Source organism: Aplidium turbinatum, chromosome 3 (assembly GCF_918807975.1).
Source record: "Aplidium turbinatum chromosome 3, kaAplTurb1.1, whole genome shotgun sequence".
NCBI lineage: Eukaryota > Metazoa > Chordata > Ascidiacea > Aplousobranchia > Polyclinidae > Aplidium > Aplidium turbinatum.
This window is the reverse complement of record NC_137474.1, coordinates 43,545,956-43,606,661: the sequence shown is the minus strand read 5'-3', so window position 1 is coordinate 43,606,661 and position 60,706 is coordinate 43,545,956. Positions and strand designations below refer to the sequence as shown.

General features: G+C 37.9%; 2 protein-coding genes across 4 annotated transcripts in view; one reads left to right on the top strand and one right to left on the bottom strand.

The window, feature by feature from the left end:
- Positions 1-686: 686 nt before the first annotated feature.
- Positions 687-37,978, bottom strand: LOC145767229 (protein phosphatase 3 catalytic subunit alpha-like). 3 transcript variants are annotated; one of them, XM_082579016.1, is made up of 15 exons: positions 37,840-37,978; positions 36,828-36,946; positions 36,291-36,372; positions 26,169-26,293; positions 25,784-25,895; positions 25,264-25,409; positions 22,350-22,489; positions 21,601-21,678; positions 20,977-21,071; positions 19,679-19,804; positions 17,503-17,580; positions 14,111-14,227; positions 6,665-6,749; positions 5,541-5,638; positions 687-4,346 (listed from the first exon to the last, which is right to left on the bottom strand). In XM_082579016.1, exons 1-15 carry the CDS (start codon positions 37,895-37,897, stop codon positions 4,204-4,206), a joined length of 1,602 nt encoding a protein of 533 aa, XP_082435142.1. In that variant the 5' UTR covers positions 37,898-37,978; the 3' UTR covers positions 687-4,203. The 3 variants fall into 3 exon arrangements, with proteins under 3 accessions (XP_082435142.1, XP_082435143.1, XP_082435144.1); XM_082579017.1 differs by lacking the exon at positions 14,111-14,227 and adding an exon at positions 11,373-11,387; XM_082579018.1 differs by lacking the exon at positions 14,111-14,227.
- A 12,963-nt stretch (positions 37,979-50,941) lies between these two features.
- Positions 50,942-60,706, top strand: part of LOC145766297 (N(6)-adenosine-methyltransferase non-catalytic subunit METTL14-like) — a 17,278-nt gene continuing 7,513 nt past the window's right edge. The window contains exons 1-2 of the mRNA XM_082577975.1: positions 50,942-51,129; positions 55,332-55,499. Of these exons, the coding sequence (XP_082434101.1) occupies positions 51,064-51,129; positions 55,332-55,499 (234 nt within the window). The 5' untranslated portion in view covers positions 50,942-51,063. The remainder of the gene's footprint in view (positions 51,130-55,331; positions 55,500-60,706) is intronic.

The window sequence follows — 60,706 nt, the reverse complement described above, 5'->3', positions numbered from 1 at the left end:
CCGAAATGGACAGCAAAACACTTCAGATGCCCTGTCTTAGTGAGTAGGCTACTCAAACAATTACTCACAGCTAACAAACTCTCTTTCGACAGCATCGGTTAGAATAAACTACTGGTAATTCAATTTATTTGATCACAAAAACAAAATTCAAATTAACTTTAGCTCGCAAAATGGAAGTGTAAACGAATTATATCTTCAAGCTGTTGTTAGATTAGCCGAGCTGGAGTCTACCAGGTTTGATGCAAGACAATGGCAAGTCTGTTCTGAATAGAAAATATTGCATTGACGAGATTTGGTCGACATTGATCAGGGCTTCGAAGTTTTGTTTAGCGCTGTGGAGTCAGAAGGATCCTGAGTCGTGTAGTTTAATTTTCGCTCGATTCTACAGCTCATGGAGTCGGAGAAATTTTGATGTGTCCGCAGTCGGCCAGCTATAGGTTAAATACTAAGGTTAGGGAACCATGAGCCATGTCAAAAACAAGCAACGTTTGCGAAAGAAAAGTATCAAAATACTTTAAAAAGTTTAAAAAACATCGAATTCATTTCATTGAAACTTGGCAGGCTAGGTCTACAGCCATTTCTAATGAGAGGCTGTCTGATTGAACGGACACATCATTTTAAATCGAATACATTGCCGCCTACGTTTTGTGGCTTCAAGTAATAGTAACTTCGTGGCAGAAACCAAACACAAAATAAGCCCTTTTAATAATTAATTAATCTCTTACAACATATCGAAAGAGCGAGAACTGCACGACACACAAATCTCGAAAACATTATGACAACACAATTTCCAAAGTTGCAGTATTAAGAAGCGGATGGACCGGTAATATGGCCTCCAAGACAAATCTGTATAAAGACATCACAAAACCAATCGGAACTTGGGGCTTGTAAAACGATCAAAGTTTCTCACCTCCACCCCTCAAAAAAACAAAACACACTCGGCTGTGTGGGGAATTAACCGAACGAACGACTGCAGAGTTTAATGGAAATCCAACAGGAATTGTGGAGCATCATTTAGCGATAGGTTATCTTCATTCGTTCGATGTGCATGCTTGGCTTCTCTTTCTCAGACACTTACTGGTAACAGCCCGTTGTGAAAGCATGGGCTCAACAATCAACATTGCCTATAAGCGCATCAGCTTAAACAAACAGTCAAACAAAAAGCATTGCATTAATGAGCCGTTTATAAAGAAAGAGAGAATGCATGGTTTCATGTTATAAGAATTCCATTTACCGCAATGCTGTATCGAGTTCAATTGCATGCATCAGCAAGTTTATGATTCGAATGAGAAGTTAGAATACTTAAAGACGGGTTTGAAATCAACAAGAATCAATTGTACACATCTACAATTGACGCACAGACAATCTTTTTAGCTTTGGTAGTTCAGGCCCAGGTGGTAAATTAGCCATTTTATTCAACATTTGCAGACGTTGAGTAAAAGCAACATAGAGAACTTTTGCAGGTTGAGGATTTTCAAGTCTGGTCGGACTTTTTGGGTGAGGCTTGTGCCACAAGTCAAACACTACTTTGTCCACATTACGTCACAACTGCGGTTTCTTAACGCGAAAACACCAGCCGGGTGCAAGCTATAGATCTCTGAGCAACCTCTTGCTCAGACAAAGTCACCTTTTAAAGCTTTTTTAGACTTCAAAGAACTTTTAAGCTCTTGAAACAACCAAAATCTCTGAAAAAAACTGTGTAAGGAGTGCTGCTAACCTATATTGGAGACCGAATAACAACTTTGAGAATCATTAACGATATAACAAAAACTTCAACAAATGAAATTGGGCCACGTCATCCATGCGTCATGGAAGGGAAGCTGTTTAATTTCAAAACATTCCAACAAGAAAAAAAGTTTCAAATCAAAAACTCAAAAATATATAAAAACAATTCAGGAAATTGTCATTGTTTGTCTTTTTAAAAACTGAAAAAAAGGAAACTTTTTGGATTGCATCACCATGGCAACCAGCCAACCGTGGATCGAGATTTAATGACAATCGATACAAGTTTTTAATTACAATTCCTAATTTGAAAGGATTGAAAGTTTCATATTGCGGCGCTCCACTTCCCTTTCAAAGCGTTTAAGGCGAAACGAGGTAGAGCAGTTCCGTTGAGGCGATAATTCGAGGCCCCGTAGCAATGAGATCCTCGGGGCCTCAAATCAAGTAAGTTCTAAGAAAAATACATTTTATCCAAAAAATACCAAGTTCTCGGGCCCTTGGGAAATGTGGCAGACCCTAAAATCATTCCGGGTCCAAATGTAACTCCTGGACCCCTACTGCGAGGTAGTCACTCGAGTGTTCTGATCAAACTAAAGACGCAAACTGAACGTCTACAACGTTAACGTCATGGTAACGTAGAATAACGTAAGCACGTAAACGCTGCGACGTAAAACAACGTATAATAAAATTACATAAACGTCATCCGATCAAAGAAGATGGATAAAAGTTGCTGGAGTAATTTCTATGAAGATGAATTAAATAGTGATTAGTGAAGCATTAGTTTGCCAATGAGCAAACACAATTTTCAACCTTTTTACGCTCGTGCAACGCAATAAAAACGTTGCAAAAACTTGCAAATTTGTGAATGAAACTGTTCGGTTAGCAGCTGTCAATGCATTCCAAGCTGGCAAAATTGATCTTTCATGGGTTGATTCATCGTCTACAGTCGTTGATTCAACGTGTAAAAACCAATTTTGATAACAGCAGTGAAACATCAAACATCTTTTATTTCAAAAAATAAAATAAAAATGATATTTCTAAACCAGAAACGTGCTCACTGCTCACACAGGACAGCAATAAATCTTCCTCGCGATTTCATTCGAGTAACGCCAAAAAAATACAACACAACAACACCGTTGTATGCGAGCGCTGTCATCATTTGAACCTAAACACAACCGTCGTATTAAATATTATTTTTACTATGACGCAAACAATGCTCTTGTAGGGTTGCCAGACTGACCCAATGAGAGTTGAGGTGTTCAGCTCAAAATTTGTGAATAAAAATCTTTGATATCAGTCGGATTAAGTTAAGCTCAAATTTTTCAAATGTTTCTTATTCAGTGTTGAGCTACTCCCAAACTAACAATCGTCTACAGAAAACATTATTTTATTGAACGGTTTAATACTATACAACAGGGGTGTCCAAACTTTTATCTAGATGGGCCAGATAGGAGTGTCCAAACTTTTATCAAGGTGGGCCAGATTTGATAATGCAAAAAAATCCCTGATGATCACATTCTGCAAAAGATCCTAAACAGCAAATCAACCATTTTTTTACATTGATTCAACGTCCGCGTCTGTAAAAATGACAAATTTTTCTGTCTGGGAAGTTGTTTACATTTCTGGACAAAATTGAATCATTCCGAAAGTTTGTAAAACCCAGCTGTGTTTTAATGAAAAGAATAAAAAGTGGCGTCGATTTGAATACACATGTTAAGTCTGGTTCGAGATTAGTGGCAGACAAGCGCAAAATATCAGGTCGGTTGGAGTCGCTCAGTTTTGACATCAAGCGATTCTTGTCTAAGTTCCTGAGTGCACAAGGGAAAAACAAGCTAAACCTTTTTCTGTAAGAACGTTCGCAATTCTCCGGTTCGACTGAGTCACTACACTCTTTGGAACAATATTAGTGGATTTCGCGATTATGGCGTAATTATGGCTCTTGCTCTGGCGAGGATTGTGAGAAAATCTGTGCGAATGTGTTGCCATCGTTACTTTAAAAACTGCAAGTTGAATTGCTATAATTTGTGTGTGTCTGCGCGCCAAAAATAATAATTAATTTATGTGTATCTACGAGTAGCAATGGGGGGTGTGGTGTGGGTGGAACAAGGGTAGACTTTGGACACCCCTGCAATGGAAGTTGCAGAGAATCTGGGAATCCATCTGATCAAGCCAAGCTTGTGTTTCTTGAGTTTATGGTTCAAACTTTTTGAATCGAAAACTAATTAAGTTAAATATTTTTCAACTGCTCAAAATGCATTTTCTTTATTCTATCATTGTCGAGTGATAGAAATAAAAAAAACAAAAACATACTAAATCTGATATTGGCGGCAAAACGCGGTGTTGCCTATCTTGGCAACAACAATCGTTGAAAAATATTCGTAATAATAACATGCGAACGTCAATGGCAGCTCGAAAACAAGTCTTTTCGTCGCTTTTGGCAACCGGCAGGTGTGGATCGATGAGCTCGAGACGACAGATTATTCATCCGCTAGACGACGTAGTAGAGTTGCTAGATGACGCAGTGGAGTTCTGGGTTGGTTTGCGAGGAGGCATCCGCTCGTTGACACGATCGAGACCTTTAGCTTCTTCGAAGGAGCAGATGGTGTGCTGCTCACCTTCAATCGCTGAAAATTTGTGCAAAGATTTAATTCTTTGTCCGTGTCATAGTTCGTAGTTTTAAAGTTCTGCAATAGAATGAGTTTTGCTTTCAGCAGCATGATCGTGTTTACTTCACAAATGTAGATACAAATGACCTGTTTTAGCCTGATGTTGCAGGTTCGCTGTTCGCTACTATCACAGGCTAAAACAGGTCGTTTGTATTTATATTTTTTATAGTATATTTTTTATATTTTTTTTATAAATTTCTATTTGAACAAAGACCTTCTGATGATTCTCCTTTTAGAATGAAACAGGCTGTCAAGTGTTCAGAGACTAATAACTACATTTGAAATTCTGCGTCAATATGGATTTGTTTTATTTTTTTTATTTTACTATTTGATTTACTGTATTTTTTTATAGTTAAACAATGAAAACAATTAATACTACAAAAAATGTTCAATGCCGAGCAAAAAGCAAAGCAGAGCGAATGAAATCAAATATAGTTATTACTGAACCCTTGACAGACTGTTTCACCTAAAATAGGATCATCAGAAAGTCCTTATTTTATTTGAATAAGGGCCTTCTGATGATCCTCCTTTAGGTGAAACAAGCTTTCAAGGGTTTAGATAGTAATAACTATACTTAATTTTTTATAGTTATATTCTTTGTCCATGCAAAACCGCAACAGGCCTGGTGCTTTGAAAGCGAGTGACGTTATTGTACCGGTAGACATAGGTAGACCCGTACGTAGGTTTGTTACGTAAGTAGGTTACGTACGTAGGTTTGTTACATACGTAGGTTACGTAGGTACAGACGTAGCTTTGATACCGCATCGAGATCACATTTAAAGATGTTTTCAGTTCAGCCATAACCCCAAGAAGAGCTGTAAGCCTTTCTCCACACAGAAGCGTACTGCTCACAATCACGAGACAAATCAAGGGCTATAATAGTCGAAGGAGCGCCACTCCGCAATTGGCAATCGACGGCATGTCTTTAAGAGTTTTGCTCACATGCTCTTGAGCGGTGTCGAACAGGCGTCTTATTAAACGTCGAAACAAGACTCTACCACTCGGCTATGCATTTGGAAACAATGTAAACGCGGCAGTCTCTGTAAAACAGCGCTGAACTAATTGCTCGTGATGCAAAATCTACAGGTCAATAGGAAAATGTAACGTCCTGTTAGAGAGAATTAATCGAGAATTTCCCAACAGCTCGCCTACCTGAATGTATGGAAGGTGCACCCCCTGATAAGACCCCCATGGGCAGCATCCCACTTGGGGTTAGACCCTTCAATTCCAACACGCTCTCGCTTTCTTTCCTGCAAATGAAACAAAATGAGGTTTCACAAAGGACATCATTGAACGGCAATGCTTAACTCGGCAGAAAAAAACATTTAATGAAAAATTATTTCTTCACCAAGCAACGCCGGTTGGAAACTAGCAGCAATGAATATTTGAATAATTTACAATTTTCGGCCAATTCCCTCACTTCTTGACCATGTGCGGGATCGATGTGGTAGTGGATTATTTTTATAAGGCAGATATCTGAATGGATCATTCATCTTTTAAATTATATCACTTAACTTTCTTTCCATTTTGGTTCTGCAACAAATGAACCATAATACTTCGGGAATCAAACAACTGCAAAAAAACAAACGCTACCTGAATAAAATTCTTCATACCTTGAATTCAACTGTCGAAACTTTTCATACTGAAAAAAGATTCGACGTTTCATCATTCTATCTGTCATGCTTCGTCACTTAATAAGCTGCAGACCTGAAACACTAATTTCATTACAACTTTCTCACCCCCAACACTTCTTCTTGACTTTGAGACCCTCAATACTGACTTAGGGGTGGTTGTTAAGATTTTCTCGCTTTCTCTCGCTGGCCTGATTGTTACATCATATACCCCTGTCACGACCACAAGCGGAGTGTTCAATCATCCACAATCGCCTTTAATCTGTTTCAACCAACTGCAAATTATCTTTTGTCATCAGGCATGGCATAGTCGACAAACGTAGAATCAATTTGAAAAAGGATGGGGTTAGCAACTTAGGTTACTGTTAGTGTCGATACTGTACATCTTTTAAGACCATGCAGTTTGTCACTGATTGGACAACTAAAACTATATGTACATAGCATTAGCATGATTTCAAAAAAAGGCCATACGATGAAGAGATCAGTCCAAACTCTAATGTATTCTAATTATCATACAATAAACGATAATAAAATCACATTGCAAAATGAAATCGATATCCAACTAAATAAATAAAATGATTGAACTAAGTGGCTGGAAATATGATTAAATTTCGCAGCATTTTAAATGGTTTTAAGAAATTTTACCTCAGAACAGAAAATACTCTTGCCATCTTTCCGATTGCTCGTATCTTGTTTCTTATCACTTCCTTTCTCGCTGCAGGGTATCCACCTTTTCGATGAGAAATTGTTAATCACAAACAGGAGTTTGCTGATATAGTATAACCAGGTAACCAGGACATGCTATGGAGTGTTAAGAAAGATTTTGAAATTGAAACAACCGAGTCTTTGGTTTCACAGCTAAAAACACAGTCCTTTTTGCGTTGATTCAACATCTGTAGACGTTGAATTAATGTAAAAAAAATTAATATGCTACATTGGAAATCCATTCGCCAAGCTCGACATTATTCTTATACTTTACAGTGTTGTACACAGTTTGATACCGCTTCTTAAATAGGAATTGGGATAATTGCTTACTATTGCGCAACGAAGTCTTTTGTTGCCAAATAAACATGATGTATGCTAAACAATTTGGTATTTCTTTTTGGCCATTTTATGCTTCCTTGCCAAGAGTATACACTCAGAATACATAGAATATGGAAAGTGAAACTCTTAGCATGGAATGAGGTGGATGTTTATAAAGGATACAAGGAAACTGTCCGTAACAATCCGTAGCATGCTCATTGCCCAATTGTTACAGCTAATTTTATATAAAACCAATAACAGACATTCGTATTACACAAGTCTAGGTAGCAAGATAAATTGGTCTGTTTCATTAGATCGTATATTTCTCTAAACGTTTTACATTTCTTTGAATGTCAACAAACCTACGTGTCAAAAATTGTTTGCAAATAGTTTACACTGATGGACAAAATTATGTGCGAGTTGAAGCAATTATGCCTCAGATTAAAGATAATAAATAAAATCTTTAGCTTTATGGTTTCAATGTAAACATGAAACTTCTGGCTAAGCAATGCATCATAAGCTATGACGAAGTATCATTCAAGCATTGGCATACGTACAGTCGTACAGCACAGCAAAATGTGCAAATGAAAGACCAGGCAAAGTTTATGATAAATTAGATTGTTATGATGGATTAAAAAGTAGTACAAGGCTGAAAAACTACTTTCCATTCAACAAACTTGGTTAACGGAATGGTTCTAGACAACAGTTCAACTGCAAATGTTATTTATGAACTGCAAAGCTTGATTTTGTGTCAATGACTACAAATTAGCGACACAGCAGGTTATGAACACTGAACAATCTAGGCCACGGTTAACTTAAAAAGAAGTCTTTTCAGCTTGACAATTGCAATTCAATCTAGAGCTGTTATTTTCACATATCTTTCAACTACAAAATAAAATTGATAGAACACAACGGCAACCAAACAGATATTTCAAAACATTTGCAATGAGGTGAACAATGCATGGTTCATGATCACACAAATGCAGCCAATTGTTACCTCAAACTGTTAGGTTAAGACTACAAAAACGCAACTTGTTAATGAAGTACAACACATGAAATACAGCCACTACCAACACATAGAAGCTGCACTGGAAAGCAAACCCGATAAGTAGCGCAATCAAACCAATGAATCCAGTCACAAGATGGAGAAGATATCTTAGCCAATGGTTCTCAACCAGTGACCTCGCAGCACAATGAATGACTCACAACAGAAATTAACATCAGTGAATACTGAATATGTAGAATAGTAGCAACTAGCAAACGATCTGTCACAGTCCATATTAGTAATGTAACACTGTAACAGAGACAACACGGCTAAAACGTCCGGAGGCAGACATTATGAGGTAAATACATGGGTATAATGGCTTTCTTGCTACAAAACAGGATAGGCGTAGTTTTGGAATTTAACTTGCTCATATGTCAGTGAGGCCGCATTAGTTGCACTTCTGGAGTTCTGGTTATGCACTATACATGTGAACTTTGTATTTTACCAACTATGTACTATGTAGTTTAAACTTACCGTCGAGGATATTTCTAAAACGATAAAATTTAACAAAAAATGGAAGCAACTTATGCATTAGGGGTATGTCCGAAACAGCAAGCAAACATCTGGTAGAAACTTATACTACCGTACACTTTTGCTGTAGGTGTGGCTTACATATCAGCATTGCCGCGCTCTTATTATAAACATAAAATAAAAAGTCTATCAAAAAACACTCATTGTTTTCAGCATAATTGTTCGATGAAGAAACTTCGGTACTTATGAAATTCTATTTGAATAAGGTCACCAAACCAACATATCACTTGCTTCATTTGTTCAGGCAGGTGGCGCTAGTGAGGCATGAGGACAAGAGTGGGAACGATAGAGCACTACCGGGCAAGACCATGCAATCAAGTTAGACAGGAATGGTTAGCTTCAAACATCAAAGGTAGGCTACGCAAACCACAACAACCAAACACAAAAGCCCTACACTAGCACACCGCAACAGCAGACCTTGTTCTTTCGGTTTTGCACATTTGGGAAAATCAACTGTTTCTTCTGACTTTGAAAACACATTAAAATATTGAAAGCAAGCGATAAAGTCAACAATTACATCAATAAGTTCAAGAATGAGCAGCACAACATTTCACAACAACCCAACCGATACAACTGGGAGACATTTTTGTCGAAATTAGTCAAGTGAAACTAAAAATATACTTAAGACTGAAAAACATAGAGATTAGTGCATGATCTAAAACTCTAAAGCACTTCTTTGAAAGAGTGAAAATTATCAATTGCTTAAAAACACAAGGGATCTCGTGGTTTCTAAACTTCATTTCTCCACAAGTTTAATACAAACGATTCTATCCAACTTGGACGACACATTGAAGCCTAGTAGAGAGTAACCTGCAAGGCTGTGAAGTCGGACGAAAAATATACGACCTCGACTCCTCGGTTTGCAACTGGCCGAATCAGACTTCAGACAGCAAAATCCGACAGCAAATGTAAAAATGACGAATTTTGCTATTTGTGTGGTAACCAGACTTTGGTCCCATCGAACAAGATTAAAATAACATTATATGGAATTATCTTACACATCATCTTTCTGGTTATTGTATATAATTGAATCATTTTTTAACCTCTTCCAAGTATCTACTAAATTAACATGAGATGATAATATTATTACAACTCTAACTACATTATTAAGCATTTTGTAATGAAAGCTAAGGTGAAGACATTACTGCAGGCTGTGGGAATAAGGTCAGCCATAAGACTGTGGCAGTGTTTTTAAGTAGAATTTCTTGTGTAGAAATATTAAGAAACGAAGCACAACTACTGCAGAAGCTGCACGACGTACAGAGGAGATGGTATATCGCTTAGTGCTAAAGGATAAAAGCTTTAAAAGGCTGGGCTTGGTTCGATATCTTTCGCTGAGAGATCTTCGTCCTGCATTCAGCACACAACAGCACACCATGAATAAGCAAAACTAGTCTGTTGCCTGGAATGCTACTCTATACATGAGCACGAGAAATCTATCATGTCAATGCTTAAAATTTAGTTAGATTGCTTGATCAAACTAAGCAAAAAATACGATGCCCAAACTGCAGAAACTAGACTCAAATTTAGCAAAGTTTCGGAAATTAAATTGGTTTTGTAACATTTACTGTACATTAGTCTAGCTTCTGCAGCTTGGGCTGTTATCATTTTTAAAAGTCAGGTTGAAAAATGCTGCATTACGACGTAAATAATGTACTACAATGAGCAAAGCTGGCGACAAATTACAACTTGCCAAATGAACAGAACGATCCAATGATGGGTAAAGCCATACATGCCACTCCCAAGCAGGTTGGTATATCAAACACTTCTGACATCAACAGGCCATGCCGGTCATGCCATTTATTATCCGTCATTATAATATTGAACCTAAAACCAACGCTACAACGCAGAGACAAATCCTTTTCAAGACGAGAAACTTTAAAAAAAAAAAATCCAAAAAGCACAGATCCAAACTGTTAATTTTTGTAGCTGACTTTTCGTGTAGCCTATAAAGTTGGATAGAAAGTATCCGGCTACAAAATTCACCTTTTCAACATTGATTCAACGTCTGTAGACGTTGTTACCTCATTGTCTCTGGTTGCAAGCAAGGCGTGGCCATTTCAGAACCTCAAATCTAAAGCTTTGGAAGTATTTTGGGATTTAGCTCATTCCAGACGAGACGCACCAACTCGGATGATCATGGTAAAGATTGCCAACCAAAAAGATTCAAACGACAGACCGAGAAGTTCGAATTTCTTGTGCAGCACGACGTAACAACTTCGTATCTAAGGTAGGTGAAGGTCATGAAGAGTTAGAGAGGGGCTCACTTGTCCATCACAATCCACAGAAGATATATGAAATATGGGAACGTCTTATAGGAAGAATGAGTGAAGATTCATAAACATCGTTGACTCTTGTTAAAGGTCCCGTACGTTCTGTGTCTATAGAGACACAGGAAACAGTGTTGGCTGGAACCGTGAGAAGATGAAACTAAAATCGCGTCCGAAACGAAAATTTCTTTTTAAGATTTGGAATAAATCTTGTCGTTTGTTACCTTGATCCACGAAGATCATATTAATTTATACCACGCTTATGGATGGACCAAAAACGGTGGGAAAACCTTGAAGGGCTTTAAACGTGCATGAATAATTGTTTGGGTAGTAAAGTACATGCCTGTACCCTGTAGGTAGCATGGCGAAAAGACCCTAAAATTAAAGTAGTAAACTGAAATGACCATTCCTGGTTGCAGATTCAAAGGGCTGGCAGTTTTGGGGAGCTAAATTGGTACAAAATAAGCGCAATTAGTCATCTTACCTTCTGTTCCTGGACCTGGAATATGTCAAAAGGTATTAAAATGTTTTGTTTAAAATTTTAAAACTTAAAGCACTTTAACACGCCACGCAGGAAAAAAAAGTACGTTTTCTGGCAAAATGGCAAATGTAAAAAATATTTAAAACCAGATATGAATTCACAGTTAAAAGTACAAACTAGTTCACTTAGAGTTCACTTAGAAGACAACCAATGGGAGGACGAAGCCACGTTAAGGCCAACCCACAGAAGCAGTCCAGCATTATCCAAGTTAAAGAAATAATCCAAGTTACAAAAAAAATTAAGTGATACAGTATAAAGATTCATCTTAAGTTTGAAAAAAAATTGTGCAATCGCACAAACTAATAATGGAACAACTCACACAAGAGGAAACTTCACTCTATCAAACTTAGTGACTGGGGTTCCAAGCCTCTACAAGTATGCGAAGCTGTCAGAATTAAGCTCACAATAAAGCTTTCTCAGTCTGATAAAAAAGATTTTCACAATCAACAGCACAAACTCGTACAAAGATTCCTAACATGAAAGATAGTCTGCCTCCTGTTCCTTTCCCTTTCCTTCTGCACCAGCGGTTCCCAACCAAGGGGATCGCAAGATATTTAAAATCAATGTAAGAGATCGTCATACAAAAAAGGTTGGTAACCACTGTTCTACACTTAGTTCATTTTCATACGGTACTCTGCGTCTGAAAGACTACACCAACCGACTTCATTGAATTTCAGACCCTCGATTGGACAATCGGAAGACAAATACCAAATTCAAGAAATTGCTGTTTACAACAATAGGACTGATCTTAAAAGGTGGAGAGAAAAAGACTCAGTTTTTCATTAAAACGATCATTGAAAACTGAGAAACTACGTTCACGAGACTGGTTGTATTGATGGGTAGTATTGATGAGTAATTAAAAAATTAAAAAAAAAAAATTATGGGTAAATTCACTGGAACAACGTTGAAGTTTCTTGTTAAAATTAAGCGTTTGTTATAACGTATTTTCCACATATTAAATTATGAGTAAAGCACTGTCGAAAAAAAATCACATTTATAAACACCGGTCTTGAAATCGGAAAACTTTTAAAAAAATTAAAAGCTTCTTTGCAACGTGTACGGCAGTTTAATAAGTAGCTTTCACAGAAGAGTACGTCTACCTATGTCTTGCATGTCCGCATGCATATACACAAAACGTATACATCATGGGATAGAAGCAAAGCCGAGCCTATGCGTAATTGCATGTTAATTTCTCAAAGGTTATATGAGATTTCACATTATTAACGTAAGAGTACAATACGTTAGTTTTCAGTCAATTCAACACTGAGTTAAAATATGGTTATTGATCGTAATGTGAGACATAATCTTCCAAAATATTAATCTTTCTCTTTAGCTGATCAATTTCGTTTTGAGAGCACACTATTTACCCAAAACAAAACTACAACGTTTGAACCCGTGTACAACTACTAACACACTACCGTCAAAGAAATAACACACTTTTCAAACCAAAACAGATTATTTTTTGTAAATTACTGATGTGAGTTCCAAAAAGCTTAAAGCAACCGATTCATTTACTTACATCAGTAGTTCTCAAACTGTGCGTCGTTTCACTTTTCCAAAGGCGTCGCAGAATAGTTCCGTTACGTGGCTGAACTCAGTTTATCTTATTAAAATGAGATTAACCCTTTGAGCACCACTGGGACACATGTGTTCCATGCACTTAGCCGATTACACCGCAATTAACTAAAAAAATTGCCACTACTGATACCCTAACGTAGTATTGGATGGATAGTCTATCCTTCAAACTAAAAAAAAAAAAAAATGGAAACTCTGAATCATTTTTCTTGGTGTAATTTCTGTTTGAAAACAGTGAAGAGTTGAGGTTGCAAGTGTATTTTTTCCTTCAAATTTGCGAAGCACATTTGGCCAACATATTTGTCCAAGCTCGAGTCGAAATTTGCAAAATACTTCCCGGAAAATTTATCAAACTACGAATGGAGATGTGATCCTTTTTGTAGTAGGAAATCCGAAAATTTTTGGATTCAATGAATGACGATTTGGTGAAACAGGTTTGGTGAAACAAAGCACTGCGAATTAATTATTATCCCATTCGCCACGTCGTATTTATGTCAAGCAGGATTTTCTGCCTTGGCGGTGATAAAACCAAATATCGATCACGAATAAACGGCGAAACAGAAATGCGAATGGCAATTTCAAAAATTCTCCCAAGATTCAATGAACTTTGCGAAAACAAACAAGTCCACACGTCACATTACATAATATACATTGCTTTTTGTTGTTGTATCAATAAACAAAACTTTAATCATAAATTTCTTTATTTACGTACGTTTATTTGCTGGTGCGTCGCAAGTCCAGAAAACTTTTCCAGAGGCGTCGCAACAAAAAAAGTTTGAGAACCACTGACTTACATGTTAAATGAGTACAGTGCATTTAATAATAATAATAGAAGCCCTATGCTGTTATTTGGCTTTGCATGTCTCGGTTATTATAGTAACCCTTGCACAAAAGCCATATTTTATTGCTATACTCTATTAACCTCTAACACAGACTTCGGTTAGTTGAGAGACACTCTTGCTATGTTTCGTCAGCAAAATGTGGCTGACTTCTTCAGGAATCTACAACAGCTAATAAATGACAAATTTTTCCAATAAAAATCACAAAAATGATCAATTTGGTTTTGTGTTAGCTACACTCTCACGGCAAATAGGTTGATCTAATACCTTTGCTGGTATTTGAAATAGCTGGAGAATTGCTTTGTAAGTCGTTCGGTGGTCGAGACATCATAAGGGTCTTTCGTAAAAAGGCGGCACTAATTCTTAATTGTTTCGACAAGTACTCTGCAGTCATGGAAAGGATCATTATGTTGAAGTCCGAACAAAAGTAAGATAGACAAGTAAAGTAAGAAAAACGGTTTCGTTGGTAACATACCAATCCAGTAAAACTAACATTCGAAATATAATAACTTTTATGTATTGTCTAACCTTTTTACGCAACAAATTTTTACGATATTATTTTCCCCCAACAAACTAAAGATCTTGACCATGTCCATTACTGGGATGACCTAAATGCAGAATATTTAAATATCACTGCCTGAAGTGTTCTCAACAGGGGTACATTTAGTCAGTTGGTACATTTTATCCATCTTAGAAGAAAATTTATTAAAGCAGGGGAGAAATAAAGAACAGGGAATACATAATTTTTGATCCAATAGTTGGTGAGGTTAATTATCTTCGTATAGTTGGTGAGGTTAAGAATTAAAATAAGGTTAGAACTCGTGGTCCGCTTTGATAGGTCAACCGAAATGATGCAAGAATAACACTTTTTCGCGCAGGATATCCACAGTTTGGTTTAAAAACAACAAAGTGCGCTCGCAAGAAGTAGGGAGCAACACAAAAACAAGAACCAAGACAGCAAACCAACCGTCTTTTACATTGATTTAAAGTTTGCAGACGTTGAATCAATGTACAAAAACGGTTGATCTGCTGTCTGGGGAAATTAATCTTCGCTTCACCTATCTTCCCTTCCTTCGGATAAAAAGAATCAACGATTTTATTACTTCCGGACTGAAGAAATACTTCAACTAAGAAGATGTGCTAGTTGGTCGCTTTGTTAAGGAAGTGAGCTCTCAATACAATAACAATGTTGGAAACAAATGTAAAATTAATTAATCACATTTAACTCAATGATGGACAATATTGTTCCGAAACTTAATAATGGATTTGCTGTTACTCGGACGCACTGATGCTACGTTGAAATATACACATATGCAATGTGCAGTATAAACATGCCACTAATCTTTCCTAGTTGAAGATGAAATCAACATTGTTTTCGTAACCTGGCACAGTCTGTGTTTCAGTGTGTAGATTGTTGGACTAGTGGTAGTATTGGAATGTGCACTGATACGGTCAATAAATGAAGTAAGCTTTGAACTGCCAAATGTAATTTAACGTTGTAGCAACATCTAAACTTTTTTTTACTAATTTAGGTCATGAAGGTTTTTACATACATTTGCAATGACAGTCGGTTCATGCAATATTAACGAGCTATGCGAAATGCAGATTGATTTTTGCAACGGCTGCACATTCAAATCATATTTTCTTTAAAAATTATATTTGCCTGTAAATTGAAGATCTAACTAATATCCTTACTCAATTGAAACTAATGGTGTCACATAAAGATTGATATTGCCGGAATAGACACAGGAAAAAATCTCGAATATGAAATCTAATTTGAAAAAAAAACAACATCTCGATAATTTTGCAATTTGAAATTACGTCATTAAGAGGAGTCGTTTTTCTGGTAGATTTGATGTTTTCAAAAACTCGTTTTAGTTTGTTTCCTGAGTATCTTCTGTGTTCATGTGAGCATCAAATTAATGAAGACACAACGAAAGTTGGACTGACCTTTGAAATAATTCGATTAAATTCAATGTGCCAACCACCAATCGATAAACTGCCTTGATTAATATTAAGCAACTAGTACGATGGGATTTCCATTGTTATTTAACTATTACAGCCCATTGATATTCATTTAATGGAGCGCGTTGGAAGGTGAAGTTAATTTTTTTGTAATTAAATTTTTAAAGCAGGAAAGCCAGATTGCATGGAACAGGAACAGACTCATTGCAATGCTTGCGAAGGTACAGAAATATCATATCTTTCAATACTTTCAGGGGTTCATTGGCCCAGAATCTGGAATATTCGGTTCTTGCAGTTTATTTTATACTTCAGGGTAAGCAAGAACAAAGAGATTGATAAAAGTTTCTCCACAATTTAATGGCGATCATAAACAATCGACGAACCAAGGTCCGCGGTAGTGTAATGCAACGAGGCCTTATGACCATCTTCTTTGTTGAATAATATTCGTCACAATCACCCTTTTATGAAAGTACTTTAAAGTGGCATTAAATATTAATAACAAAGTAGCTGTCTCAAGTCTTCTCAGGCAACTTCACGATGAGCTGTTTGTTATATCATCAGGTCGAACAATGTTCAATGTTCTTACTGTTTGATCGCAACAAACTCGAAACAAAGTATTTTGAAAGTAACCTTTCATGACCTCTTTCAAATCAAGGCTGACTATTCATTTTCCATTTATTTGGATTTTAGCCAGTAGCTGGTGTGCCCAGACAAGATTGAGGATAAATAAGTTTATAAATGATCAAGAAAAAACGATTTTATGAAAATGAGTATAACTGGTAAGTAATGGCTTCTGCTGCATTTTCAAAAACTTGCTTTAAAAGCTTTTTGGCATTTAGATGGCCGAATACAAATGAATAATTAAACAGCCTCTTTTCTATAGCCCATATTATACTTTTTATATGAAATCTTTCAATCGACAACAAAGTAGTTTAAAGTACTTTATCAATCACAAACACAAGTGTCCATCAATGGGGGCTATGATATGAGACAGGCTAATACAACAGGCCGGCAGTTTCAATACTAGATAAACGCGCAACCTGTTTCAATGCAAAAAAAAGACGATTGCAGAATGCAGACACCACATACTGCCCAACGCTTAAGTACTAAACATATTAATAATTGCATTAAACGAATTAGACAAATAGGCAATCCCAGCAAACTGATCATGGTACCAACAGGGTTCCTTTTGGTGAACAGCCCAAGACTTTTAAGTTCACACAAACAAACTAAAAGGGCGACAGCATCTTGCGGTTTAAAGTTCTGGACAAAATCAGTCCCATTCCAAACAAAGTAATTTTTTACAATTACGGTACAGCCTTTTCCAGCAAAAAATCTTTGGCTTGCATTGCAATTGTAAGTTTGTGCAATATACAAAGTCGAAGCGAACCTTTAACCGGGATATGCCACTCAACATATCCAGCAAAAAAACAGCGATTAAGACCAGGATAAATTTGTCAATGCAAATCTAGGCTTGTACTTCGGCTCTACACGGTCGAAATTATAAATGAAGTGCGTGACTTCAGAAAAAAGTTTCAACAAGGCCTTTAAATGGAGGCAATGTTAAATCTTACATCCAATCTGTCAAAAGTTATCTGAACGAAAAGCCAGAAGACGTAGGTTACTGCTTTCACAAAATATGGACGATTTAAAAATTGAAGCCAACACATATGGATACGCATACACACACATACCTTCAAAATTGTCATCTCTTTCTGCCATCAGTTCATCGTCCGAACAAATGTTCAACACATTTACCAGCATTTCGGTCACTGGAAGAAAAAAAAAAATGAGTAAAGAATGTCATTTGTGAAGGTTTCTTATAGTGCTGCCATTTTACACTAATCATTCTGGGAATATTTTTGTATTGTTGTAAACCAGTATAACAACTGGAAAAAGTTAATACCGGCACATAAATAATATAAAATAATATACAGAAATATGTATAATAATAAAGTAATATAATACAGCAGTACATCAAGAGAGCTCCATGGAACAGAACAGGAAAATTTAAATCTGGAAAAGTTGAAAGTTTTCTTTATCATTTGCAGTTTGCTTTAAATTCAACGCTGACAAAGGTTATTGTCAAGCAAAAATATGAAAAGTTAAGCATGTTCTAAGTATCGTTTAAATTAGATGCTTTGCTTGACAACTCACAACTGAGGTGGAAGAGCAAAAACCAGGCTAACATAATCGCCTTTTTGCATCGTCACAATACAATAGGAACTTTAGCTGGCTGAAATAAGGTATTAGTATAATCATACACGTTATTTTCTTGTTGCTTAGAAGAGTGCAACCTTTATTACTCAGCCTTCGAATTTGACGTCCGCAATTGTAGACGTTGCATCAAAAGTAAAAAAAAAAAAACTGATTTCTTGCCTGAACCGAACAAGCATTGGCACCAACCAAGCGCTATAGAAAGATTTTTCCACAACAATTTTTAAACCATTTATTGATTTTACTGCCTTTAATATTTCAATCAAAATTACCATTTCAATCACTAGAGACCAAACAAGACCTCAAATTACCTTAAAACAATGATTTCTAATTACCCATGACATACAGCATTGTATATTTTTATGTGCTATGGTTCCCAACCTATACGTGTTGTTATTAGCTTTTATTTAACTTTCTCCCAAGCGATTGTATTTACTTGAACACCTCAAAAAAGCCTGAACAGTTTGGAAATGACAAGGGTTACCCAGGAAAGAATCACTGACAATGAAATTCCACTAATAACGATACTGACAGACCAGTAGGCTATTGCTGATATTATATAAACTGTCACTCTATAACTGTTATGGTCAAACAGACTGTATTTTCACACTTACACTCTTACAGTTAGTATCACATTTATGCAGGTGTCATATTATCAACAGGTTATATCCGACTTGTCTCACTGTTTCATGAAGAAAGAACACAACTGGTAGTGACTGGAGTCGAACCCAGGCTTGCCGGCCCGGCCCGAGAGCAGAAGACCTTACCACTCCACCAATCACCATTGAATTGGTTATGAAACTCACCGATGACTATAATTCTAAAAATGTGCTTTAAATAACAAAATAAACTGGAAAATATTAAGTGATATTTTCAACAAGGCAAGTACGTTTATTACCATCTTGACATTGTGAAGTGTTGAGGCGATCTAACACCTATTGAACAGGCATAACCTTGGGCTTCAGAACATCAATTCAGAGTTTATGCATAATTGGCTTCAGGAAACTAATAGCAATTGCAAATTACCGATTTGTTTACGAAGAGAAAGTGCATTTTTCGGAGTAACCAACCAAACTGGCAAACAATATTGACAACAATTTGGTCGTCGTCGTGTGAGCCTCTGGGGCCGAGGGTCTATCCTTTTACCACCCCAGATTCACAATGTTGCCGTACTACACTACACTGAAAGGCTACTAGAGAGCAGCCAGTCTTTGGTTTCATCATCCATGACACGCAGACCTTCCACTCCGTTAGGTGGCTTGAGGATGGAGCAGTCATTGATGATATGGTCTGCGTCTGTTCCTCGGTACCACATTCACAGGAGAAGGAAGAGGCCATTCCCCATTGGTGCATGGTTGAGCAGAAAAACCCGACGCCCGTACGGAGACGGTTGAGGCGCACCCATGCCTGTCTTTGTAGTGTCAGGCCGATGGGGCGTGTGTCGGCGTCGGGGATGAACGAATAGAGTCTGGTGGTGCTTGACTTTCATTCAGAACTCCATTTATGGTCCGCCCAAGCAGCCGCAGAGATGTCTTGTTCTTCAGGTTAAACAACTTGGTCAAACAGGCACATTCGGGTACCAACAGCACATGCCTACCCTTGCAATACGTACATAAACCTTGGCGTTTAGCTGTTAGCACTATCAAAACTCACCTTTTTCACCGACGAAAGGCAGTGACCAAGTGAAGACGTCCATGAAGTTAGGAAGCCAGTAAGGATGAGGAGAGCAATTGAACTGACGGATATTCATCACATTGTTCTCGTACTTGAGAACGGCAGCTGAAAGCGATGACGTTCAACGTAAAACAAACGTTTAACGTTTTGACGTAAAAAGTCCAAAGTAAAGCAAGCGTCAAACGTCAAAAGCGTCGAACGTTTAAACATCTTCGATATAAAACAAATGGCCGACGTTCAACGCAAAAAAACATCACATTGAAAATATGAAAGTTGACCTCTCTCAACCGGTTGAGTTACTCAGTGCTAAGTAGAATGGTGACAACGGTGCATGAATTAGGATGCAGCTAAACATTTCAAGAAAAATCAGCTACGTTCAGTAACCTATACACACAGATTTTGATGAAGCTTTCACCACTGTAAGGGCGCTTCTCCACTCTCCAGCACCTTATACAAATAGAACTAGTTTGTAATAATACTTAAGAAAACATCAAAGTTTTTCTTGCCAAAATAATGGTTCAATCAACTGCATTTAGTTTCATGTAATTTATGAAGCCAACAAACAAATAAGGGATGTGGTGTTCAGCAGCAGCTGAAATGATGTTTCCAAACAGCAAACGCAGCATGAGCTAAGATTTATAGCATCAGACCCCAGCTAAGTTGAATGCCGCTAGCAGTTTAAACACACATTACACACATTGGTCAAGCCCACTTATCCACCCAAATCAATACAACAGACGACTAAACCCGTTGTTGCTCTAGTAAGAGTTGCCGTGGCAATATATCGTCGACGTAAACCACACTTTCCTAACTTCATTCTCTACAGATGGGCTATTGGCTATTGCCGCTGCAAAAGCTATGAGGTTGGGTCAGCTACTTAGTCCAACCGGTGTAACGGTCCAGGAGTTACTGCGGTCCAAAAATTACCGTGCTGCTGCAGCGTGGCAGTCTAGAAGTGACGCCAGACCAGAAATGACCAATGCTGCCGGGCGCTTCCGAAAGCGATACAAAAACAAAAATTTTACAACTAAGTTTAATTGAGTAGTGGCTTTCAAGCTAATGCATACCTTTTCATTTAAGATTAATCAATGCTTATAATTGTCAATGCAACTTTTTGAGCAGTAGGAATTTCAATTATTTTCATAAAAAAAGATTTAATTATATTTGGCAACCCTGGTAACTCTTGGACTGCGGTCGCTCCTGAACCGTTACACCGGCACTCAAAGGATATATAGCTTTGGTCACCGTTTCAACGGCTGCTATGATAAAGTATCTACCTTTGTTATTGTAGACGTCCAAGTAGTTTGGAGCAGAGAATATGGTGATTAGAGATGGGAACCCTGTCGTGGCACTTTTTTTGTACATCCGGTATCTGTCAGAATGGGGATACAATTTTGAATCACTTGAATCAATTCAATACACAGGAGCCATTTTTCTAATGTTTTGTAGTCAAGGTCATACTGAAGAATGTGATCAAATAAAACCATGTTGTTTTTGTAACAATCATACATTGAAAAACTATCAACGTACAAACGACGACAATTTCAAAACAAACAAAGTTATGAGCGATAATGGCATTTTTAAAACCTTGTATCTACAGGAAATGCACTGTAATATAACGTAACCGGTCGTTTGGTCGACAGACATTTGGTCGACAAGACGTTTGGTCGACAGGACATTTGGTCGACAGGACATTTGGGTTAAGGTTAGTTAACTAACCCTAATCCTAAAATGAATCGTTCTGTCGACCTAACGTCCTGTCGACCAAATGACCGGGTACTGTAATATACTTGCTGTGCACACAAAGAGTAAAGCAGTATGTCCGAATCGGCATTATCCATAATGGTTAGTAAAATGCGTTTTAAATTGAGTTTAAATTGCATGAAGACAAAAACTCATACCCTGCATCCTGTGCTTCGTGCGCCCGGATCAAAGAGAGTAACGTGTTGTGCTGCAGGAACTCGCACACGGCTTGGTAACTGGATATAATGCAACCACGTATAAGTTACATTTACATAACCGACATTAGTGCCACCAGACATAGCATTATGGCGATCGAGAGAATAGACATTGAGCGTTTTCTGGTGTCATATCCCAGACAACAAAATCCGTTATTTTTACATTTATGTCTGTAGACGTTGAATCAATGTAAAAATGACGGATTTTGCTGTCTGGAGTATGATCCAACTCTGATGTCTATTTTTGGACAAAAATGACCAAAGTAATGTTCATTACTGCGGCAAAGTGGCGATGCTGTACTATCCAGATATCAAAATCGGACTCTTTTATGTTGGTTTAACGAATATATACGTTGTCTCAATGTAAAAAAAAGAAAGATGGATGTCACTTGCTGCGTAGCCTGTGCAATTGGTAACACATGAACAGTTGAACACGTGTTTTTTGTTTGAACTTCTGCTTTGACAAAATGTTTATATAAGTTCCTAATGTTTCACACGGTTTCGAACATCTCGTCCAGGCTGATAATCTTAGTATTGGATGCTTGTGATTGTGAGGTAACAAAGTTGTCAAAACTTGAATCGACAAACTGTTTTGCCGTCATCCAACACCAAAATCTATCTTTCACAAAAAAAATTTTAATTCTTTTTTCGATTTCAATTTTAATACTTCACTAATTTTCTATGTCGCCTACCTGTAGAAATATGAACACCCTCGCACTGTGTTGTGGGTGAAGTGCTCGTTTGATCGCTCGTTGCCGAATTCCTCGAGAGGGTCCGACCACAAGAGGTCGCACATGGGCCCAAACGCTGGAGGTTCTTTAAAACGATCCAACTGCACAAAAACCATGTCACGATTTCACAAAAAATTAACACTACATACTTGTACCTCAGCACGGTAAACCAGACCTTTTTTACGTCGACTCAAGGGCTGCAGATGTTGAATCAATGTAAAAAAGAACTGGTTTGATGGTTGGAGTGTAGTATAGGTTCACTAAAAGTCTTTAATGTTGAATCAATTAATTGAATTAAATGCATAAAGTCATGTAATCGGTACAACACAACATTCAAATCAAATGAACAAACTGATTTACTGTGAGTGGTGGGGCAACGAGACTTTGCTGCCAAAGTGAAGGATTTATAAATACAATGTGAGACATTTGCCTCCATTCAAACAACAGTAACTTACCCAGACGGCAAAATCTGTCATTTTTACATTATGTAAAAATGTAAGTAATAAAATGTAAAAATGACAGATTTTACTGTTGGGTACTCGCTAAAGTATAACTAAATAATTATTGCGTTTATATGTTCTCATTTGCTTAACAGCAGTGCAACAGTATCTTTTGTAGCAGATTTGGCGCACAATCTAATCGCTTATTTAAGCATTCGATACTTTACTGGTGTAACGTCGTCAGTGGCATTACACAAAATTCATGCGTATTCCAGCCAGCAACATCCGCCCGTTTTACGTCTGCACACGTTGAATCAATGCAAAAAGAACGGATTTTGCTAGCTGAGATGTGCCAGTTCAGCTGATCGAATGGCTACACTTAATAAGCAACCAGTATTCCGTGCCAAAATCTAGCTGAAACAACTGCGAGCCTCGTCATGATTACTGCAGTGCTATTAACGCAAAGATGACTTATTGTATAGAGCGCCATGGTGTTGTGTTGACGGCGCGTATCCGTTAAAAGCGGCTTCCGCGTTAGTGGGCTCAATGGCGGTTGTTAGCCAGACACCATGTAACGAAGTAACTTCATTTCCAGTAAGCAGCAAAACCCACCCTTTTTTCCATTGATTCGACGTTTGTAGTAGTTGAATCAATGCAAAAAGGACAGTTTTTAGAAGCTGAGTTTACTCTCTTAGCTTGCAAAAATAACCATTGGGTAAACGTTTCTAGACGTTAAAATCATGTAGAAAATAAAAACTTTCACTGGATGTGTTGGCTTGCGCGACTGACACTGACGTTTGGTGGGAAGCTGCATCTAATTAAAGCTTCAATTTGGCGTTGAAGCAAGACTGACTTTCATGTCTCAAAATGATGAACATCTCCAAAACATGCTAGAGAAACAAGCCTTGTTACTCAATGCAACAAAATGAGGCTGGTACACTGTTTGTTGCATTGAGTAACAAGGCTTATAGTAATGATACGAGACAGTCAACCGTTTCAAGTGGACAGTTTGCTGGGTTGGTTCACAAAAACATAAAAGTTTTACTATATGATATTTTCCGTTTGTTGGTTTTGTTCCTGACTCCCTGTAGCCTACTACTGTCATCATATACTGTACTCATTTCATTAAACAGAGTGGGTTATGATGAAACAATACGGGATAGCAGTTGTTCAGTTGTAGCGATTAGCCAGCAGTCATATCCCTATCAAGTACGCTATATAATCTTTAAATGTTGAAACAACATTTCGCTGGATGCACGAATGGACGGAAACACGTCACAAAGCAACATATACCATGCACTCATCATATTGTGGTTTGAGAATGTTTAGCAAGCCTTGCTTTTACCGCTTTTCTGTAATTTCAATGAAACATTTTTCATCACTTCTCCAATATACACATCAGGGTGCAGCAAAATCCCTCATGAAAAAACTTTCTTATGGCAATATATCAAAGTTGTACTACCCTTAGAAAAAAAAACGATTGTGTAAAATATTACCAAATTTGGATGAACTCTACTGGGTTAACTCTACTGCACCCTAATATGTGTATTAGGGTGCATCAAACCCCCCCCTCACAAAATTTTTTCTCCTGACAGTATATTAAAGTTGCACTATCCCCTGAAAAAATCAACTGTGTAAAATATTGCCGAATTTGGATGAACTTTATCCGGTCCACATCGAGCTTGAAAAAACAAAAAATAGATCATTCCACATGAAAACAGCCAATATGAAGATATCTAGAATACGATACCTCTCAAATTTTGCTATTGATTATTTTGCCCTGTAAAGGTGTTTTTTTTTTCAATTTTTGAATGCTTCTGACATCCAAACCATGATCCAAACCAATTAGGATATTTGTCTATGATTATTTGTAACTTTGTTTTTGTCAAACTTGATTTGACAGAAATATAAGGATTCTTTTGGTAGCCTAAAGCATAGTATAACAACTTTTCAGCAAAATCTGAGAGGTATTATATTCGAGATATCTTCATATTGGCTGTTTTCATGTGGAATGACCCTATTTTTTGTTTTTTCAAGCTCGATGTGAACCGGATAAAGTTCATCCAAATTCGGCAATATTTTACACAGTTGATTTTTTCAGGGGATAGTGCAACTTTAATATACTGTCAGGAGAAAAAATTTTATGAGGGGGGGGTTTGATGCACCCTAATACACATACCGGTACTTGTAGTGCAGGTTAAAAGTACCTTGGAATGCACCATTGTTTTAAGTTAACTTTAAAATTAGAAAAAAGCAGGAACTATAATAACTGTTCTAAGTACTAATATATAGCTTCACAAAATAAATACGATACCGGTACCATACAATTGAATTTTGTTTAAAAGCATTGCAAGATCGGTATAAAAACATTTTTTGCCATAAAAACGTTTGTTAAAAACTATCAAGAGAACAAGCAATAAAAAATAAGTCCTTACTTTCCTAATGTCTTCTAAGGTGTGTAATTCAGGCGACAGTCCCCCGTGGACGCACATAAACTGCTGGTTCATGAGCGCCGCAAGTGGCAGACAGTCGAAGCCATTCATACAGGCGTTATACACTTCCTCGTTGTACTTTATTTTGCCTGTGACATGTAGATGAAGGCGTGACAGCTTCCTGCTGTTATACAACTACAAAAACACGATCATGTTCATTCCAGCATTACAAGGGACTGAAACTAAGCTTCAGAATAAATATTTCTCGGAAACTATTTCTGATGTATTACAGTCAAAATAAAAAGGTAAAACGAAATTTAAAACTCAAACTATGAATAATATGAAACACGATTTTCATAATTTTGAATACCGGTGCTGTACAGGAAAAGCCTGCTTTTACACCAATATAATTTTTAATACCTACCCAACAAAGTAAGACCAAAGAAGCTGTCATTGAAAATGCACCAGAAGTTAATTCATAATCAGACAAAGAGTATTAGAACGTTAGTCTACACATACTCACACTCTTGTTTAAAGGTGAAGTACTCAGTGAGATGGCGGCATTCATGATTGCCGCGCAGCAAGTGCAGCGTGTCAGGGTAGAGAATTTTTAAAGACCATAGATACAAAACGCACTGAAAATAAATCGCAGAAACTTTCAATGTGAAAACACGCACTACTTCACAAATACAAGGATAGTAGATGCTTGTTATTTTCGTCACGATGTGAAACTTGTACAAGAAACTATGCTGGTAAGTTGCATGATTCCATATTTTTAGCCCATTGCTCATAATGTTGTCGGCTGGAATCGAACCAATGACCCTTCGAATGTCAGCTCGATAAAAACCGAGCGACGTTCGGCTGAGACTCCCAGCCTTAAATCACAACCCCACAACGCATCCCCTCACCTCAATACTGTAGTACCCCCTGTCGACGTAATCCCCGAGGAACAAGTAGTTTGTTGAATCCGGATTTCCACCAACTTCAAACAACTTCATCAAGTCAAAGAATTGGCCATGGATATCGCCACAAACTGTAAAAACATAGCCAGGTTGGATAACGCATGGAATTTTTGTTTCTTGCTCCGCATACAAAGTCATAGCTAATTGTATGCGCTTCACACCTTACAAGTACAAATTGCAACCGGAAACAGAACATACTACACATCATAGAAGAGTAGACCACATAGAAATATAAATCATACCTACCAGACAATTTGCTTCTAAAAAATTTGCAATAACAAACCGTTTGTTACCACAACAAAAAGTGAGCAACAAATCCACATGGAAAACAAAAAAACGTGTAAAGCTCATACAAGAAAACGAAAATTGGAAATAGCCAGCATACCCAAGATGTAAACAGGTCACTGTTGTTAACTTGGTACAAATTGTGCAGGCTCATGTATACGAAGGGACTACACTAGACATTGGCACATACGCCTCAGAAAGTTATCACTCAAGACACGAGCGATCAAGAATAAAACAACTGAAACCATCTGATGATGCCTATCCCTAGCTGAAATGTCAGAAGTGATGTGTGAATGGCCACGGGAACATATTGCGAAGAGCTTGTACAAGGTCATAGTAAGCAGGAGAATGGAACATATATATATCACACGGATTGCAATCTTACAGGGCTCATAGAAACTATTCGCAAAATGACAAACCTTCAAATCATTGAGACCAACCAACTTTTCTATTGCTCAAACGTAACTACAGAAATATATACAAAGAGTGGAAATCAACACACATCATGTGCCACTGCAATGCCTATGTAGGGCCTAGGCTTCATCTATATCTGTGTCAATTTCCAGACAGCAAAATCCATCACTTTTACATTGATTCAACGTCTGCAGACGTTAAATGAAAGAAAAAATGATGGATTTTGCTGTATGGGTTGATTATGCGATTTGATCAACTGTTCTAAATATGCAAGACACAACAATACAACAGGGTTGAGCATTATAACACTATATTTTTGTTATAATGCTCAACCCTGTTGTATTGTTGTGTCTTGCCTTTCTTTGGTACAAGAAAGCAAACTCTCTCCCGAAAGTATGTTCTAAGTATTTTTTCGGTTTACAGGTTTTGTTCTGTTTTCTTAGGAAATGCAATTTGTTTTTTTCTCAATAGATGACAAAAAAACTTGTGCTTTATGATGGTTTTCAGAATATGTTTAGAAACCCCTAAAACACAACAAAGCAATAAGATTTGTGTGTACTTTGAATTTTGAGGTCTACTCAAGAAATATATCTTGACACGGAATCTTAAATGAAATATACATGACCAATTGCATGACAGAATGAACGACGTGACTGAGATGGTAGCTACATTTGTTGCATCAGGGATCAACCAAGCGTGTCGAAAGGTTTTGCCTTGATGCAAAAGGTCTCATGAATAATTAAATAAACACATTGAATGTTATGTGTGTGCAAAAATTAGTGGAGAGTCGCCCATTGACGCGTAAAGTTAGAAATAGAACAACAACAACTTTCATTCGAATTTAATTTTTTTTTTTTCTGAAACAGCGCTTTTTATGAAACAGTCTTCCTCGTATGCGTGCAATCATTTCATGTAACGTGCTAATTTGTCATTATTATTCTCTGCCATCAACCACAAGGCAGGAAACACCTTAACGACGTCGAACTAGCGCATGGAATGGTGAAAATTTCAGTGTTACAACCTTGCAACTGAAACAAAGTGTACTCTGCAAAACCAAGGGTTTAAGCAACATGATCGGGCGTTATTAACATTAAAAAAAAGTAGGCTGTATAACAAAACAACTCGCTTCGACTTCAAAGGACCCCGATCACAAAATGTAAGCATACAACAAAAGCGACGTTTGTAAGTGATTTTATTGGGATTTTAAATATCTACCTGTCACTTTTAATACTTTTCCAGATCGGCTGATGAGAAAGATGAAAAGATCAGGATCATTTCTTGATGCTATTTCGGTTAAAATAACAACGATGCTGACAATCCGTGTTGTGGATAAGTTTGATGCGTTTGTGGAGGGCAGACAGTGATATGCCTGTGAAGAGCTTTGTCACGTAACACAGCCACATTGTGGACAAACAACATCTACAACCACAATGGATGATCTTCACCTTGGCGCATAGACTGGTAGTTTCAGGAGTGTTATTCAAAACATCGGGTGAGAGAAAATTTACATCAAAACAATCTGATTAGAAGAAAGATTGCTATTTTGAATGGCAACAAACCTTCAAACCACAAGAGTGGATCTGACACGAATCGAGACCTATTAATTATTTACATTTTGATGAAGCTGATTGTTACTCCATGACTATGCATGTGCTGTGTTTCCACGGATCGAAAACTGTCAAAAGACTTGCTTTGCTGGCATATTGAAACGGGAAATGATCGTAACTTTCAACAAATACATCGTGACGTAACATTTTTAAATCCACAAATTGTTTGTTTGAATTTAATGCCAGTGTAGCGATCATTCAATGAAACATGTATAATAACGAATCGTATTACAGCAGCCATGGCAACCCAGTTTTGCTGCAAAAAAAACAAAGCAATCTGATCAAATGCTTGGTGCAATCATGATGTAAACTCATCCCATGGGAGGCAACAGCAGTCTTGTGAACAAATGCTGCCCATTGTGTCATCCAATCAAAGCTTATCTTCAAGGTTTTCTATTCAGTTACATCAAGATGACGTTGATTAGTGGTTGTTAATGATGCTAAATTTTCTCATTCTTATGTTTACGTTTTAGTGTTTTTTCATACTTACTCCACATACTTCCCAAGCAACAAACAACAAAGTCAGAAAACAGATCGTTCAGTCATTAAAATGAAATTTATAAAATGAAACAAAAAGAAAACTCAGTGATTAAGTTTTACTTGCAAATTCGCTTGTGAAAACGGCAGGAAGAGAATAGAGAAAACTCGTTTATTTGATAGACTTCTCGTACTAAGCCTTTGGCACAAATGAGAGTAGAGTGGCCAGTTCCTATCACTCGGCCGCTTTTACTTCAGCATCTACGCCAAAACAATTTATTACACTCTGGGCAGAGATGAGCGGTGTTTTTAACAAGTTATGTAAAACTAATTGCAAAATGCGAGTGATAAACAACAGGACAACTATATAAACAAATAAGTTGCATGCCACACCTTTGCTGAACATAAATTATACAGTATTTAAAGCGTAGGCTAAACCTTTAGAGCAGGTAGAACCGTAGCAGATACATTTCATTGCGGTTATTGCTTTAAAAAACTAACCGAATTCCATGAACACTGAACAGTGTTTGATACTATATTTTTGCAATTATTTTGTCCAGTTTTCCTTGATCACTTGCAACTTGAAGTAGATTTTGAAGTGTTTATCTGCAGGCCTGATCAATAGAAGATTCTCAACACGTTTTTTTTTATTTTCAAAGAGTTGTCCATAAAGGTAAACTTAACGTAAGTCCCATACTTGATTGAAGCATCGGGGGGGATGAGAAGATAAGGTTCTCATTATACTAAGCCTTCCGCACTAACGAGAGTAGGGTGGCCAGTTCCTTTCTCTCGGCCGCCTTTCCTTCAGCAACTACGCCCACCAAATTTATTGGGTCTGCTACTATTCGGTGAGTCCGATTCGGTGAGTTCCTAACCCCTAACCCTAAAATGGCAATGATAATTAAGCTACGGTACCCATTAATTTAAAAAAAAAAATTGAAAAAATCACCGAATAGGGATCGGACTCACCGAATGGGACTCACCGAATCGGACTCACCGAAACGGGCCATTCCGAAATTGATTACACTCTGGGTAGAGATGGACGGTGTGTTTCAACACCCAGCTCAAGCCGGGAGTAGCAGCCTATGAAATGCTTCAATTTCAAGGATTTTGCGCAGACGTTGTTGGAAATCGTACAATGAATAACAACAATTGAAAGTATTGTTTGTTAGAGATTTCGCGTCACAGTCACGCAATTGTTCCATCTCCTACAACAAATGGTAGGAACTCCAATTCGTCGCGCAATGCAGTGGTCGAGTGGAATCAGAAGATTGAAATTAGTTTACTATCTTGAAACCCACTGGCGGATCGCAATGAGCGCAAAACAGGCACCTACCCACAGGTACTCAGCCCTAGATAGCACAATGCACATTCTTGCTGGACGGTGATATATTATAATTAATTTTTATTACAAGTACTGTGGCAAAAAACACAAAACAATAAAAATCTTACATTGAAAATGTTTGAAAGTCTTCGAAAAAAGCTTGAAGACACGTACCTCCAAGGGTGATTTGTGCATACCTGGAGGTATCTGCAAGGCATCGGGAGTTTGAAGACAAACATGATACACAGCAACATCAAGTGACAAATTTCTTCTTCTTCACTAAAATCTATGCACTAAAGTAGAATTTGATTCAAAATTATCGAACATTTAAATCGATTTCAAACCCAAGCACAACTTCAACCTTATGAGCAAAGAATTTATTGATTTTCTATCACAGTATATTATGAAGGTATCAAAGCGTGAAAAAAACAAGCGAAAAAGATTTCATAAAAAGAAGCCGAAGGTGACGCACTACCACCATCACCACTAAACCATATTGAAGGAAGCAATATAGCATGAAGTTTTCATACATCACGACGTTGGGTCGTTGACTCAAAGCACGAGCCGTCTTGCAACGTAGCAGCAAAGCAAATGCAACCTACGTTGAAAAAACGTCTAAAAACAATGACTGAAACAAAAGAGCGAATTACTATCAAACGCAGAACTATGAGTATAACTAAACATTGAAGTAACTTTACTGTACACATCCGTCTCGTGTGGTAAGCAAAGTGGAAGAAACAACAACATGGAATTATGCTGGTTCATTGATGTTTGTATAGTAGTATACCCCCCTGGAAAATGACTTGTACCCATTTCTTAACTTGAATGAAAACTGTCAGCGAAAAGTCTTACTAAAAATGGTATCGCTATATTTGTATTAAATGATTCTTGCATTGCATTGCTTCAACCTATGAAGTTTGAACTATGACTGAACATGGAAATCTTAACAGTCAGTCAGCCACCCTGCAAGTATCTTTGGAAGCTTACTCGACAGCTTAATAAATGCTCGCAGAGGCTTTGAGCCACTCACGCTGGCCTGTCACCGAGATTGAAAGACAAATGTGTTTTCAGGGTTAATATTTCTGTTCATATAAATTAATCTAACTTCAACGTCAACAATTTTATCACTGATTATTGTCCCCGACAGCAAATCAGTCGTTTTTTACACTGATTCAACGTCTGCAGACGTTGTAGACGGAGACGTCAACGTATGTAGACGTTGAATCAGTGCAGAAAACAACTGATTTGCCGTGGTAATTTTCACATGGATTAGCTGTTTGTGTTGATAACGTCTTGAAACACTTTTGACCTGAAACCATCTTGTCAATTATCTAACTTTCAATACAAAGAACACAGATTTACACTTGTTGTAATACAATTGTCTCAAACCCAAACACGCACGAAATAAATGAAGTGACTTGCGTTCTTCTGGTGACTATCGGCTACTAGGTTGTCTCCTGATGTTAAGGGTGATACCTAGCTTTTATTATCGACGTTTGTTGCTGAACAGTGAACAGATTGTGCTTACCTGTTTCAACCCCTTGACAAAGACAGTCGTGCTGACTGACGAAACGTCGGTAATAAAAGCTAGGTATCATCGTTAACATTAGGAAGTAACCCAGTAGCCTATAGTCACCAGAAGAGTGCAAGTTACATTAATTATAATCAAATGCTTGGTGAACAGTTTCACTTTGTTTTTACATGTACAAGATGTTGCTGAATGCTCCAGCTGCAGGCTGCGGCTTATCAATAATATACCGGTACAACGTTTTATTGATGCTGCAATCTGCAATGCCGGTTACGCTCTGTGCTCAGCAAGCAAAATTACTGATGCTATCTGGTCTTGTGGTCTAGCAACATTGAATCAACGCAAAAAGCACCAAATTTGCTAGCTGGAAAAACTTCGATCATACCAATGCTGATCTGCCTTAGAAAACAAAATCCATCCATTTTAGGTCATTCCAACGGCCCTAAACAAACTTCAAATTGTTTTGTTTTGCTGATCCCGGCAGAGAAATGTACCCTAACCAAAGCTTTGCTTCAGTGAGCATTCAGTTTTGCAGACGAGTTTCCTGAGAACAAGGATCCAACACGACTGGTTGTCTACAGTGCACAACTGCACATGGCTTTACATTTTACTTTCACACCAGAACATTTCATATTTGAATAACCTCTCAAACTCTGTGCGCAATGTTATAGTGAAAACAACACCTGTGTGCACTGACACTGTATGTTCAATAGCGTTAAGCACACATCGTGTTCTCGTCGTAAAATGATTGCAGAACAGTTCATACATGTATGACCATACCAAGCAATAAAACCTTTTGATGAGGATGATGAACATGGTATACATAGAGGTGAATTCACCATGATAATAAAAAAAAGACTTGTAGCGTATGCTTTCCAGCCGGATGCACTTCCTAATAACTTATAAACAGTGAGGACTGGGGGGTAGCCTTTACCTAAGAAGGTATTTCCTGCAAGGCAGAATGTCTGAACAAGCTTTAGCCAGCTAGTCGAGGCTGTTGCCGGTGAGGTGGGATGGGACCCACTTGTTAGCTTGATCAAGACCAGAGTGAGTTCTTTTGAGGTTTAACAATATGTTTCCAAGCGAAGAAAAAAGAGATGGTTTACAAGGGTCATAACGGTTATGAAGCAGCAAAAGAATTCCACTAAAACAGAAAGTTCAAGAACCGCTACAATACTGCAAAGAAAAAGCAGCTTTTCCATTGCTCATATTTCAGTCGTGTTCAAAAGGTTTCAAATCGGCTCAGTTACTGAGCTTGTATGAATTGAACATTTGAAACCTTTCATAAATTATTTATTGAAAGAAGATTTTCCAAATACTAACAATGCAAACAAAGTCGGCCTCGCATCGATTGAAAAAGCTTGAATTGTCCGCTTGCAAATGCCCAGCTAGCAAATCAGCCTTTCTAACATTATTTCGATATCTGCAGACGTCGAATCGGAGCAGAAAGGATTGATTGCTGGCTGGAAATTCAACATGAAGTTTTGTGGGAATTATCATCTATCAAACGATTAATTTGCCACTTTGGAAGAATATGGGCTTGAAGACAAGAAACAATACAACAACATGCATGTGAACAAGTTATTTGTTGTTGTTTACAAGAATGGCGCAACTTCCTTCCTGAAACACGTCAAATTTCCCTTTTCCACTTCATCATCAATCATGGAGGGCCCATTTCATCAATGTCCCATAAACAAATTCTTTTAGCACCACTCGGAAACGAAGAGTGGGTACCTTCTGCGGGAAAGTTACTAGTCGACTTGTAAATATCCCTACCAGTAGAGCCTATGCCCAACGAATTTTCGAATATGTTTTGAGGAAGTCATTTTCGAAAAATGATTTTTATTAAATTTCCAATACAAGTATACGGTTAATTAATTCAGCAAGAGACAAAGTAATAACTTCCGTTGTCTTCATGGCGCACTGAACTGCATGTCTTGTACTTGCTGTTGCAATACAAGGCACCTCCCTTCACAACCAATGAAATGCGACACAACTCTCACAATCTATGCGCACCGTTCAGCTACAGTGCTGACCTTACACACGAAAATGAGCATTGGAAAGCGTCTAAATAATGGACAATGACCTTCATAAAGAGGAACCAGGTTTGAGAGACGCTCGGCCACAATTACATAATGGACTGTAGAGGCATTGGCGGGCACCGGGCGTAGAGATGAAAGCCGTACCGGCAATTAAATGTTGGGAAAGAAAATGGAATACAAGTGTACACTGTTACTTACAGATACAACAGATACACAATGTTAGTACTAACATGTTACTACTAACTAGTTAACTACTACTACCAATGTCATACTGATCAAGAGTAACACAGACAACAAGATAGGAACAGCAGGACTTTTTGTAGTTGACACTTTCTAACCAGTGTTGTACCGTATGCAATGTACATTGTACTTATCCATTCGATTTCTTATTGCATATCGGTTATTACTGTCATTGTAAGTTTGTCAAATTTGATAACATTTTTGTTTTAAATTCATCTCAGGTTTGTGAGGCTAGCCATAATGAAAGTTGGCAGACAACTTTCGGGTTTGGACTGAACAACTCTTATACTTTTGTAACAAAACAATCATTTTACTGAAAATATAAAAAAAAAAGATACCAAGTCAACAGAAGGAGCACTTGAAAAGTAATGAAGTATCTAAGCGTTGCACAAAGTACTTCTTGAACTTGCAACAATGCCAAGATAAGTGGGTTTGATCACACATGACCGTCGCAGTCAACGGGATAGAACAATCGTATTGCAAAAACAACACATTATCCCCTCATGTCATAAACTGATTTGTCTACGAACAAAAGTCAACTTGTTGGTATGATTTCACTGTTGGAGAATGCTGATCATAAGGCATATCACGCACACATGGTGAACGTAGAAAAATTTAAACCTTATATAATTTATTAAATAAACCATTTGACAGATACAGCACCAATGTATAAAAGTTCACTTCACAATGTAGATACTAACGACCGACAATACAGTTTGTAAGCAACGATCGTGCTGCTCAAAGCAAAACTCTATCTATTGCATAAAGTCACCAGGCTTTAAATGGCATTAACTGTTCTTGTTGCACATTTGTCATGCATCACTACGGTTTGTGGTCGGACCTATGTTGCAAGGTCATCTTTACCTAGTCGAAGATCCTGCGGGTCGTATGGACTGTTCATGTTTGATAGACAAAACATGGAATAGATGCATAGTATCAATTTGGTGGCATTTTGTGATGTCGGTCATAAGAAAGTACCCGGCTTCAAATTAACGTTATTGTCAGTACCAACAAGTGTTTTGGACAAGGAAGGACAATAGCTCACTGGATGATTTTTAACATGGATATTTTTTTGCATCAATATCAGTTGGAAAGTTGATCAGGAAGCATAGAAAACGATTTGAGACGTTCGATAGTGACCGTGCGAATGAGGGAATGATAAGACGCAAAGGGAGGTGTAATTAGGTTCACTGAGTAGCAAACAGATATGCAATAATGCATACTTTAAATTATAACCTTAGTATGACGTTGATGAAACGGCAAACGAATACTGCTGAATACTTAAATCACGTTTCAGTGTACGTTCCCGAAAGGCAGCTGACATGTATGTGTAAACAAACGTGGCGTTCCCAAGAAAATGAGGATGGAAGTTCAAAACCGGCAACATGGTGAACAAATATTTAAGCGGTCCAAGTATGTTTGTTTCAACGAAAGTGTGTGGAGGACTGCTATCCCAGCCAACAAATCAATCACTTTTTACATCAGTTTAACGTCTGGAGACGTTGAATTAATGTAAAAAGTGATTGATTTGTTGGCTGAGATTAGCTTAGCATTGTCTAGAATCTCAAGATTAGCATGTCAGATACAATTCCTCGAACAACAGATCATGGCGCAGAGAAGCATCAACCAAGCAGCATGCCAGCTAGAAAAATTTATTCTTTCCACATTGATTCAACTTCTACAGACATCAAATCAATGCAAAAGGACAAATTTTGCTGGCTGAGATGCTCTCACAAAAGGTGTTGACAGCAGTGCTTGGATTGAAACATGATGGGTTCACAAGAGAAATTGTGTTACATCGGATGACGGTATATTGATTAAAAATGATGGCTGATATTCTTTCATTCCAGACCGAAAAGATATTAAACATCAAAGCACACTTGGGATTGCAGATCATTACACACATAATCACCTCATTAACAACTCAACGTACTTAACAAGCACACAGAGACAAAATAACTTAAACACATGAATTACAGCCGAAATGGCAAAACTTAATAAACATTTAAGAAAAAACTTTGAAAATATGAACATGTCGAAAGATAACACAAAATCAAACAATTATATAATTTACCCTTGCACAAGCAGGAGAGAACAAGGTTTAAAGTTAACTTGTGAATCTGATACGGTAATAAAATGACAACAAATAACCTGTCACTGGAGCATCGATGTTGACCATGGTGCATTCTCTGCGCAGCAATTCTGAACCATCGTTGATTATCTTCAAAGCTACCTGTAGCAAAGAGGTTAAAAAATGTTCAGCTATGTCATTGGCATGCTTAGCTGTTTATGCCGCCTATATGTTATAAAGAATTCAAATTGTATGACCAAATCATCATATTCACAGCAAAACACAAGTATGGTAAACAATATGTCAATAGATAACTACAAGCCGGTTTCAAAGAATGCATATGATGTAGGGTATAACTGTATAACCCAGCAAGCAAATCAGTGTTTTTTACATTGGTTCCATGTCATTAAACATGAAATCAATGTAAAAAAATCCGCATACTTCATCACCATCAACATTCCAATCCTCACAGATGGTTTTCAAATATATTTTCATCACAATTTACAGTTTGATGTCTTTATCCACATGGTAACAATCGTTGCTTCTATATCAACCCACATTTATGAACCATTGTATTTAAATGTGGAGTTACAAACTTTTGTACAAGTGTGACTTACATCTGTTTCAACTCTGCCCTCTTGAACAAGATGTGATTTTAATACACCAATCAGAGGTTTACCATTCTCGTCAAAAACTTCTTTTAGAGTGAGTTTGTGACTAGGAGGAAAAGAAACAGCTGAAACAAAAAAAGTAAAGGTAGTCCCATACTCAGTTCTGAGGTTTAGGGATGAGAAGATAAGGTCCTCTTCAAACTAGGCCTTCGGTACTAAGGAGAGTAAGGTGGCAAGTTTCTTTCTCATTGCCGCCTTTCAGCAACCACTGTATGCCTAATTGCCTACTCAGTTTATTACACTCTGGGTAGAGGTGAGCAGTGTTTATTAACACCCAGCTTAAGCCAGGTGCCGAACCAGATTTGCATAATTATTTGTTGCGCCATCCAAACAAAATTAATGGTAAAAAACATAGTTTCATTGATTAAGACACACAGGCTGAGTTGACGTCCACTGTTAGGACACAGTGTTGATGGTTAAAGCGGCACATCACATTGCAGGTGGTCACTTTGGTGTCATGGTGACACATTATGAACTGTGAAAGCAGTTTATAATGTAAATGAAGACATGTAAATGAAGATCATTTAACCAAAAAAAAAATGTTATCATAGTTGCATCTTGAACCAGTGCAGACAAATATCAAAAATGTTTTCGTCTTACTCTTTGGTATGACCCACCATGACAGCAACGACTGTGCATTTATGCAAACATTGAAAGGGCAACATTTGGAGCTTTTAAATTGGCAAAAACTATTAGCTTTAATTTAAATTAACTGCAATATCTTGATTCTTGAATCTCGTTTGTTTACATGATTGTACTGTCTACTATAGTGTCCTTTTATTTGTTAGAAACTTACAAAACTGCATTGTTGATGGTATGGTGCATTATACAAGAATAGTTACGCAACAGTTCAACAATGGCTGTATCAGTACTACTGTTTATAAATCAGCCACACAATTTCATAACCATGCAGGTTAATAACACATAAAGAAGGGCAAGCTACAACAATCATACTTACATGTTACACATCTCTCTTTTGTTGGCAGTTTTTCTTCCTTGTTACTAGACGTAGACATTCCAGATATCAATGAAACTATATACCTAATTATTTAAAACAATTAAATATATTCTAAATCAAAAAAAAACTTGTTGCTTTAACTGTACAATATTTTGCATTCATTAGCATTTCTGATAAAAAACAGCAATTCAACTGCAGACAAACTACATTTCCGTTGCTTTGATTTCAGATACAAACTGAAAACAAAGCTGTCATTGACACAGAGCTGTCATATCTGAGGTTCACTATTGTTTCATGAAGTGTTTTTGCGAAGAAAACAAAAACCACCAGTATATTATTCTTCATTCTATGAGTGGTTGACTGACTGTTGTGATAATTGTCAAGAAATGCAGTGATTCATTTTAAGAAGCAAATATCCTTTTTTGAATTCAAAAGCTAATAAAGTTGGAATCATAATATGTACTGTATAGAGATGTACCGATATATCGGTATCGGCATCGGTGATATCGGCCATTTTTTGAGTATCGGTATCGGCAAAATTTGGCCGAAACTGTGGCCGATACTAAACACGTAAAAAAAGGCGTTTGCTGCGGATTTTCTGCAGAAGCGAAAATATAGATTTTTTTAAAGTGGTAACTAACATCAAATTGAAGTAGAAAAATAACAACCTTTTCAAATTTTTGATACCTCACACTCCCATGACTTCATGCGCGCAGTGCCGCGCACCTTTTGGAATTGTTTGCTTACAGTGATTCTTTCACTCAAACAAAACGTTTTGTTTCAGCAGTTTTGCGTTGTTCGATTCTCAAGTTGTGAAGGAGACTCAATTTCTCCAATATTTATCATTTGTGTTTAATTTTTCTCTGCAGAGGATAAAACCAGGCCAAGACTACCCAGGTGGCGGGAATTTGTAGTTTTGCATCGTTTTTGCATTGCTGGACGTTTGAGGGACCCGTGTGGCTTGGTTGTTTTTGGTGGGCTGGTTCTGTCAGTTTATGATTTGGTTTCCGCCTTTCGTTGTGGTGGACTCACCAGGCTTGAACGAAGTCGTGGCGGAGTGGGTGGGCTCGGGGTGGGGGCGGTGGGACTGCAAATCTTCACTGAACTAATCAATAAGTGGTCTTGTTGCGCCTGGGATGGCGGCCTCATTGTAAGGGGGGAGTGTCCTTCCCTGCTGTCGGCATGGGGCTGGGCGCTCACTGGTGCGGCGGGCTGTTGCGATTCACTGGCCATAACGATGTAGCTTCCACGCTAGCCATTTAGACCATCCAATCAACTATATGTTTCTCGGCAGCCGTTTTGTAGCAAGAATTGACATCGACAAGAATTGAAATGGCTAGTGTGGAAGCTGCACCGTTGTGGTTGGCGGGTCACGGCAGCTCGCTGTGCTGGTGAGTGGTGAGTGCTCAGCCTTGTGCTGGTGGCCGGGGGGGGCGCTCTTTTTTCGCAATGAGGTTATCATCTTGGGCGCAACGGGACCATTTTAATTGGTTTGGTGAGGATTTGTGGTCCCATTGCTTTCTTTTTGGGCCTACTTATTCTGCCGTGACATTGTTTGGGCTTGGTGAGTTTGTTGCGGCTAAGGGTGGAAGTTAATTCGCCGACTGGTGGAGCCGGCTTGCTGGGGGCAGCCGAGTTGCATGGGTTTTTTGAGCGTTTGGCGGGGTGGGAGCGATGCAGAATTGTGCATTTTTGCTACCTGGGTAGTCTTGGCCTGGCAAAAGCTTTTCAACCAAACGAAAATCGCCCTTAGGTTGCACATTACTTGTCAAATAGTTTTTGTACAACTACACAAATCACTTGGTTTACATTTTACATCTTAGTATCAATTATGATAGCCTATTTGAAGAGTTTGCGCAAACACTTTTTTTCAGAAACCCCATTTATGATGTACGCGTACGGTAATGTTTCTTCCCTTATACCCCAATCCTCAATTACGGTGGCCTTTCATTACTAAAACCTACTATTATGACACAGCAATGCGGTTGAGATTGGATTCTTGAATCTTTAATGAATTATGCCAATTGAAAGCTTTTTTTAAGAGTTTTATGCAAATAAGGTAAAACTTAGCATTTGATATAATTCCTTGCAAATACCAAAATTGCTTCTTTTTGTAACACCAAAGTATCGGCCAAAATATCGGTATCAGTATCGGTATCGGCCTAAAAAAGTGATATCGGTATCGGGATCGGTATCGGCCAAAATATTGGTATCGGTACATCTCTAGTACTGTATATCATAATGCATAACTAATTGAAATTCTATTTTGAGCATATCTGCAATATAGGTCGTAAAAATATTACAAAGTGACCTTTACACAAACTTTTTAAAAAAGGCAATGGCTATGAGGCATAGTCTCTGAGGCAATGGTTCCAGAGTTACTTAGGAACATAACGTTTATCCTTTCCAGTATATCTACTCAAGCATTAATGGTTCACATTCAGGTTTGAGTCATCCAATCATTCAGGGAGTATAATTCCTTTTATGTGATAGCAATACCCACTAATTTCAAAGAGCCACTGATACCAGTCTAGAGACTAACTCATAGGATGTGGCTATTGCTACAGGTCATACAAAATTTTTTTTATGCAAACACTTTTACATCTACGGCACTCTCGTTGAGTAGCCTATATGAGTAGTAATCCGCACAATGACAACAACAGCCACCATTGTAAAATTAATATAAGTCACACTGTATTGCCAGATAGGAAACTCTATCATAATTTGAGAAGGCCAGGGACAAGAAATTGTGATTTGGGAAATTCTGAACAAAGTCTTGGGAAGAAAACAAGCCTAACCTGGAAATCAGGAAGCACTGGCATTTGAAAAAACTTCTTTTATCTTTTAGAAGATCTGACATTTGTGGAAAAGAGCCTTAAAGAGGTAGAGACCTTTTCATTTCATTCTCTCTTTTATAGAAATACAGAATAATGAAAAAATGGTACGACTATTGTGGCACAAAGCGCTAAAATACGGTGCAAAGCTATTTTACACCATAAGCAAGGTTCAATTTCTGCACCGATAACCGTTATGAATTTTTTAACAGTTAAACTACGTACTTTAGAGTATTAGTAGTAAGTCGCAGTTTGAAATTAAATAATAATCAAAGTATACACAATACTGGTAGGCTGCACTAATACAGCTTAAGCTATGTCAATATATCACTCTTCATGCTTACGTTTCCAATCGCAACTTTTGTTTCCAATTTTAAAATGTTCTGCACGAAAACATAACCAGGCTTGATGCAAATCGTAGCCACTAGCGCTGATATGGATGGTCCAGTGAGTACTTTTGGACCGGGGCCTGGGATCATTTTAGGTATTGTACCAAGAAATTTATTGAAAAACCCGAGACAACTCTATAAATGTCCTCGTTTTTTGCAAATATCCAGCGTTTTTGCGCACCGGCTTAGTGGTTAGTGTGACTGTCTCTAAATCGGTAGGCATGGGTATGATACCCTGTCGGCCGTTGGGTCATACCAAAGACTTTTTAAAAATGGTACTGAATCTTATTCCTGCTTGGCACTGAGCAATGGAATGGATTCAGGTAATAATTAACTCAGTTGCGCCTCTACGGCTGCATTGACACTGTCTGTAAGGCGCTGAGGAGTAACGCATTCTGGGATGGATACAGCGCTATATAAAAACAAGAATTATTATTATAAAAACACCTAACATTTTCTTGAAAAAAATTTTTACAGGCCCTAGTTTTTTCAGAGATGGTTCAGAATTACACTTGGGACCGGCCCTCATCTACCTACTGGAATCCATCATCCAGAGAGCAAATCATTCTTTTATATTGATTTAACATCTGTAGACGTGTGTAAAAAAGAACTGATTTGCTGACAAGGCAAGCCTACCCTGAACCACTGTAGACGTAGAGTGTAGGCTACAATCATTTTGATGATTTTCAGCTTTGAAAGACTTCGCTCAGCACTTGACATCAATGTGCCTGCTTGATTGAGCACTCATAGTTTTGTGAAAATTGCAACTACCTCAAGTCCTTGCAATTGCAAGTCCGTATTTCCAGCTAACTCATCGACTTGCGGTTTGAATGCACCAGAACGACTTTCTTGTTTATTAGGCTATCTTTTAAAGTATTGCACCCCTGCAGTTCGTATGACAATATTTGAAACACAAAGACATCTTTATTAAAATATAATTCAAAAAAAAGTTAGTTCTGCACCCCTTAAAGACTGTTCCTAAAGCGACTGGCAAGTTCGCCTAATGGACCTGTGTAGAATTATAGCTTCTGAATGAGTGGGGAAGATGAAGACAGCCTCTACGTGGCCTTCCCTACAAGTAACTTCGACCAGAGCACCAGAAGTGAAACCAATGTCTTCACCACATCACACGACAACCATGTCTACTCTAGCGCCTAGCCAGCCCTTTTTAGGGCTTGCTCTAACGATGATCTCGACCAAGATCGAAGGGTTTTCTTCAGCATCCATCCTTGCTGAACTCTGCAAGCAACATTAATGCAATGTTCTCTGCCTACAGGAAACCCACCGAAGTGCTACACACCACAGGCCAAGAATACCAGGAATGGACCTCGTCAACGAAATCCCTCATGGGAAACATGACAGTGTTATGTACGCAAGATCTGGATCACGCATTAACTCAGTTTCGTCCAATGATAACAATAACACTGAATGCCTGACTCTCCACCACGATGGAATAGACGTAACATCTGTCTATAAGATTGAGTTTATTTCCTTAGCTTGAGGAGAACGCTTTCAGCCATGCAAGTCAATGAAGAGGTTACGTTGATTTAACATGAGATTTTTAACTAAGATGAGATTTTTGACTAAAGAATTTCGCTATCGCCTATCCAAGACGAAAATTGCTACAGGGTTATGTACAATTATTCGACATTACTTGACGTGGAATCGACGTAAATATGGACACCAACCCATTAGTTACTTTCACATATGGCATTTTACAACAGTTCAGACATTCACGCTGCATGAGGAGAGACCGCGCTTCGAATGAGTCATTCTTCGCTGGCAGACAATAATTAGGAAGGTAATTTGTTATTCGCGCAAATTGCTTTGTAGTGCAAAAAGTGCATGGAATACTGTTTGCACAGTTTAAACGGAAAAACAAAATTGATGAAATTCTGTATTCAATGCAAGAAGACTTTCAAAATAAAATGTGAACTGAGAAATTTGACCAAGAAATGGCAAAAATAGGTCAAAAACCGAGTCTTTATCACCTTTTCTACCTAAAATACACAATCACGAATATATTTTGTGAAAAAAAATTGATTGAAGTGATAGATAAGGCTTTTGACCAACGGCATACTTTTTCCCGTTGTTATTTGATATAAGCCGACGGAGTAATTAGCAATAAGAGAGACGTAGACCTGATGGTCTCGGCCAGTAACTCTTGCCGCCAAAAGGAAGCAGTGACAGATACGGTTAAAATGATGGTAGGACTGAACTTTATAACTCAGCCAATCCATTGACAAAAGCAGAATAAATAAAGTAAAATAATGTGAATAGCTTAAAATCTACATTTCAAAGTCACTGTCACCAATCACCATTATTCTACAACGTCTTCACTCTTGCTTGACTAAGGATATAGCCTATCAGCAACTAGTTAGTCCAAATGGCAAAACCATATAGCACCATTCCATTTGCGGATTTGATTCATGACTTCAGGTATGTTGCATGCTTAGATCGTTTGTTTGACTTTGCTTTTCTGTGGCTTCAGTCTGACAGTAATCCTGAGCTGAAATGTGGAGAGTGCAGCTCTAGTTTGCAAAAGATGGAACCCCCTTAATTTCATCCAAGACATATTAATGATGAAAAATGAACTGAAGGAATGCATTTGCTTCTAATGTACTATATTTCTATTTTTAATGTTGACACTCAGTGAATTGCTACTACGCTTAATTCTGTGGGTTTGCAGTTTTGTTGGTGTTTGCAGTTTTGTTGGTTACTGCAACATGGATTAATTCACGCAGTCTTGTTGGTTGGATCAACAAGCGTGTGATCCCAAATAAACAAAGGATCATGATAAAATTAATGTAAATGATGATTTTGTGTTCAACAATATATGTCACACACTGCGTTAAGAGCAAGTGTATGCTCCATGTGTATTTTCAGTGTAAGTGTCGCTGTGGTTTTAAACTGTTTGTATAGTTTGTTGGTTCACCTAATTTGTCACTTTCTCTAACGCCCTTGAGGTGACAAACTGGGCAATGTGTACGTGTCGCTGTGGTTTTAACCAATGTGCATAGTTTGCTTAATTCGTCACTTTCTCTAATTCTTCTTCAGGTGAAGAACTAGGCGAAGTCTACTTTATACATATTTGTTCATCTAATAAATGCCAAAGGGGACCTAGACGTAACTGTGCATTTTTTTAGGCATCCAGGTGCACTGTCTTGTATGTGTGTAGGTTTTTGCTTGTCTGTTATTGTGTCTACATTGCTCTTTTTGCGCACCAAAAATAAATCTTCTGAGCAAGTGCCTACAGACAGTGGCGTAGCTAGGGAATGTGCCGCCCGGGGCGGATTCAGATTGTGCCGCCCCCTTCAAGTAAAAGTATGTGAAAATGAAATTTTTTTAATTGACTTAAAGTGGAATTATTGTATGTTTTGAACCAGTAGCGTAGCCAGTAATTTTGAAAGAGGGGGTTTTAAGGGCCGGCGGGCGAAGCCCGACGACGTCCTCGCCAAAGACGACACCCAGCGGCGAGGGGTCTGGGGGGCCTCCCCCAGAAAATTTTGAAAAATTACTTTGGATTTGGTGCATTCTGAGAGCATTTTCAACAAAAATGTGGGTATAAATCCCCTGGTATAAATATTCCTGTAAAATGGTGCTGTCCGGTGGCATAGCAAAAGGATAAGATCATGTTTTCTTGGGAATTTTTTGGTAACTTAATAAAGCTAAGTCTCTATGTTTTCTTGTTGCTAATTCCTGGCTGAGATATTTGAATGTTTGGTATTGGCAAAACTCGCTCTTTTAATGGAGTTTCGTTTAAAATTAGGCAAACTTTGTTTTAGAGACATAGAGACTGAAAGCATCATTCTCAATATCGTGACGTCACATGCGTGCCAAAGGGGGGTTGTAACCCCCACACCCCTCCTTCCCCTTGGCTACGCCACTGTTTTGAACGTTGCCATTCTGTTTGCTTTTATTTTCCGTGTACTTTTGCATTATCAACAAAAAAAACAAAACGTCCTGTCTGAAAGTGCCGCCCCTCAGACGTGCCGCCCGGGGCGTTCCGCCCCCCCCCTAGCTACGCCACTGCCTACAGAAGCTTGTTGATCTCACTCATTAAATATGGGAGGGGCCAAGTATTTTTCACTTACTCCTGCAAATTTAGTTTCTGGATAATATTTTAAACAGCTAAGCACTTATGTCGAAATTAGCCTGTTTCAGTAATCTCATACGCACTTAACATTTAAAGCGACTAATGCACAATACTTTACACCTCACAAAAATTTCTTCTATTCAAGTAAAAACAAACGTAAAGCTATCCAATTTCAACTTTGAAGTCGCTCAAAGCAGTGTTGCCAGAGTCCACACGAAGAAGGAAGAATTTCCCTCCAGTCGCAGTGCAGGGGTTTTCTGTGTTTTATTTCAAATTTTTGTAATCCTCTGATAACAGCAGAACTGCAGCTGGCATAACTACGCTCCGATAACACAGAGGTAACGAAATGAGTCTCAAAGACTTACTTTATTCCTGAGTTTTAATTTCAGAATTTAGAAAAACAATTTTTGAATTTGCGTTTTTTAGAAATGAATAGATTTAAGAGGATCGCTTCAGAGGATCGCTTGACTTTTCGTAAGATTATTATTTAAGTTGGTTTGGAAAATATGCTTGAAATAACTCAGACACTACATCCTTCATCGGCACTACCAAAGATTCTCCACCTCTCATTAGCGATACCAAAAACACTCCATCCCTCACTGACGCTATAACGTGCAAAAAAACGTTCAAAAACGTGCTGCTATATTATCATGCTTCTTATGCTCTTACATGTGCAAGAAATTAATTTAAAAAACAAAGCTTTTTTAACTATTTTATCTTGATAATGAGCTGCCATATTGTGAATTTGTTCTGCAATATATAGGCTACTTAATATCGTTGCTGCGAACACTTTCTTCCGTTGCGTAATTTCAATATGTGTGTGTAACTGTGTAGGCTATATTAGCAGAGTCACTATATACATATATAGTGGCTCTGATATTAGTTTGTTTTTGTGATGTTGTTGGGTTCAGTCGTGTTCTCTTTGCTTTAAGAATTGGCACTCCAGTTGTTCCAGGAACGAGGCGAGGCGACTGATTCTTAACTAATTCATCAACTTGTTTTAAAGTATCAGGTTTGGTGGCCATGCTTAACTATAGGCTATTTATTGATGCATATACCGCAATATTAGATCCTTTCATGCACGTCTTAAACCATTAAGGTTTTGCCACCTTTTCCTTTTGTTGGATTTCTTACTGTATTTCTTTTTCACAATATCATTTCTTTTGCATTCTGACAAAGAAAAATAAGTTGAATTGAATTAATGTGGAATAAAATAATAATGGATTTGGAGAAAATTGAAAGCGATTAATCGCCATTGAACACAATCACTGGTGAAGGCTGCCGTTGGGTTTGAACAGAATCACTGGTGAAGGCTGCGGTAAGTTTTTGGGTGAAAAACAATTTATCAATTACTTTTGTTTACAACATGTGAGTTTTTTAAGGAAAGCAAATAACTTATTACAGGAGAAAAACATTTTGCACAATTAAATTGAAAACAATGGATATTCATCACGGGTCCTTACAGCAGCACAAATTGAAACATTTGCAAATACCAAAAATTTACTCCTAAACCATTTTTACCACGCTAAACATGTTCTCTGTTGAGGGAATGTTTTCTCGTGTTCATCTTGTTTTATGTTTGTTGTGTAGGCCTACCATATTTCCATCGTCTCCCTCGATGCTTAGCCAGCAAGAAAATTTTATGTTTGAAAAATCGCTTATAGCCTATTGTTTTTGGATAATTATCCTGCATGCAGCAAAAAAACAACTGAAAAAACAAGACAACTTTGGCAGCCGCGGCTGAGTGGTTAGCGCGTTGGGCTCGCAGTCGAGAGTCTGCATGTTCGACTCCAGCCACCCGCACTTGCTGTTGTTTCTCTGGGCAAGAAACTTTACGATAATTGCCTCTACCTAGTGATCGATTTCGAGTAATGGGTAGTACCAAATTTAAGTCATAAGTAGAGTAGACAACCGGAAACAGACATTGCCGTCGGCTGCAGCGTGGGTCAGGTGTATGTCGGAAGGCGTGCACCGATGCATAGCGCTCAAGTCCGCTTTCCCGCAATGCAGGATAAAGATAAACAAACAAACAAACAAACTTTATTTGACAGTTTTGACCCATGATTATTTTACGCTTTCTTTAATTCCCTGATTTTTTACATTCTGTAACTTTTCTAAGTTATACCAATATTTGGTCATAGTCTAAAACTCTAAATCAAATTTTCAAAAAGAATATTTTAAAATATTATCTTCCGAAATGAATTTTTTTTCTCAGAAATTATTTCGAAACGAAATTAAAACAAGGAATTTTCCTTTGAAAACGTCTTTTTGAAACGTCTTTTTTCTTTTTTCTTTGAAACGTCTTTTTTGAAGTTTCTAACAACAAACAAATCAGACTCTTGAGTTCGTAATCACTAATCAGCAACGTCTACAATTGTTGAATCAATGTTAGGCTAAATAGATCGTGCCGCAATAACACGACAAAATGTTGAAACAAAATAAATTGACTTGACTAAAATTATTTACAATAACAGTTGAACAAGATGCACCAATTTCTTGTAGAATGCACAAATCAATTTGTTGAGCCAACATTGGTAAGCATGGCTGCATAGCCGAGTGATGAGAGCATTGAAATGCATTCGAAAGAGTGCTAGTTCAACCCCGCTCAAGAGCATGTAGATGTGTCTTTGGCAGGTCACTTAAAGGCATGCCTGAAGGTGGATACGAAAATTGGCTTCCTTGCCTTCCCGTCCACTTAACTTAAATCTTCGACCACTTGACGAAAGCCTGGATAAAAAAAAAATGTTAGGAATGCAGAAATTTTGTGAAAATGAAACACAAACCGTCGCTGAAAAGTCAAAATACAATAAAATCTTGTTGAAAATATAAGCAAAAAACTGAAAATGCCAAAAAAAGGAGATTTGAGCATATCTAGGTGTCCTTGGAGAACCAATCAATCAATCATTTTATTTTAAGATGGGTCCTACTAACTACAAAAATCCATATAGACCTACCAGCACGTTAATGAACGGGAAAAGGTGGCAAAACCTTGAAAGGTTTAAAACGTGGCTGAATGAAAAATTATGTATTAGCCTATATATCAGTAGTTAGCACGCCACAAAACCCAAAAAACAAATAGCAAAAGATAAAACAAAAACAGAGAGAAGCACACATGCACTGTAGTAGGTAGCCTAATGAATGACAGCCTAATGAAAAGTGTTGTGGATTGAATTTGCCAGTTCCAATATTCAGTAGCGTAGCCAGGAATTTTGACAGGGGGGGGGGTTGACGACCCAGCGGCAGGGGGTCTGGGGGGTCACCCCCAGAAAATTTTGAAAAACTACTTTGAATTTGGTGCATTCTGAGAGCATTTTCAACAAAAATGTGGATATGAATATTCCTGTAACATGGTGCTGTCCGGTGGCACAGCAAAAGGATAAGATCATGTTTTCTTCGGCATTTTTCGGAAATAAAGCTAAGTCTTTATGTTTTCTTGTTGGTAATTCCTGGCTGAGATGTTTGGTATTGGCAAAACTCGCTCTTTTAATGCAGTTTTGTTTAAAATTAGGCAATTTTTTTTTAGACTGAAAGCATCATTCTCAATATCGTGACGTCACACGCGTGCCAAAGGGGAGGGGGTTGTAACCCCCAAAACCCCCCCTTGGCTACGCCACTGCCAATATTGATGTGGATGAGCAGTCATAATAATAAGATGGAGAAAGAAAACCGGACATAAAAGAAACCTATCCTCAGGCAAAACCATTCATTTTTCTTGAAAAAGGAGAAAAAATCCTCTCAAAAGAGCACATATGGTAGCTGTAGGCTACTCCACTGCATTGTCAGCATAGGCTAGCTTATTAGCCTATCATTATTTTATTTTAGGCAAACAAAGCTGACATCCAAAACAAAACAACGAAATAATACACACACAGTAAATGCACAAAGGTCACAGAGAGCCACTTTGGATGTCGTCAGTTTAAGAGCTCACTAAACTACTGTTGCAAATTTACATAGCCTACAATGAGTGTTGGAAGAATAAAAAGTATTAAGAACGATAAAAACAATCAGTGACATCAAGTCTGATATAAAGCGATTTGAGGAGCAAATGCAACGGTTGATAAACTAAAACTTGTTTTTCCTCAATAAAGCATGAAATATTGTTATATATTATTCATTACTTATTGATATTCACGAGCACCGAGATAACGAGGCAAATTGCGCAATATTCTGAAAGAGTCATTGTTAGCAAGATGTAATTGTTTTATACCTGAAGATCTAAACTTGTTCCATGACTGGGATGGGTAAAACGACATACGGTACAATAAGAGCGAAGTACAATGCTTTTTTTGTATAAAATCTTAAAAGTTGTTTACGCTTAACTAAAATGATGAAACTATTTTTTTCCATATATTAAAAAAGATTATTGCTGCCCTAAGCGCTTTGCGGTCTTATTTTTAAGAGTAGCCTAATGATGAAACAATAGGGATCCATTAGTGGATTTTGGGTGGAGGGGGCGAGATGGTGCTCACAAGGCCCATGGTTCCATGACTGACCTCGTTATGCCAGTGCCCAGTGGCGTACGCAGGATTTTCTCAAGGGGGGGGGAGGGCATTGACAGTAGCGTAGCTAGGAATTTTGAAAGGGGAGGGTTTTGACGACAAGTGGGCGAAGCTCGTCGGTGTTTTCGCCTAAAACACCACCTAGCGGAGGGAGGTCTGGAGGGCTCCCCAGAAAATTTTGAAAAACTACTTTGAATTTGGTGCATTCTGAGAGCATTTTCAACAAAAATGTGGGTATGAATATTCCTGTAAAATGGTGCTGTCAGATGTCATAGCAAAAGGATAAGATCATGTTTTCTTCGGCATTTTTCAGAAATAAAGCTATTAGTCTCTATGTTTTCTTGTTGCTAATTCCTGGCTGAGTTGTTTGAATGTTTGGTAATGGCAAAACTCGCTTTTTTAATGCAGTTTTGTTTAAAATTAGGCAAGTTTTTTTTAGACTGAAAGCATCATTCCCAAGCATAAAGAGACTGAAAGCATCATTCTCAATATCGTGACGTCACACGGTGCCTAATGGGGGGTTGTAACCCCCAAACCCCCCCTGGCTACACCACTGGCCATTGATATTTCAGACGTCTTCATGATATCCCAGTATGGTTTTAGTTTAGACTTTATCCATTTCTTTCTTACTATAATAGGCTTACAGAACACTATGCTACATTGGCATAGCTGGATTGGGGTAGGTAGATTGGGCCATGTATTTTGTATTGGCTTAGTCTATAAAACAACATTGTTAATTGGTTTGACAGTACAATCCTGAACATTATAAATGCCTTAATTTTCGTCGTTAACTACTAAAACATTTTTAGGGGGGGGGGGCATGGCCCAATGGCCCCCCTGCGTACGCTAGTGCCAGTGCCGCACGTCAAATTGAAAAAAGTCTCTTGACTTTTGATGCAGTGTACTTCGCAAATGTTTGTACTAGTTTTTAAGGAGACGTCAGTCTTCAAAAAATTGTTAGAGCGTCGTATTTCCATATTTTTGAAGCGCTCGGGTAAACTATCTAGAATCTAGAACATGATCAAAGACTTAACAAAAAAGAACTTTAATTTCCAGTTTTTGAAACCCATGCTTTTTTCTTACAACTCATGCTTTTTTTTCCTTGTTGGTTATGTAATGGTTTGCCTTTTCGACACCCCCACTTTTTCTCTTACAGCTCACTGGTCGGTTAGGCTATCTTGAGCGTTCATTGGGAAATATTTGGATCAGCCTTGCGCATCATTAATTTTGGAACCTGGCAGCACTGCAGTTGTGTAGCACCATTCATGAATTTAGTATTTTAGTTTAGTTTACTTTGTGATTGAGTTTGATTATGTTGGATAGTGAACAGCAGCTCTGACCTCTGTTCAAGCATTTTCGATTGACGACGTTTAGTGTATTTTTTATCTTCTTTCCGCGCTCTCATTATGGAAGATCGCTTGCATGCTATGAGAAAGAAGCAGAAGAAAAGAAGAGAACTTTTGGCAAAGCAAGTGAGTGACCATAATTAATATTTTAGGCAGAGGCTACATTTACCATATATCTTGAATATAGCCTTATTTCCTGTTTACTCAAGCAAGATGTTTGACCTCAATATGTGTGCAGGTATGTTGTACCGGTATATGTCAGTTCTGTATCTTTGCCAAACGTAAAGTCACACATGCATATTGTGCAGTAAACACATGAAAGCGGCAGCAATAAAACAAAAAAATTGCAAAATTATTTGGTACCATATAAAAGTAGAGTACCTTGCAATGTTCATCATGTCGAGGTCACCAATGCGAGGGAGGTTGACTACCGGTAGATATATCAGTATCACTTGTTGGTCGACGTTGCCTTACATGTGAGAGTGGGAGCTCCCAATGTGGGTTGCTCAGCAAAGGCAATGTCGACCCCTGTGTTCTGTCAGAAACAACTTAGGTTTGTGGTACTAAACTAAAGCAAAATTCCGACAACGGATTTAGCTGTTTTAAAGCTAAGGTCTCAAGCATTTAACCTTAGCTTTGTTACCTTTAATTTATAAAAGTATATAATTCTATCTGTCCCAATAGCAGTCTTTGACAATCGCAACAGCAGCCTAGCATAGCTATTCTATGCAGGCCGAGAATTGCACAAGCCTTTCTCAAAGTCATAGCCTACTTACCAGCTACACAAGCTTTTATCTAGGTATGTAGGCTAGGGTGGATCAAAAAAAACGAATTTTTAGGTTCAGCTTAGTGCATCTGCCAAAAGATGCAGTTTGGGCTATCTTTTACATTGGTACTTGAAAAAACATTTTTTGACCCCGTTTGACCCCTATCCAAGAGCTCTCTAGTGACCGCCGAGGCAAAATTCCTTAAATTGGCTATAGTTTTTTTTCTAGTGGGTGCAGGCTTGTGGTTTTGGTGTCTATCCCCACTAAATCAAGTCTTAGGAAGTCATTTCTGCAGGCTAAATTCATCTATGGGCTAGCAAAATGACATCAGAGCCTTTATTCAGCAAAAATGCTTGAAAAAGTTGGAAATTTATTGTGTTTTTTTAAAAAGGGCAAAGAAAAACAAATTCATAAATAATGCTTCCAAAGGTATAGCTGTTTATACACTGAAGCAAACATATAAAAGCAAACAATTATCGTATGAAGTTAATTGCAAAAATGCTGCCTTTAATTTGTGCATCCAATTATCCAAAGCATTACAGTAATGGACACAAAATGCATGACAACGGGTTCAGGCGAAATCAGTAGCCGTATATGTTAGTGTTTTGTTGAGCTTATATCAAATCCTGCAGACATATCTTTCTTAAAAGGAATGATGACAGACAGGACAGCCACAATAGCCGGATTTGACTCTATTTCATTTGCACGAGTCAGAAGGAAAGAAAGTAGGATTTTTACCGTAGTGCAGAAAAACGACAACAATACTCTAAAAAAGAAACACAAAAACTGCTTCTACTTTAGCTCTTAAGATAAGGAACTTCTCTGGTCAGCTTGTTTACATCACATCGGTAAAATCGTTGTGTCACATATCTTTGAAGATTTAAAGCTAGAGGTTTCAAAATAACCAGAAAGGAGGATCTTCATGAGACTCCGCAAGAACTGGGATCCTATTCCACAGTGGCCAACTGCTAAGTACACTGGATATCAACAGCTTTTTAATAACAACACATGATATCATTCAGAACCTCAAAGATGACGTTGCTCAACTTGCACAAAGCAAATACAAGTTCATTTGAGGCAACTATAAATAACTTATGAACTTGTGCATTGCTTATATCAGTCCTGGTCTACAAAATGTGAAATTCTACCGTTCTGGGGCCACACACAAGGCCAGATGGATGGCCAAATTGATTCATTCCTATCAATTGGTGCTACTGGAAAATCAAATAGCTAAGTTACCTAAGGGAACTATCACATCAGTTTCACAAGTGGCTAAACTGAAAGATCTCATGAATTTTATTTCACTCGTCTACTGTATATATTGGTTTCGTTGTAGTGTTGCTGTAGATGCTCTTTGGAACTGTTTGACTATGTACAAGAACATTCTCAGATATGGAGCAGTGCATAAGTTGATATCAGATGCTGCTGAACGTAGCTTCAAACGTCAATTTTGGTATCTCTCTGCTGAGATGGTACCACTGGACTGGCACTGTTCAGCTCTGAAGTTCAGGAAGAGGAAAACATCAGATGGCTGATGAACTTATACATTTAAAACCTAGAGATCCTGTTTTTACACCAGCAGATTGGTTTGGCATTGGCTAGCTACAGGAAACCACGTTTTCCATCAGAAATCAATCTGGAATCAAAACTGACAGATTTTATCACAAAGGACTCTCGGTTCTTTTTCTCTGTTTTAGAGAGAAATGATGATTTTCTTCCATTATCAGTAGAGAAATGGTCTGAATCAGAGTCGTACCAGTAAGCTGTTTACAATGTGGCTGAACATGGAGTTAAACTGAGCACCGATTATTATCTACATAGTGCCAGAAACGAGGAACACTATCAAAACACTTTACAAATAGCCTAGTGGAAGCTAACTGAAAGGACACACCTAATTTGAGAAAGAGAAAAAACTAATATCCTCTTGCACAGATTAGACTAGTCGATCACATTGCCTTCTGTGACAAAATGTGTTAGGGTTACTGTATACATACAGATTCAATACCAGGCTTTCATGTAGCAAACTTACTTGCCCATTGGTAACTTTCTATGTGTATTTGATTTATTTCCAGTGTGAACTTAGAATTTTAGACCACTTCCGCTCACTCGAGTTGTATTTTTAGCTATTCCAACGCGTAAAAAATGTGAATTCACAGACAACTCGTATAGACAAGCATATTCTTTTAATTCCCTGTACGATAGTTAGTGGAACAGGCAAAAGTTTTATGCATATTATTTTGTTGAAACATACATATTCTGCTGAGAAGCGTGAAAATACCAGTAATTCAATATTTACATAATGGCAAACTTGAAATTTTGAATGGGATGGTGGCCCACATAAACGTGCCCCAATTCTACTGATTTTTGAACCAGCAAAGTTTACACTATCAAATAAATATATATGCAACATGCAGCTGCACTAACATATGCTTAACTGTAGTTTATTGAACCTCATATCACCTTAATCACCTCGTTGGTCTAGAGGCCAGTTTGCACACAAATGGTCACATCCTAGTGTGTTTTACCTAGGTTACACTTTTTTTAGTATTTCATCCATAAAACTGCCCAAAATATCTAAAAATGCTGGTTTCTTTCCTATAAAATGCCTTTTTTAGAGCAAAAATGTCATTATGCAATTTTGGCTGCCCATGCATCATTTTAGGCTGCAGAAGTGACTTCCTAAGACTTGATTTAGTGGGGTTAGACACCAAAATCATTAGCCTACACCCACTAGAAAAAGTATTATAGCCAATTTAAGGAATTTTGGCTCGGCGGCCACTAGAGCGCTCTTGGATAGGGGTCAAACGGGGTCAAAAAATGTTTTTTTAAGTACCAATGTAAAAGATAGCCCAAACTGCATCTTTTGGCAGATGCACTAAGCTAAACTCAAAAATTCGTTTTTTTTTATCCACCCTAATGTAGGCTAAGAAAACCTCATAGCGATCAATTCAACTCTACAAGGTTTGCGACATGACCCTTGTCACACCCCCTTGTGACGAATGAGAAAGACAGAAATAACTACTTGGGAAATTCTCTTAATTCCAACAACATTAAAAAGACTTTAACATTTAAACTTTATTACTCATATATACCAGTGGGATGGCGCAACGGATAAGGCGTTGGCTTTCCAATTATGCAAACCCGGTTTGGCTCCCGGCTTATGCTGGTTGTTAACAAACACCGCTCACCTCTACCCAGAGTGTAATAAATTGGGTGGGCGTAGTTGCTGAAATAAAGGCGACCGAGAGAAAGGAACTGGCCACCCTACTCTCGTTAGTGCCGATGACTTAGTACAATGAGAACCTTATCTTCTCATCCCCCGATGCTTGAATCAAGTATGGGACGCACCTTTACTCATATATAGAAATAAAAAAGCATAAAAAATTAGTTTGTGCTCAACCTATAAAGCATAAGTCACTTCAAATTTGAAGGCTTTGAATGTACAAACAAAGTTTTTTTTAAATAAATTATCATTAATCTTAACATAGAGCTTTGCTTTACAAGTAATTATCACTTTTTTGTTCCGACACTGAATGCAATGTTTTTTTGTTTGTTTTTCAGTTTGGTGTCAAAAATGCAGATGATCTCAGTGTTGCTTTAAGTAGCAAAAATGATCTTGAAAAGCGAACTTCAAAGAAAAGAGTACTGGACTCAGAAAGAACAGAGAGAGAGAAAAAGCACAGCGTAAAGATAACAAAAGTGGAAACCAACAAGCCTATTATTAGCAAAGTAACTATTTAACGTTATTTTGGATGCAGATGTATATGTGATAAAATAAATTTCTGGAGATTGGTAAAAGAGATGCTTGTCTCTGTATCATCATAAACCTTCTTCTAACGCTTAATCATGGCACATTCTTTAAGCAAGTTTTGATCACTGAGGTTTGATGTATTAAAGTTTTTAATTGTTATAGAACTGTTACTTATGATTACACTGGTCTACACAAAATTTCAGGTTTGGGTTTTGACAACTAAATTTAGCTAATTTTGGGGCGCTGAATTCGAAAATGAACTCAGATTTTCTCTATCACATCACGTTTTTGAGATATGAAATATCCCTAATTTTTGAAAAAAATCAATTTTTGCCCCCCCTCTGTTGTCAAAACAAGGAATTCTGATGCAATAAACACTGTATTACCTGCAATAATCTAGCTTTGATTAACAAACAAGCATTCTATATTATATTCACACAAATTTGCGTTGTCTTTATTAAAATTTCATGCCTTGGAATAAAAAATAGGCATGCAAAAGAGCAACCATAATAACATCAAGCGCTACATTATGCTGACGAACATGTCGATAGGACAGTGACAAGGTATTTTCTGAATTATAGCCTACAGTTCACACAATATGCACATAGACATTCCAATGGAGTGCAGAAATTCTGAAGACACACACAGAAATAGCAAAGTGCCAAAATAAAGATTGACTCAAAGGGACTTGGGCAGGGCGAGTTCAGAAACAGTCAAAAAAAGAGCTTTCATAAATATGAACTCTTCACTGATAAGCTTAAAAAGGCTCTTTTGAGGGACTTTCTTTTATGAGCAGCATCTGGAATTTCTCTTTTAAAACTACAACAATAGTCGGCCATCATGACAATCCCACCGACCTTGATAACGTTCCTGCATAATTTTAATATCCTGGTGGAAACGTTCACCCTGTTCTTCACTAACTTTCTCAAGGTTTTCTGGAAACTCATCTGCATGGCTTTTCAAATAGTGAACTTTGATGCTCATCCTGCATCCCAAATCTTCAAAACTAAGCAGTAGCTCCCTTAAAAGATCTTTATAATTTTCTGCTTTTCTGTTTCCCAAAAAATTTCTCACAACAGCACCGAAAGCATTCCAAGCTCTAGCCTCGAATGGCAACATTGATTTTACAAAATTTTCATCCTTTAACAATTGCCTGATTTGTGGTCCATTGAAAATCCCAGCTCTTTTTTTCTCTTCACTGAGACCAGGAAAAGCATAACATATATACTTAAAACACTCTCCTTCATGATCCAAAGCTTTTACATATTGTTTCATGAGACCAAATTTGATGTGAAGAGGAGGCAAGAGGATCTTTTTGATATCAACTAACTGATCGCGTATGATATTTTTGTCTCCAGGTGTCAAGGTGAGCCTTGGAGGCCACTCTTCTTTGTTCCAGTGCTGATCCTTGGCCCTGCTGTCCCAGTAGCATAGGAAACATGGGTATTTGGTGTAGCCACTTTGTTGCCCCAGCAAAAAGTTCACCATTTTTAAATCTACACAGATGAGCCAACCATGCTCATGGTACTTTAACTTTTCAAGAACGGTTTTGATGTTCTGATACTCTTCTTTCATTGTCACCGAATGTCCTATCGGAATAGAACCGTACACGTTACCATTGTGAAGTAAAACACACTTCAAACTTCGTTTGGAGCTATCAATGAAAAGTCTCCATTCATCTGCATCATACTGCAGCCCTCGAAATTAGCTTCCATCTACGACGGCAAAAACATTGCCGTCGCCAAATCAACAAACCTTGAATTGCGGCGGCAAATGCCGTATGCTTTAATCAAACGAAATTTCATGCACTTCATCGTGTCACACGGCGGTAGCCCAGAGTATTACGCAAGCTACTGTATTTTATGCGCTGACAATGCTCTTGTGAACTGTAAAAAGTTTGCAACCTTACAAATACTGGCTTAATTGTTACGCAAAAGTTACTCTTTCATCGAATAAATGGTTTTTTGGCAGTAAAGAAAAGTAATGCTTCCGATGATATGGCATCGCGTTCATGAAAGGGCAGTTTTGCGTCTTCAAGTATTTCAGTGACGACGCGACAACCTCAAGGTGCGTCTACACGACGACTGTTTTCTTGCTTAAGCTAGCCAAACTTCTTGTTTCTTTAAGTTAATCGCAGTTTGTGCCGCTTACTTTTAAGAAAATGGGCGAGTAAGCGAGCCGTCGAGAAAAAATACGCTCCAGAGCGAAAAACTGGGCGCTTAAGTGAGTTCTCTTGCTTAGAAATGTCTTTTCCCGCCAAAATCTCAGGTCTCCTCTCAGCTCAGTATCCAGACAGGGCAGCGCGGTATCGTTAAAGGATTTCGTTAAGTTTTGATCCCAACCCGTTCTTATTAATGTTGTGGGCTGAACTGGCGGTGACCGTACTCGAAATAGCCCATAGAAAGCACAATATTTTTCAATTTCAAATCCAAAACAGGATCTCAGCAGAAAACCATTGCCATTGTACACTGGGTAATAAAAGTAGCGGAGGAATGATCTTGCTGGTTGTTACCAGTCACCCACGCTGACACGAAATTCTGTTTCCAACATTTCAACCTCACTGAGGTGTCTGAATGCTTCAATAAGCAGTAAATTGCGGGTTTGCATCCTTCGCTTTTTGCAGCATTTTTTACACAACTTCTGGGAAGCCATGACTGAAAGACTGCAACAACTTGAACAACTTCAAATGGTTAAAGAACAGTCAGTTGCTTGGTCTACTCTGCTGTACTTTAGCGCGAACTGCTATGCTTTGGCGGGAACTTTTTAAAACGTGACGTCATTGGGGATTAGATACTCACGTGACCGCGATTCAAGCGAGCAAAATCTTTGTCGAGGTTGCCAGTGTAGACGAAACGACCTTAATCACTAGCTTAAGCAAGAATTTCTAAGCAAGAACACTTTCTCGTGTAGACGCACCTTCATCCTCCGATGATTCCGACTCTGACTAGTTCTTTATCCAACAGACTTTGTGTTGCTCGCAGTATCCTAATTGTGCCGAAAATATGTGAGTGTATACGTAAATCGAGGCAATCTTCTCGCAGAGAGCTATTGATTTGTTACCGGTACCTGATTGAGCAATTAACGTTATTTCATGATAATTCAACGTCGCTAGATCTCGAATTAATGTAAAACAAACGTAAATTTCTTATTGGGCAATGGGCATTGTTGTTACGCATTATAACCCACCGGCAAAATTAAATCGATTTGTGCTGACTCGAACGTTGAACCAACCCAAAATTAACTTACTTCCTCCCCCCCGTGACTTATTTAACGTGAATCACCGTAACAGCGTGCGTATCGCGTTGTTCGCTTTATCGCTACTTTTGGTATTATTACATCACAACAAATCAAACAGTGCGGTCGTGATAGACTATTCGAATATTTTTTTTCTCTTCTCGTTTTACATGTTTTGGTACAATTTTTTCGGTACAAATAAATTGTTTTGGTACAAATAAACGTTCACAGCAATTGCCGAGGCAATTTCAACTTTTGACGTTTGACCTCGTCAACGTTTTTGCGAAGTAAAAATATCCTAATTTCGAAGACTGCGTGAGTGCTCACAGCAAGTAAAATAGTCCGAAGTGAGGTCTTGGTGCGATGTTTCTGCTGATTAAACTCACGCTGCGAGTAAATCAAACAGGAAGAAATTTTGAACAAGTTTTGTCCGAATTAAATGCTTGTTTTGCGACGGCATTTTTATTGCCGTAGCAGAATGGCCATTATGACGTTTGCGGCGGCATTTACCACGGCAATTGCCGTGTGCCGCCGCTAATTTCGAGGACTGATACTGTGGTAATCCCATTTCTAGAAGAAGCCCTTCTATATTGTTGCAATAAACGAATTTGGCCCCTTGTTTAAAAAGTTGGCTCTTTTTTGGCCCTTTTTGAACGTGCAGTTGGCTCCTTGCCAAATTTACATCTAGTAACCCTGCTGCACAGAGATAGCAGCTGACCCACAGATAACGCCTGAGAAGCCAAGACAGGGAGTTCAAGCCAGCATGGAAAAACTCAACGCTACCAATCTCCACTATGTCCTATTACGATTATTATCATAACAGGAATTTTTTTTATTTTAAAGGAAATCTGAACCAATTTATGAATTTAGTGTAAAAATATCTCTATGTTTGAAAGTTTATAGCTGTCAGAAAATAATTATATTTGACATTTTACTGCACTAAAAAGGGTTAAAATTGGTCAATTTCATTAATAATGGCAACGATAGAAAGAAAACTTGATGTGATAGAGAAAATCTGAGTTCATTTTCGAATTCAGCGCCCCAAAGTTAGCCAAAATCAGTTGTCAAAACCCAAACCTGAAAAAAAAAGTTGAAATTTGTAGACCAGTGTTATTATTGCAGACGAAATCAGGTAAACGCAAATTGCTTAAACCTACCGATTGTTTTATGATATTCAAATCAGAACTCCTAAACCACAACCTCTCTAATGTTTAGTAAAACAATCAATTTAATGTATCCAACTTAATGGAATATATCGGATGCATGTATAACGATTTGTTTCGTATTTGCATACTTTATTCATTCAATCATATCATTGTCTTTGCTTACAACAGGGGTGTGCAAATCGTGGCCCATGGGCCAAATGTGGCTTGCGAGCTTAAACTTTTTGTTCCACGGAAAGGTCCGCATTTTAAATAATGTGTGGCCTGATAAACGATTTTCATTTATGTCCCAAGTTTGCAACGTTTAATAAACATTATTTTTGTTTGACAACCCGACAAGTTCAACCTGTGTGAAATTTTCGAAACGCACCCCTGGCTTACAAACATTGATTCACTTGACCAACGTGTACCGTACGATAAGCGAAAGCAAAATATTTCTTTTCTTTTGCATAACTGTCTGCAAAAGTGAAGTACACGTGTAAAAGATAGAAAATAAAGTTGCCAGACAGATGCGTGTCACTAAAAGAAAAACAAACATGCTGTGATCTCATGCGCAAGACATCTCACAACAAAGATCTTTGCACAGCTGGACTTCGTTAAGGCGAAAGAACAAACAAAAAAAATAATCACACTGCAACCGATCCAAAAATAGCAGGCTTGAAACAAAGACGCAGTCAGGCAAACTTTGCTTGTGATGTCACAGAGATCGTTAAGGATAAAAGGAGTTCGATTGCCGCAGCTTGTGGGGACATGCTTTGATCGTACAACCGATAGCTAATTAAACTCTT

Excerpts from the sequence above, each read along its gene's own strand:
- LOC145767229 (XM_082579016.1), bottom strand. The coding sequence starts at position 37,897 with ATGTCTACGTCTAGTAACAAGGAAGAAAAACTGCCAACAAAAGAGAGA. Across the intron at positions 6,750-14,110 it reads TATTTCAAATACCAGCAAAG|GTGGATACCCTGCAGCGAGA; the intron begins GTATTAGATCAA and ends CTCATCGAAAAG. Across the intron at positions 5,639-6,664 it reads AGAGTATTTTCTGTTCTGAG|GAAAGAAAGCGAGAGCGTGT; the intron begins GTAAAATTTCTT and ends TTTCATTTGCAG.